Source organism: Miscanthus floridulus, chromosome 18, assembly GCF_019320115.1.
Source record: "Miscanthus floridulus cultivar M001 chromosome 18, ASM1932011v1, whole genome shotgun sequence".
Taxonomy (NCBI): domain Eukaryota; kingdom Viridiplantae; phylum Streptophyta; class Magnoliopsida; order Poales; family Poaceae; genus Miscanthus; species Miscanthus floridulus.
Genome location: NC_089597.1, coordinates 79,212,967 through 79,285,055, shown reverse-complemented (window position 1 = coordinate 79,285,055; position 72,089 = coordinate 79,212,967). Strand labels below are relative to the sequence as shown.

Sequence of the window (72,089 nt, the reverse complement as noted above, 5' to 3'; positions counted from 1 at the left end):
GTGCATGTCAAGCCGGCAAGCAAGTTGCAAATACCCATCCAACAAAAGCTTTCATGTCAACCGCAAGAGTGCTAGAACTCCTCCACATGAATTTATTTGGACCAACAACATACAAGAGTTTGGGAGGAAATGTTTATTGTCTTGTGATTGTTGATGATTATTCAAGGTATACATGGGTATTCTTCCTTCATGACAAATCCGAAGTTGCATCTTGCTTCAAGAAGTTTGCCAAGAGAGCACAAAATGAATTTAAAGTGAAGCTCAAGAAGATAAGAAGTGACAATGGGAAAGAATTTGACAACACAAACATAGAAGCTTATTGTGATGAAGTTGGAATCAAACATGAAGTCTTCGCAACTTATACTCCTCAACAAAATGGTGTAGTTGAGAGGAAGAACCGGACATTGATCACTCTTGCAAGAACAATGCTTGATGAGTACAACACCCCCGAAGCTCTATGGGTGGAAGCAATCAACACCGCATGCTATGCATCTAACTACCTATTCCTTCAAAAGTTCCTTGGAAAGACACCTTATGAGTTGCTCAATGGGAAGAAGCCGGACGTCTCCTTCTTTAGGGTGTTTGGCTGCAAATGCTACATCTACAAGAAGTGGCAACACCTAGGGAAGTTTCAAAGACGTTGTGATATTGGTTTTCTTATTGGTTACTCATCAAAGTCCAAAGCATATAGAGTATAATCATGCCACCGGCTTGGTTGAAGACACATATGATGTGGAATTTAATGAATCTAACGGCTCCCAAGGAGCACATGAGAATCTTGATGATGTAGGTGATGAACCATTGAGGGAGGCTATGAAGAACATTCCGGTTGGAGACATCAAGCCTAAAGATGATGTACAAGTGATTGATCCACCTTCTTCATCAAATGTGCCACAAGATGATGAAAAAGATGGGAGAGTAGAAAATGAAGATACTCATGTCTCCCATGAACAAATGGTGGTACAAGCACAAGATGTTGATGCTCCACAACCTCCTCCTCAAGTGGTCAATAGAAGAAATACACCTCTACTACAAGATCATCCACAAGATCTCATCATAGGGAGTCCATCAAAGGGTGTAATGACTCGCTCACAAAAACTTGCTTCATTTATTGCTCATCCCTCTTTTGTCTCTTGCTTTGAGCCTACTAAGGTTGAAGAAGCTCTTCAAGATCTGGATTGGATAAATGCTATGCATGAAGAGTTGAACAACTTCACTCGCAATGAAGTGTCAACTCTTGAAGAGCGGCCAAAAGGTGCAAGAGTCATTAGAACAAAGTGGATGTTCCGAAACAAGCAAGATGATCAAGGTGTTGTTGTGAGGAACAAGGCAAGACTAGTTGCAAAGAGGTTCTCTCAAGTTGAAGGTTTGGATTTTGGAGAGACCTTTGCACCGGTTGCAAGATTAGAAGCCATTCATATCCTCATCATGAAATGAAATTGTATCAAATGGATGTGAAAAGTGCATTTTAAATGGCTTTATTAATGAACTAGTCTATGTTGATCAACCTCCCGGGTTTGAAGACCCTAGATATCCTAATCATGTTTATAGGTTGTCTAAGGCATTATATGGGCTTAAGCAAGCCCCAAGAGCTTGGTATGAGCGCCTTTGGGATTTCCTCATTGAGAAGGGCTTCACCATTGGGAAGGTCGATACCACACTATTCACCAAGAAGATTGATGGGCATATCTTCATTTGTCAAGTATATGTTGATGATATCATCTTTGGATCATCAAATGAAGATTCTTGCAAAGAATTTGGTGAATTGATGTCGAAGGAGTTCGAGATGTCCATGATTGGTGAGCTTACATTCTTTCTTGGTTTTCAAGTCAAGCAAATGAGAGAAGGGATCTTCATCTCTCAAGAGAAATATACAAAAGATCTCCTCAAGAGATTCAAGATGGATGAATGTAAGCCAATCAAGACACCAATGCCAACCAATGGACATCTCGACCTAGATGAGGGAGGTAACAAGGTTGATCAAACTCTCTACCATTCTATTATTGATAGCTTGTTATATTTAACCGCATCTAGGCCCGACATCATGTTTAGTGTGTGTATGTGTGCTAGATTTCAAGCTAAACCTACGGAATCACATTTAATTGCTGTAAAAAGAATCCTTAGGTATCTTAAGCACACACCAAGCATTGGCCTTTGGTATCCCAAAGGAGCTAGATTTGAATTAATTGGCTATTCTAATTCAGATTATGCCGGATGCAAAGTTGATAGAAAAAGCACATCCGAAGGGTGCCATTTGCTTGGTAGATCACTTGTGTCTTGGTCCTCCAAGAAATAAAATAGTGTGGCTTTGTCCACCACCGAAGCGGAATACATTGCCGCGGGTGCGTGTTGTGCACAAATACTTTACTTGAAACAAACTTTGCTAGACTATGGTGTAGTTCTAGATAAAGTACCTCTTTTGTGCGACAATAAAAGTGCGGTAAAACTTGCAAATAATCCGGTTCAACACTCTCGCACCAAGCACATAGATATCTGCCATCACTTTCTAAGAGGTCATGTGGCTAAAAATGATATATCACTAGAAGGTGTAAGGACCGAGGATCAATTGGCGGATATCTTTACTAAACCGCTAGATGAGGCAATATTTTTTAGATTGCGGAATGAACTAAATGTGCTTGATTTTAGTAACTTCACTAAAAATTGAGCTTGTGTTATCCCTTGCATTGCATTGTAATATACAACATGTTTAATGCTCTATAATGCATATAGGACTTGTCTAACATGGTTAAGATAACCACTGAAAAGTATGTGAAGAAGCTTAACCTTGGATCAAACTTGACAAGCAACTAGATTTACATTCAAGTATTGCATATGCATGAATGTTGTTTTGTTGTTTATCTTAAATTGCCCTCTTATTGCCTAGTTTCTTAAAAAGAATTATAGCCTAAGGCAAAATATTTTGAAAAACTTGAGGGTTTGAGAGAGGTCACTCACATCAGTCCCAATTGGTGTTTATTTGGATCTTATTGGAGTTGGGACTTGATTGGGAACAGGCAGCGCGAAGGAATTTGAAGATTCGCTGAAGGAGTGACCGGACGCTGAAACAATGTTTTCCCAGTGTCCGGTCAGGAGGAGCTTCAGCATCCGATCGATCATGAAGACATCAAGGCTAGGTGACCGGACTCTGGCTGCGTCCGGTCGGTGTCCACCGGACATGTCCGGTCATGATTCTAGAGGATTTGGACCTCTCTGGAATCGACCAGACGCTGGGTGGTAGCGTCCGGTCGCTACCACCGGAGCGTCCGATCAGTAGTTTTTGTGCGGCTTCAAAACTCTTTCTTCATTTCCTCTTCTGATCCACTGGGGGGGCACCCTATTTGATCTCAGCGTGACTTTGACCTATCCCTACTGCCCCCATCGCCATTGTCGTCTTGTGCTCCAGCAACCGCAAGTCGCCGCCCCAGCCGCCGCTATTCCACGCCACCGCCACAGCCGCGCCTAGGTCACCGGATCTGCTTGCCTGCACGCCACCGCAGCCGCCGTGCCATCTCGTGCGCACGCCGCCGCTTGCTCCAACACCGCCAGCACCTCCACGAGCTGCGCCATGCCCTAGCCGCCGCTTGCCCTCACGCCACCGCCGCCTCCCTGTTGCCCGCGAGACGTCGTAGCTCGCCTGCGCCAGGTGCTCCTCCTCCACACCCGTGCCCTACCAAGCACCACCATGCCGGTGATCCACTGTAGGTCCACCATCGAGCAAGCCTCTGCAGTGCCTTGCATCCTCGCCAGTTCCTCCACTAAAAATCCTCGCCGTCAACTCATCACTTTGCGTCACCATTCTTCGTCGAGTCGGAACCCTAACCCTAGCCGTGTCGGTGCTTTCCCGTGGATTGCTTCTCTTCTTTTCGGATCGCCGGTTCATCAGGTAGCATGCCTGCGTTTCAATTTCGTACCTAAATTGCTTGCTTTCTAGGGTTTCGCATCTATTAGGTATATTGTATTTATTGTATATCCTATCTATTCCATCGTGTAGCGAGTCGGTGCCGTTGAGATCATGTGGCGGTTGTCAGTTAACTTGGGGCCAAGCTCACGAGTAAGGATTGAGGCCAAGCCCCAAAAGTGTCAGCGGTAGTTGATCTTCGACAGAGGCAGTTGTTTCTTTGTCAGGGGCAGTTGATTCTTCTTTGATCCATCAGATGGCTCGGACGAAGAACATCGGAGGTGGTCCCGATGATGAGGATCGGAGGCCCCCACCTCGCCATCCTGCAGACCCTAAAGACAAGGCGACTAAGAAGCTAGCAGTCAAGAAGCGCAAGTATCCAGATGTAGATACAGCGAGGGCTACCACAGTTGTAGAGGCCGCAGAGCGTGCCGAGAGAGGAGGCGCTCGTAGTGGAGTTGTTATTGCAGATCATCTGTCACCAGAAGCGCAGGGTAGACTTGAGCGTATTGAGCGTCTTCATGGTGGTCCACCTAGGACTGTCATGACGGTAGGATGACATCTTGCCATTGAGGAGCCTCAGCCTCATGGGGAGTCACAGCAGCAGCCACCACCAGCAGAGCCGATAGAGCAAACTCAAGAGGGCCAGCAGGCCGAGGAGACAGAGCAGGCACCTCAGCCATAGCTTCGCCGCTCTGGTTGTACCCGTGCCCTAGTTACATCGAGGGCCGACACACAGTGGAGGGGTTCTCGTCCACCGCCCAGACCATAGGGTCCGCCTCTAGTGACCCATCTTGACTTGAGGGCCACCACGGCCAAGTAGGTTCAGCAGCTGAGATTTGTAGATTTTGAGGTATGGTTTCCATTGAGGAGGGATGAGAGAGCTTCAGAGGGCTTCTACACTCCACTGTAGGAGGATTTCTACAATGCCTATCTCAATAGTGGGGCAGTTTTTAGATCTCAAAGGGTGTGCCACATTGACTCTATAGATGCAGCAGCTAGAGAGCACATTCGCCCCTACCTGACATATCTGCTAGGGCTATCAGGTTTGATTGGATGGACCAGACTATATGTTCCATCTTGGGTTCGGCAGTTCTATGCTTCCCTTTGGATTGACCTGAAACATAGATATATTCACTTCGCATTCAGAGGAAGAGACTACCGCCTAACAAGTCAGAGGGTCAGGGAGATACTGAGACTTCAGGAGCAGCCAGTCAGACTTCACGAGGTGTGCTATGGCCAGACAGCACCCCCTAGATGCCCTCATGGTGGTAATGTGCCCCCTACTGACTTGGTTTGCCACAACTTCACCGAGCCTTTCGATGAAGGATCACGCAGGAACCCCAGTGACCTAAATCCCACTGCTAGCATACTTGAGGCTATTATGAGGAGGACATTACTTCCCAGGATGGGATACAGAGAGGGCTTGACACGTATACAGTTGTGGCTGATCAACTCCCTGATGCAGCAGATAGTTTTTTATATTTGTGATCTTCTTCTATCAGAGATGGAGGATACTATAGCTGAGGGCTTCAGAGGTCGTAGGCAGTTGCCCTATGCTCACTAGATCACCTGGCTTATCCACAGAGCAGTCACAGTGAGGCCACCAGAGATGCTTGCAGAGTATAGTGGTGCTACGACTGAGTTCCCTACCTATAACATGACACAGATGATTCGTCATAGCACTCCATAGGCACCTAGTTAGCCGCACCATCGTCCCGATGTGCCAGAGTCTATAGCCCAGCAGGATGATATTATCAGAGGCGTTGCAGCTATAGAGGAGGAGGAGCTTGCTCAGCAGGAGGGGATGGTCGTGAGCGACCCTAGTGACAGTTCTGATGATGACTATCAGCCCATTCCTCGGATGCCTCCTCAGCGACATGACCATGAGGCCGACAGCTCTAGCTCTGCACCACCTACCCTGCAGACTGACCCCGCTCTCCTTGCTATACTTGAGTGGATGAGGCAGGACTAGGCACGATAGGCTCAGGAGACAGCTGCTACATTTGCTCAGTTCTAGACTCGGCGAGATGAGTTCCAGCGCCAGCAGCAGCAGCTAGCTATACATTAGCAGACATAGGGTCTACAGTAGTAGTAGCAGGCCATGCATCAGTAGCAGTAGCTCCTTGGATTTATGCAGCATGTTGTGACTTCTATTGGGGCTCCACCTTCACAGCCTTCGCCCCAGCTTGGTCAGACTACCACTACCTCAATGACTCCAGCATTACAGCCTAGTGGGCTTCAGAGTTAGGGACAACCACTAGCACAGTTTGCTTCTCCTACAGAGCAGGTGTCCTAGTATTTTGCTATGTCACTGCTAGCTCCACAGTTCACACCGCTTCAGACAGGCTTTACACCAGATGAGACGCCCTTGCTGCTAGTGCCAGAGACCATAGTGTCCAGGAGCCTTGGTGCTTCCTTTAGTGAGTTGACAGGGATGCCTACTCCTCCATATCTACATGTCCCTAGTCCTTCTACTGTTGCACTAGTCACCAAGACTATAGAGACGCTCCCTTCCTCAGTGGCATCATCAGAGCCTACTATAGTCCTAACAGGTCAGTCTATAGCAGCTCCAGTTCCTGATCTGACCCAGACTGCTACAACACCGATTATAGCTATAGAGGGTCAGACTGCTCAGAGCTTCGGATCACATGATGATGCCAACCAATTTCAGCTTGCTCCTCGTACTTCAGCGCCCGACTCGTCCGCTGTAGCCCCGTTGACCGACCCTTAGGTTTTGGTGTTTGATGCCAAAAGGGGAGAGGGTTCAAGTATGATAGATTTAGGGGGAGTGACGTATTTAGGGGGAGCTTAGTTATCTTATTAGCTTATATATTACATTTGGAGTTTTTATGTGTGATACACTATTATGCATTCATCGTGTGCTTACTTTCATGCATTGAACTATATATATGTGATAGTGATATCTATGTGACCATGATATATGACATGTGTGCTCTCTACCTTGAATTATTTATATGTCATATCACTTGTGTTATGCTCATTTGCCTTTGCTTCCGCGCTTTACTCCGATGCAAATGAGCTTTAGTACTTGTACTCATGCTTATTTCATATCTTTTGAGTACATCATGTTAGCTTGGTTCATATAAGCTCGCCTAACCCTTTTGTTCTTATTGACAAAAGCTTATATGATCCAAGCATGTTAAAAACCTCAACTCTTTCACATACTCGAGGTGGTATTGTCATCAATCACCAAAAAGGGGGAGATTGAAAGCATCTAGGCCCCTAGTAGGGTTTCGGTGATTAATGACAATACAAGATTACTATGACTAATGTGTGTTTTGCAGAGGCAATTAAGTTAGGTCATGGTAATGGAGATCGATTGGGCAATCAAGGTGGCCATGCCCCTACGATGGAAATCGTTTCGGTTTTCAAAGGATGGATGACAAGGTTAAGGATGGACTAGTTCTAAGTGTCGATTGGAGTTGAAGAGACACTTAGAGTAGTTTAGGACTTTTTTTTCCTTTGGCCATACTATTAAGGGGGGGTATGGATGGGTAGCTTGACCTAGGTGAGTCTAGTGAGTTAGGTGTGGTGCACACTTATGAAAACTAGCACTAGGTAGCTCCACAACAGCCCTATGATCGAGAGTTGGAAGTGAATGGAGGGTCAAATACTGACCGGATGCTGGCTCAGGGTCTGGTTAGTTCATTTGACCAAGGTGATTGTGTCTGGTTTGACCGGACGCTAAGAGGTCAAGTGACCGGACGCTGAGTGGCAGCGTTCGGTCGACTCCAGTAAGGTTCCAGAGAGGGAAAATTGTGACCGGATGCTGGCAGCGTCCGGTCACACTATAAACTCTGGAGTTCATGGTATACTGACCGGAGCGTCCGGTCAACATGACCGAAGCGTTTGGTCACCCCGTAGAGGCACATAATGGTTCGTTTTTTAGCCCATGTTATAAATAGAAGCTCCACTCATGTGTGGAGTTACTTTTGCTCATTCCAACAGCTGAGAAACACCTTAGAGAGTGCCAAGAAGAGCAAGGTCCTAGTGAGGTGATTGAGATTTGAGAATCCAAAGAGAGACCTCATTAGTGAAGATCAAGAGTAGCAAAGTGTGCATCCACCTTCTCATTAGGCTTGTCGTGGTCAAGTGAGAGTTCGTGCTTTTTACTCTTGGTGATCGCCATCACCTAGACGGCTTGGTGGTGATTGGGAGTTCGGTGATCACCCGGCGGAGCTTGTGGGTGACCCAACTCAAGTTGTGAGCGGTTGTGGGTGATTCACCGTGACGGAGTGTCAAAGAATCAACCTGTAGCGAGCACTTGATCCTTGCGCGGATGAAGGGGGAGCTACACCCTTGCGCGGGTGCTCCAACAAGGACTAGTGGGGAGTGGTGACTCTCCGATACCTCGGCAAAATATCACCGCGTTCTTTCCTCTCTATTTACTTTGAGCATTTACTTTGTGCAATTCAATTCATGTCTTTACATTCTTAGAATTGCCACGCTAGAGTAGGATTGGAACTTAGGTTACAAGTCTTTTGTGTGGTAGAACAATTAGAAACACCTTTTAGGCATAAGGGGTTAATTGGGCTAACCATAGGACTTAATTATTACGAAGAAATTTAGAATTAGCCCAATTCACCCCCCCCCCTCTTGGGCATCTTGATCCTTTCACACCAGGCTGAGCCTCGAAAGTATTAGTAGAAAGTTGCATAGCGAGGGGATGTCGGCCCCTGTTGTGCCCAAGAGGATGGCATCGTGTGGCACCTCTCGGGTCACGAGATGCTCTAGTTCAAGTTGGGACTCCGCTGCGGTGTTCTAGATCCCATAAAAAAGGTCCGATAGGAAGTCCCAGAAATGGTGAGGCGGTGGTAGCACTTCTCCAATGACGACCTGGTGATGGACGCTCACTAGTGTGTACAACATCTAGCAGTGCTTTGATACGGTTGGCCTCCAACGAGATCCCCTCAAAGAGATGGAGTTTGTCATTGTGGTCAGTGACTTAGTCTAGGCTCCCAAAGCTGAGAGCTTGGCCGAGGGTGAAGTTCCGCTGATGGTTATGATTTCACTGGAGAAGCGCATGCTGCCCTCAGGGGCAGTGACTCCAGCTCTGACAGCAGCGCCCATGGCTCTTGGCATAGTAGAGTGGCGGTCACACATGACGCGCCAGCTATCGTGGGTTCATAACAATGTTAAGCATCAAGTTTGTTCATCGAAGGTCGATGTGTGGCTCTTCGGTGGCCTAAACACTCAAACCACATAGAGACATGGATGGTATATCCTGGTTCACACCTTTGAACCCTACGTCCAACAGTGTGGTGTTATCATGTTAGGAATGTTGCGTCCCAACTAGGAGTTTCTTACAACAAAGGAATCGAGAGGGGGAGAGAGTTTGGCAGGGGATCATGTGGTGCTATCCTAGGGTTCTTGGGTTTCTACCTCAGGCTAATCATTCTCCTGACCAGTCGTCCCCTTCTACAGGAGCTGATGCCACCCCTTATATACCGAGGAGGCCATGGGACGTACAAATTGGATGAATTCTAACCTAGGGCTTCTCATCTTGAACTTCTAGTTCCTTCATCTTGGTGCCGCCAGGTACTCCTTTGTCATGTAGAGTGGGGTCAACAATGTCACAACCACTCCCTAACGCAAAGAGCCCCCCTACCAAGAGGGGCTGATGATTGGGCTAGAAACCCTCTGCCCCATAGCCTTGGGGGAGTCGTTTGTCCTGATGCATCATGCCCATTGTGTGAGCCTACCATGGGGGTGGCTGATAGTGCCTCATGTCAGTGGAATGGGAGATTGGCATAGTGCTTCTATGCTTGTCAAGTTATGAGTGTAACACCCTCGGTGTTACACCCTAAATCATCTACTAAAACATGTCATGAGCATCATGTTTATGTGTTAATGCATGTGATAGAATGTGTAGATAAATTTCTTGTAACTTAAAATGATCAATAAAAATGCTAAATGAAGGTTGATTCAATAGCTCATGTATATCAAGTAGGGTTGAAAACTAATTTTTATTAAGCAAAAATACTATAGAATATGTGTGTGATACTTAAATAAAGTTTGAAGTACAAACTTTGTAGATGACAGTGAAATACTTGCTGTTGAAAAATGATATTGCTAGCTAGTATTTCTACTAGCCTAGAAATTGCAAATTGAAATCAAGTTCAGCTCAAAAACTTAGAAAATTTCCAAGTTTGTCAACAGCTAGACATTGCTATGTTTAGCAAATTATTTTGAGAGATTGGATTAAGGGGTGGTGTAGTGTTATAGCTCGATTTGTTAGTCTCATATGCCCTCTTGAATATGGTCAAGATGGTTTGGCTCCTGAAGCAACCGTTTAGTTGTTTTGGACGCTTTAAAATTAGTGGACGACTTGGTCTCAGGCTGGTTGGCCGCGTGGGCATGGTCACCATGCTAGGGTGCTCGGCGTCGCCGCGTTGGTCGCGAGTGCGCGTGCTGTCGCGCATGGCCAGCCGTGGCTGCCTCTGGCCTGGCTACCGCTGGTCCCGCTGTGCAGAGCTGCTGCCGCCCACCCCACACCACGATGAAGCCACTGCTAGTGCTATCACCTTGTCATCATGTCCACACACTACTGCCTCGCCGCACTGCCAACCTACCTCACGCCACGATGCTACCACTATCGTCGCATCATCATCGTGTCCACGCCTGTCCGTTGTACCATCTGTGTCACTGCCAGCCTAGTTTAAGGCCGCCACTGCCGCACACATGTGGTTGAGCTCGTTGTCGCCTTGTCATTTAAGACACTGTGGCCACGCAGGCCACGCTAGTAAAAAATGTGTGCGCCTGTCTGCTAGCGTCTGTGCGTGGGCCTCCACGATCTCATCGACCGCATTCTACCAAGGTAAGGATGAGCTGAGCCACCTGCCATGCCCCATCCCTCTCTTTCTCTCTCTGTTGTTGCCGCCGAGCCACATCATCAATTACCCTATGAGCGATCACCTCCATTCAATTCAGCGCATCCACGTCTTCACCATCACGTCCTCCCGTTGCCCGACCCCACCCAGCTTTGAAGCGAGCATGGCCAAGCTCCAATTTGGAGTTTCTTCTGCCACCATGCTAATAAGGCCACGTCCGACCACAGATGTGGGCAACCCTCCCACCGTTCCTCCTGATCCAATTCGCCTGCACCACTAGCATCACCTTGACTCTCTCTTCACCCTGTGCGCCTTAGCCGAACCGCTACCGCCTCCCCTTCATCGTTGACATGACCGTGTTGTCGTAGTGTGCCGCCGCATAGCTTAGCTGCATGTGGCCAGCCTTCCTCTATCATCCTTTGCCCCAACCATCACCTTGGACAGGTCCATGGTAGCCTCCTGATGCTCACGAGCTAACCAATTAGGCCTATAGCTAACCCAGCCCACCGAAACATTGGCGCCACCATCGCGGATGGCCACGCACCACTACACCCTTTCCTAGCTAGTCGTGTCACCCTGCACCACCGCTTTGCATAGCCGCTCGGGTCAGAGATGGTGATTGACCCGTTAGGTGGGCCCGTGGAGGTCCTAGGTGGCCCGGCGTAAGTGCCCAGTGCTACCGCTCGCCGCGCCGTCGTGCACTGAGTCACCGAGGGTGCGCATGGGTGAATTAGGGAAAGGCTAGGGGGTTAAGTGAGAAGTTCTGAGAGAGGGGAATAGTGTTAGTACTTGGTTATAATTTAGGAGAAGTGCGAGGTCTATTTTGCAAAAATATCAGCGCGTGCGGGATTTCCCCGCCGTGGGCTGTCTCCGCGTGGGCCGGCGTCGAGTGGGTTGCACCGTGGGCCGCCGTGCGCTCGCACGCACGTGCTTGCTGTGTCGCGTGGGCTGCACGTGTGGGCCGCGTAGGAGAATTTGAGTTTTTTTTTCATAAGGAATTAGAAATAGTTTTCTAATTTAATTTTTGAGCTGATCTTTAGTAAATCATATAAAATCATGTAGGTGTCCAAAAATTATGAAACAAATTTTATTAGGTTCCTAAAATTGTGCTCTATCTATTAGTGTATTTAGTTGATATATATACATGTTGATACCAAGAGCTATTAAATCATTTAAGAGTGCTTAATATTATTAGGTTAAATATGGTAGGAATTTTTGTGGCGAATTGGTGGTAGATTTATTCCTAAAAATTTTATAGGAGCTTCATGGTATTATTATGTGCTCGCTGAAATTTTTGTTGCTTTAGAATAGACTAAGCGTTAGGGTAGTTAAATGCTCTTTGTTTCAATATACATTAAATCATTAGTAGAAATAAAGATATATTCTTCATTTCTAAAGCTAGGTGTTTGTTAGTTGAACCCAACACTTTGCTTGGTAAAAATGATAGTTAGCTTAGTACCTTAGTCATTAGAGCTAGCTTAGTAGTTTAGTATGCGTATTCTTATTTTAAGAGTTGTTGTTGCATAAATGCTAAGTATTGCATCACCATCGCATACATGTAGAGAACGAGTTCGACATGAATTCGAGGAGATCATCGACCACTGGAGATCATCAAGGAGTACGAGGAGGAGATTCTCGTGCAGGAGGAGGTCCCGGAGCCACCACTGACTAACTCAGCTGACACCGCGCCTGCCCAAGGTAAGCCCCGATGCATAACCTCTTATTTTTTATAATCACTGTTTATATATGTTATGTGCATTTATGTTATAGGAATTTTATGGAAACCACATGCATAGATATAACTGTCCTATGAGTCCTACTAGTACAGGTTTGAGTAGCTGCTATGCTTAGGTTTTTGATAGCGTGAGTAACCTACCGTTACTCACAATAGGTGATTATTATAATTACTCTCATGATAAAACGATGAAAGGAAAAATGGAGACAGGGCAGGGATATGATATGGGTATTGGTGGGTGTAACAGGTTGTATCCCGCGACCAATGAGGCTTAACTTGGTTACACTGTTTTCCCTGTTCATGTCGATTAAGGACCATCCGTTGATGTGGATGGTAGTCAGGTCACAGACTTATTATCCTGTGCACATACTTGCTTATGGGAGCGGGAAGGCTCGTTACGCTCTTGTCGTGGGTTCCGGCTCTTTTTGGACCGACTGATTGGAGGCAAGGAAAGGTGGAGGTCTAACCACCATATTGAGACCGGGTCTCAAGTGTGGGGGCTTGGAGTCCAAGTTTGGACGGGAACCTGGACCCTGTGATAGGAGTGGAATGGGTTGGTCTTGTTTGTGCCTGGGGTACAAACGGGGCATGTGTTTTGGGGTACCCAGCTAGGATACATTGGTTCGTGAATCGCCATTTCCGTGAGATGGTACGACTTGGCTATGGTCTTGCACCGTAGTAAGAACTAGGAGATGAAAGATGGTAAAATGGTTCTGATAGCTCAACCCTTGCTTGAAAGTAGAATAGGTGCTTACCTAGAATGGTTAGCTACTGAAGTAATCATGACTGCTAATAAAACTTGACGGTAAGGATAAACTATTAGTAATGCTTTTCACAAACAAAAGTAAACAGCAAACCCATATTGCCTATCATATTTCTTGGAGTCAGGAAACTATTCTCACTAGTCGGGTAAGTCTTGCGAGTACACTGTGTACTCAAGGTTTATTTTACCCCTGTTGTAGGTGTAGCTTGAGGAGTAACTCTTGTGTGGAGGATTCTTCTAGTGGGCACAAACATATCCTTGTATCGTTTCCACTAGATGCTTATTTTTATTCCGCTATTTAATTATTGCACTCTGAACTCTGGTATTGTAATAAATAATTTCTAAGAACTCTTGTTGTATGAAATGGACTAAGTATTGTAAGCTCGTACTCATTATTGGATTCTGGATGTAAAATGTGGATTGTTTCAAGTTCTCCCTTGGGGTATGCTCGACAGAACTGTTCGAGGTAGCTAACTTTCGGGGTGCTTAGTGTATAGTGGAAGACGAGCACCTCCGAAAACATGTTATTTCGGACAGTTCTGCTACAATGAGCCTCTGACAAATTCTGGAGCTAGCTTCTGGTCTTGGCTAGGGATGTCAGTTGGCCCTAAGCTATGGCTCGAGCGGTCATTAAGGTAGGAGCTCGGCCCAGGCTCTTCGTCAATCAGAACCCCAATGCTATAGCCAAGCCCCTGAGCCCCGAGCGATGGTTGCCCATCCAGCTCAATCATACCCTTCTGACATCACCAGCCTCTTTGGTGTAGGGAGATTCTTAGGCTATCGAACCATCCTTATTCCGCTAGAGGGTACACACGAGTGTACCCAATGGGTATAGCCCCCGAGCCCTCAACTGATTCAGAAAGTCGGTCGGGGGGTCATTCGGACTGCTACCTCTTGTCTTGCAGACTTAGCATACCCTAAGTTATACTCTTGTCAGTAGGCTAGCTAGTTTTGATAGAGTCAATTTTAAGGTAGTTGTCGGTGCAGGACCCATAGGATACCCCGCAAGGAAGGGAGAAGACCTAGTCTAATTAGGATTCTTCCCCTATAATCTTAGTTGCAGTGTTACTCTGTAATCCTACTAGGAATTCTCATTGTAAACCGACTAGGACTCTGACCTCCTGACTATATAAAGGAGTGTAGGGCTCCTTAGATCGGGAGTTCGACAGAACAATTGTACAATAGGACACTTCATAATCAATCCAACGCAAAAGCTAACACCAACTGGACGTAGGGCTATTACTCGGTCTACGATCAAGGGCCTGAACTAGGATAAATCGACTGTCTCTTGCATTAACCATCGAGTTCTGCATACGCTGAAGCCCGAACATACTGCCCTGGGTACCCTCGTGGTAGGCTATTGGTGGTCAAACATCGACAGCTGGCGCGCCAAGTAGGGGCATTCGGTGACTTTGCATCCGAGAGCTTGATGGACCTTGATGACATAATCTTCTCGAAGGGATTGACCTTCATCTTCGGTTCATGGATCTACGAGGCAGGCGACGATGGCAAGCTCCAAGGCCGTCTTCTCGAAGATTCGGATCATCATCAAGACCATCCTATTTCGATGATAACGATAGATCAGCCTACCGGAAGATTTGCACAGCGCATAATGTCCAATCCGACTCAGTTTTCACAAATTCACACATCCGATTCAAACTCAAGTTCTGCTTCCGAAACGAAGTCTTATCCGAGTTCTTTCAGAAAGCCGAGTTCTTTTCTGACAAAACTCCGGAACCTGACGTCAACCTGTCAAGAATACTACTCGGAGTACACCTAGAATACTTCAAAGAAGTTGGGTCCTTTTCCATTCGGGCTCCACAACATGGCAACATCTTATCAAACATGGCACGAAGGATCCACTTATCCCATGCTTAGAATGCCGCTGAAGGGAGCCCAGGAAGGTCTCGTTTTAACCATAACATCTCAAGACTGCATCATTCACTGGCCAGGTACTGTTCCTGAGGATGACAACACCCAACTAGTCGACGACACGACAACATCAATTCTACCCTACCAAGAAGGAGATTCCATCTATGACTTTGAGACCTCTACTGAAGTTATCAACAGCTCTGGCAGTACAGAAATCAACGACGATGATAGAACAACTCACGCTAGAGAAGTACTCATGATTCGCCATCCTCGATCACCATTGATCCCCCAGAAGCACCCAACATAAGGTCTTCAGACGAATCCGAGTCCAACATATCACCATTTATCCAGGGGCACGATGGTGAGACTGAGAGTCTGAGGCAAGCGAGAGAAAGAAAGAACAAATTGAAACAAGGACGACAACTCCATGCGAAACAGTGAAAAGACACTTGGATCAAATATGAATCAGACCTAGCCGAGTACAATAGAAGAAAATCAGAACGAGAGATCGAAGAAGGACGAGCAGCGAATACACCCTATGATAAGATCCGAGAAGCACTAGAAGAACTCAGGGCGACCTCACATCCCAATGAGAAACAAGAACAGCTCCGAGATTTCCTCCGATCAACAGTCTTTAGAACGAACGATGGAAAGGCAACATCTCATGAATAGGAAGATCAAAATCAAAGGAAGTCTGCTTTCGAAAGACTAGGACCAAGTGGAAGTCACAACAGAGAGAGCCAAAGAAATCACAGTCAAAATAACCGAGTCGAGCAACCAAGAAAGGCTAGAAGCAGAGCACCTACTCGGACAGCCACACAAAACTACTCTCACCAAGACGACAGTTAGCAAGAAGGGGGCGCAGAATCAGAATATACAGAAGCCAGAACGCACAATAGATTCCCTTGTTTTGCAAACAGACTTGCTTCGATACGACTACCTCACAAGTTCAAACCATCCAACCACTCCAAATACGATGGCAAGACCAAACCAAAGCAATGGCTTAGGATTTACTCACAATCGATTGAATTAGCCGGGGGAAACGATGACATCAAAACCTTGTTCTTTCCCATGGCCCTAGAAACCATGCCGCTTTAATGGTTTGACAAATTGAATCCAGGATCAATTAGAAACTGGGAAGACTTGCAAAGAGCTTTCTGTGAAAATTTTGCGAGAATTATTACACACCCAATCACCCACGCAGAATTAAAAGGACTCAAACAGAAAGGAGGCGAAAGTCTCAGAAATTACTATCGATGATTTGGCGAACTACGAGCTCAAGTACATGACATCACACAACAAGAAGTAATCGAAGCTTTCTCTCATGGAATTGTGGCTAGGTGGCAATTTCAAGACTTCTGCAAAGAAAATCCAAGAAATAATGAAGAATTCAGAAGAACAGTGGAAAAGATGATTACTACAGAGGAAAAAACAAGAGAAAGATTCCCGGATAGAAACAACAGAGACAACCCGGACAGGCAAAATCCTCGAAGCAACAGACATCAGGAGAGAAAGCGAGGTCCAGACAACACAGTAGCAATGGCTGACAAATCAAAGAAATTTACCAAGCCCAGAAGATATGACGACATTGAGAACATATGTTGCCCCTTGCACCCCAATGGAAAACACACTATCAGAAATTGCTACACCTTCAACAAAAGATACACTAGAAAAGATAGCTAGGGAAACAATAAAGAAGACAATCAGAAAAAAGAAGGAGACAACCATGAGGACAAGGGATTCCAAAAATCCAAAGGGACAGTGGCAGTAATCTTTGTCGGGATTCTAGACTCCAGAAGCAAACATCAAGAAAAACTAGCGTTAAGAACAATCATGGCAGCAGAACCTGCTACACCAAGATATCTCAACTGGTCAGAGTACCCAATCAAATTCTCAAGAGAAGACCAGTGGACCAGCGTAGGAAACGTAGGCCATTACCCATTGGTTCTAGATCCAACCATTGCCGGGATGACTGTTACGAAAGTACTTATCGACGGAGGAGCCGGACTCAACATCATTTTTTCAGAAACTCTAAGGAAGATGGGACTACAACTCACCGGGATGATCACACCAACAAGCACACCTTTTTATGGCATAGTACCCGGCAAGGCAGCAATGCCACTTGGACAAATCACTCTACTGGTTACCTTTGGGACTCCCTCAAACTACCACACAGAGTTCATCAAATTTGAAGTCGCAGATTTCGATTCATCATATCACGCAATCCTTGGGCGCCCGGCACTAGCAAAATTCATGGCAATACCGCATTATCCGTACCTGTTGCTCAAGATGCCAGGGCCTAGTGGAGTTCTTTCTCTTTGGAGTGATCTAAAACGCGCATTTGACTATGACGTACAAGCAATCCAAATTGTAGCAAAGGCACAGGCACAGGCAAACGATGGAAGAAAAGAAATATATCGCCGCAGAAATAAGCCAAGAAGAACTAGAGATACCAGCTAAAAAACCAAGCATCCTAGCACCACCAAAAGAAGCCGACGTCAAGCAAATCGACCTAGGCACCGGTGATCCCGCAAAAACAGTAACCATCAGTGCCCACCTATCAGCAAAATAGGAACTCGCGCTCACCAACTTTCTTTGGGACAACAAGGATATCTTCGCTTGGAAGCCGGCCGACATGCCACGGGTCCCAAGAGAGTTGGCTGAGCACGGAATTGATGTCAATGAAGGCTCCAAGCCTATAAAGCAACGACTACGACGATTCTCTCCCAACAAGAAGGTAGCAATAAAAAAGGAAATTACAAAACTAATGGCAGCTGGATTCATCAGGGAAATCCTCCATCCAGATTGTCTAGCAAATCCAGTTCTAGTACAAAAAAAGAACACGGACGAGTGGCGCATGTGTGTTGACTACACAGATCTCAACAAACACTGTCCAAAGGATCCGTTTGGACTACCATGCATTGATCAAATAGTCGATTCAACAGTAGGATCTGCCTTATTATCCTTTCTTGATTGCTATTCTGGATATCACCAGATCGCATTAAAAGAACAGGACCAAAGCAAGACATCTTTCATCACTTCGTTCGGTGCCTACTGCTACAGGACCATGTCGTTTGGACTTAAGAATGCTGGAGCCACTTACCAAAGAGCCATCCAAACATGCCTCGGTGATCAGATCGGAGAAAACGTAGAAGCATACGTGGATGACGTGGTTGTAAAAACAAAGAACCCGGATACACTAATTGATGACTTAAAACAAACCTTCGAGAATCTAAAGAGGTGGAGGTGGAAATTGAACCCAAACAAGTGTGTATTCGGAGTTCCATCAGGACAACTACTCGGATTCTTGGTCAGTCATCGTGGAATCGAAGCGAGCGCCAAGCAAATTTGAGCAATAACAGAGATGGGCCCTCCTTGAAACATCAAAGATGTACAAAAACTAACAGGTTGCATGGCAGCACTCAACCATTTCATATCAAGACTCGGCAAAAAAGGGTTGCCTTTCTTTAAACTGTTAAAGAAGGCAGACAAGTTCGAGTGGACGGAAGAAGCCAATGAAGCTTTCAAGAAACTTAAGGCATACCTCACCAGTCCTCACACCTCCAAAGAAAGATGAAGACATGATGCTATACATTACAGCAACTACTACTGTAGTCAGCATGGCGATAGTAGTGGAAAGGGAAGAAGAAGGGTGCGTGTATAAAGTACAACGCCCAGTATACTACATCAGTGAAGTACTATCAGAATCAAAAATCCGGTACCCGCATGTGCAAAAACTACTCTACGCCCTACTGATCACTTCACGCAAGCTTCGTCACTATTTTGAAAGCCACAAGATTACCGTGGTGACAGATTTCCCACTGGGAGACATCTTACACAACAAAGACGCAATAGGACGCATATCCAAGTGGGCGGTTGAACTCAGTGCTCTCAACATCGATTTCACCCCGCGGAAAGCAATTAAATCTCAAGCCCTTGCTAATTTTGTTGCCAAATGGACAGAAATTTAACAACCCGTGTCAAGCGCCATCCTTGATCATTGGAAGATGTACTTTGATGGATCACTCAAGCTAGGCGGAGCCGGTGCAGGCGTCCTCCTAATTTCTCTAGACGGAAAACAACTAAAGTATGTCCTTCAGATATTATGGCAAGCCACCAACAATGAAGCAGAATATGAAGCTCTCATACACGGGCTAAGAGTAGCTATTACCCTTGGAATCAAGAGATTACTCATATACGGTGACTCGGCAGTAGTTATCAACCAAGTCAACAAAGATTGGGATTGCACTAAAGAGAACATGGGTGCTTACTGTGCAGAAATCCGAAAACTCGAAAAACATTTCCAAGGATTAGAAATTCTACATATCCTGCGGGATTCCAACATTACAGCAAATGTTCTTGCCAAACTTGGATCCAACAGGGCAAAGGTGCCATCCGGTGTATTCATAGAAGAGTTATCAGCTCCCTCTATCAAACAACCCGGTGAGACAACCACAGAACTCACAGCCAAATTCTGGTGATCAACACTTCATGGACACAGGTTTTTATTGATTACATCAAAGAAAATAAGTTGCCAGCGGAAAAATAGGAAGCCACACAAGTCGTTCGCAGAAGCAAGAACTACGTCCTAGTAGGGGACAAGCTATACAGAAGAGCCACATCATCAGGAGTACTATTAAAATACGTCCCATTTGAAGAAGGCAAACAAATCCTAGATGAAATACACTCAGGTTGCTGTGGAAATCACGCCGCTTCAAGAACACTAGTCGGCAAAGCATTTCGCACTGGTTTCTACTGGCCAACTACTTTGAAAGACGCAGAAGAACTCGTCAGAAGATGCAAAAGTTGTCAGATGTTCGCAAGACAGACTCATGTACCAGCCCACAACCTCATCTGCATCCCACCCGCTTGGCCTTTCTCCTGCTGGGGGCTGAATCAAGTAGGACCTCTCAAGAAAGCAAAGGGCGGTTTCGAGTACGTCTTTATAGCAATTGACAAGTTCACCAAGTGGATCGAATACAAACCACTAGCAAAATACAGCGTAGCCAAAGCAGTCGAGTTCATCCAAGACATCATACACTACTTCGGCATGCCTAATCGAATAATCACAGATTTGGGCTCTCCCTTCATAGCTATAGAATTCAAAAGTTGGGCACAGGATTGTGGCTTCAGCATAGATTACGCGTCAGTCGCACATCTAGAAGCCAACGGACAAGTAGAAAGGGCTAATGGACTCATACTAGCTGGATTGAAACCAAGACTATATGAAGAACTAGTAGACTATGGATCAAAATGGATTGAAGAATTACCCAAGGTTGTATGGGGGCTACGGACTCAAATAAGTAGAGCCACCGGTTACTCACCTTTCTTCCTGGTGTACGGATCAGAAGCCGTACTACCCATAGACTTGATCTGGACGTCACCAAGGATAGAGCAATACGACGAAGGAGAAGCAGAACACACCTGAAGATTAGAACTCGATAGTACAGAAGAAGTCAGAGTAAACGCTACCCTGCAATCAGCAAGATACCTACAAGGACTAAGACGCCACTACAACAAGAACACCCAGTCTCGATCATTACAAGTCGGAGACCTAGTACTAAGAAGAATACAAAAAACCGACGGACGCCACAAACTACTCAGTCCATGGGAAGGTCCTTTTATCATCACAAAAGTCATCGGACCAGGCACATACAAACTCATGGCTGAAGACAGGAAAGAAGTCAACAATACATGGCACATCAGTCAGCTATGAAGATTCTACGCATAAAAATAACTCAAGGGAAAATATGTATACAAGACACAGGAAATCAACGTTCATAGTGCTATGTATCACTATAACACATCAATATTCATGATCTATAAAGATGATTATCTCTCGACAAGCATTTGTCTCATGGCTCTCTCCGAGTTGTTTCTAAAATGCAAAATAGCTAAAAATACGCCTGAGCATCCTGGCCGAGAGCAAAATAGCTTAAAAGACGCTTGAGCCCGCCGATGAGGGTAGCTAACAAGCTAACACCCAAAATAAAACGCAAAATGGCTGAAAATACGCCTGAGCATCTCGGCCGAGAGCAAAATAGCTAAAAAGACACTTGAGCCCGCCGATGAGGGTAGCTAACAAGCTAACGCCCGAAATAAAACGCAAAATGGCTGAAAATACACCTGAGCATCCCAGCCGAGAGCAAAATAGCTAAAAAGACACTTGAGCCCACCGATGAGGGTAGCTAGCAAGCTAACACCCGAAATAAAACGCAAAATGGCTGAAAATACGCCTGAGCATCCCAACCGAGAGCAAAATAGCTGAAAAGACGCTTGAGCCCGCCGATGAGGGTAGCTAACAAGCTAACACCCGAAATAAAATGCAAAATGGCTGAAAAATACGTCTGAGCATCCCGACCAAGAGCAAAATAGCTAAAAAGGCGCTTGAGCCTACCGATGAGGGTAGCTAACAAGCTAAAACCTGAAATAAAAGCAATACGACTGAAACTAAGCATGGGCTTAGACCAGAGAAATTTCAAGACAAGACCCTCCAGCTACTTGTTCCAAATAGCAAGAGGCTTGGGGGCTACACTAGAGATACCCAAGAACACAAAGACCTACATATAACGAGTTGTTTACATGGCACAAAAGAAGGCTGGACAAGCACTCGATAGATCAGGAAAGCACGTAGAGTTGTTTACAAGGCTAAGACGAAAGCAAGACAAAGTACTCGGCAAGTCAAGTAACTCTAGCCAATTGGACAAATCATCCAAGGAATAAACAAGGCATCCGAGCAGAGAAGACCCTCAACAAAAATCTTCATTCAAAAGAAGCATAATGTCATGTTACAAGGCACGGGCCTAAAGGTCAAATACATCAAGCTTCATCATCAGGAGAAGAGAGAACAATGTTGAGATTATCTACTATTCTGCTAGCTAAGTCTTCAACCTCAGGCTCCATCCTCTCAACGGCATCAATGTACTCTTGACTATCAGCTTCCTCTGCTATCTTGGACAAAGGAGCCGCTGGAGAAAGAACCCAGACCTGGGCTAGAACATTCTTGGTACACAGTTGAGCGCACCTCTTCACAAACTCTTGGAAACGAGTCGGAATTCGAGGAATCAACTGAGCCCAAGATTGCCCGTCATCTGCTAGAGTTCAAAGAACGTCGGCTACTGAATGAAAGGATTTCCACAAAGCCTTCCAGTTTTTTGGGCCTACACAAGATCTCTATCAAGCAAGAGGCTTGGGGGCTACACTAGAGATACCCAAGAACACAAAGACCTACATATAACGAGTTGTTTACATGGCACAAAAGAAGGCTGGACAAGCACTTGATAGATCAGGAAAGCACGTAGAGTTGTTTACAAGGCTAAGACGAAAGCAAGACAAAGTACTCGGCAAGTCAAGTAACTCTAGCCAATTGGACAAATCATCCAAGGAATAAACAAGGCATCCGAGCAGAGAAGACCCTCAACAAAAATCTTCATTCAAAAGAAGCATAATGTCATGTTACAAGGCACGGGCCTAAAGGTCAAATACATCAAGCTTCATCATCAGGAGAAGAGAGAACAATGTTGAGATTATCTACTATTCTGCTAGCTAAGTCTTCAACCTCAGGCTCCATCCTCTCAACGGCATCAATGTACTCTTGACTATCAGCTTCCTCTACTATCTTGGACAAAGGAGCCGCTGGAGAAAGAACCCAGACCTGGGCTAGAACATTCTTGGTACACAGTTGAGCGCACCTCTTCACAAACTCTTGGAAACGAGTCGGAATTCGAGGAATCAACTGAGCCCAAGATTGCCCGTCATCCGCTAGAGTTCAAAGAACGTCGGCTACTGAATGAAAGGATTTCCACAAAGCCTTCCAGTTTTCAGTAGCCGTCGCCAACTTGCCAGACAAGTCTTCAATAGTTTTTTGGGCCTACACAAGATCTCTATCAGCTCCACGCCTAATCAACTTAGCAAGCGCGAGTTCCTCTTTAGCATGAGTAATTACCTCCTCGGCCTTGTTATGACTTGTACGAACAAGAGTCTTCACTTCTTCAACGCCCTCCGAGAGCTTCTGCTTTTCAACCCAGAGAGCTAGATGAAACAGCAGACAACAAGTCAGCAAAAAGGAGGGTTTGAATATAGAAAGAAACAAAAAGAACCCTCAATACCATTGCACTCCTTCTTCATGGCCTCCGAGTTCTTTCGAGCCTCCTGGAGAGCGGCATCCCTCTTTTTCTCGATCTCAACAGCCTGGGCACGAAGAGATTTTTCTTCATCCTGATGCGTTTGACGCTCAGCTTCCATCTTGGCCTGAAGGAGGTCAAGATCAGCTTTCAGGGCACTCACTTCTGAAGACAACTTTTTCCCGTTTTTAGACAAGAAAAAGAAGCCGGTATGATCATGAGAGAAGGACTGAGCAAAAAAATACAAAGAATGAGGACCAAAGAAAAGCGAACATCCGAAGAAGGAACGGTGAAAAAACTTACCTGGAGCTATTCTCCAAAAGAAGTCACAAGGGACGACAAGCTTCCCCAGGCAGCAGTTAACTCCGATATCCGATGTGTAGCATCAAACTACTGCACCACATCATCGACAAAAGGTGGACCACCGGAGGCAAGAGAAGGAGAAGGAGAAGCGGCCGAGGCAAAGAAGGAATGACTAGAGCAATCTCTCAGGAAGAAGAAGCCAATCCTTTAGAAGGACCCAGCGCAATGGCCACGATCACCTCTGGGGCAACCAAGTCAGCAGTAGCATCACCACTAGAAAGACTTGTCGCCCCCGCAACCACTTCACTAGTGGTGTACTGTGAGTCCTGAGGTTCAGTACTCGATGGCACAACAGAGGGCTGAGAAGAAGCCGACGGAGGGACGAGAGATGACAAAGGCCTAAAAGTTAATAAAAGAACTCACCGATGAGAACAAGATAAAAGGACAAAAGAAGCAAAAAGGTGAAGTCAGAACACACTCACCCAGCCACATTCTTCTTCGCAAAATAGAAAGAGGACCTCATAGGAGGGACCACGGCGGCAAAGACGTCCCCACCACTTGGTGGCAGGGGCGGTATAGCCAATACCGTAGCCCCGGAAGAAGCCGGGATGGAAGCCTCGGAAGAACTCGGCACCGGAGCTGCGGAACAACTTGGTACCAAAGCTACCAAAGAACTCAACACCGGAGCTTCAAAAGAAGCCAGCGCAGGAGCCTCAGAAGAACCCATACCCGACGTCTGGTTACTACAAAAAGATCAAGACTAAAAGTCAAAACAAAGAGGAGAAATTCAATGGCAGGGGAATATGAAAACAACTCACCGCTGCATAATAAGGGGTACTTCATCATCCTCTTCCCCCTCGGTCTCAACCAAGGTCACCAGGGCACCCGCTAAAAAAGAACAAAAGTACTCAGTTCAAGATAAAAACAAGAAAACAAAGGGACAGAGAGTATTAAATATGCTCACCTAAGAGCATGCTAGCTACAACTAGGATACCTAGACGAGTACTTTGCTTGTGAGACTTCTTGGGAGCAGGCAGACCAGATGAAGACCCATCCGTTCGCCCCCTCTTCGACAGACTACGAGGACCTCGAGGGACTAGACGAGGAACATATTCTTCATATACATCAACAAATCCAGAAGAAACCCTAGGAAATACTGTGGAGATTGGGAACTTACTGGTTGCAGAAGCCCCAACAAGTTTCTCCCCAGTGTTCGCCACGGCAAGAAGAACATCAAGAGGGATCGGGTCATCAAAGTTGCGCCCAAATTCCTACGAAAAAGAATGAAACAACAAAACAAGGAAAAGTTAAGCAAAAAAAGGATACAGTAGAAATACAGGAAGTACCCGAACGAAGAGAAAACGACTTACAGCTGGAGGTGGGTTGTTAGCAGAGAACTCGGAGACGGTAAGCGGGACAACACTTGCTCCTTTCAACATCTTCTAGAGACGCTCGAGTACCTCTTCATCGGTCAACTCAAGGGCTGGGGCCATGCGTGAAGGATCCTCAGCCCCAGAGTACTAAAAGCCAAGGTGCTCTCGCTCCTTCAAAGGCTGAACTCGACGACGAAGGAAGCTCGAGACTATGCCAAAATCGGTCAAGCCCTGCTGTTTCAGCATACTAATCCTATCACGGAATGGCTGGATTGCCTGAACCTCAGCAGACGTCATAGGGTTCTTATCCCATTGGTCATTGACTAAGGGACCAGATCTAGAGTGGACAGCAAGAGAAGGGATCAGATTGGCGGCATAAAACTAGTCGGCACGCCAATCTCTTACAGAATCAACCAGGTCATAATCAAAGAACTTGCTCTTAAGACCCTGGCGAAATTGAATCCCACAACCACCAAGAACACTGGTTTCTTCACGGCGGGGTTGGGGTTTCAGGCAAAAGAAGTAACGAAACAGAGAAAGAGAAGGGGGAATTCCAAGGAAAGCCTCACAAAGATGAACAAAGACAGAAAGGTGAAGAACTGCATTAGGAGCAAGATGATTCAGGCAAATCCCAAAATAGTTGAGAAATTGATGAAGAAAGGCAGAGGCAGGAAGACAAAGTCCAGCGCGAATGAAAGAGACGAAAAGAACGATCTCACCAGGACCTGGAGCAGGGACCCGATGCTCGCCTAGAACTCTCCATTCAGCAAAGGTCTTGCTCTGGATCAAGCCATGCTGACAAGCTCGCGAAGCTTCTCTTCGGTTGTTGTCGGAGCCGGCCAAGACTTCTGGGCGGCCCTCATGGCCACAAACTCCTGATTCTCAATCACGGAGAGTGATGACTCCTCGTCCACAAAGGAAGACTGAGACTTGCTTGTGGTTTTCTTCTTACCCATGTACTAATAGAGGCAAGAAAGCAACTAGGGGAAGAGAAAGCTTAGATGGCGGCGCTAAGACAGCAGCGGCAATGGCGACGGTGGATGACTGAGAGCTAGGGTTTGAAGGCAAGAGAAGGGCAGTAAAGAAAAAGAAGATGAAGGGTCTTTAAATAGATTTTTACAACGATAAAAACGGCCCACCAGGCCCGTTAAAGCACTGTGTGAAAACGCAACGGTCCATTTACCAACACAGCTAAAATGACAGAGGGCACAAATCCACACAACGGTACAATTCAACAGGTAGATTTCAGACTTATCCATCCAGCACTACTGCGGAGTTATCAGATAACTACAAAAACAACCCGTTAACCAAGAAGAAAAGAAGGGCAACTTCACAAGGAACATAAGAACTCGGTTCTTACAGAAAGAACTCAGGAATCTCATGAACAACCGGAACTACAGCAGAAAAATAAATGACAGCTCAGAAGACAAGATTCTTTCCATTACAAGCGACTTCAAAAATAGAAGATTACAAATCTTACAAGACCCAACGTACTCGGTACCATGAAAAGCAAAGTAGCAAAGAAGAACACAGACACGGCTAGGCTCTAGAATGACTACGTGTCCCAAATTGCTACTCGGAAGGACAAACCGCCATCGGCTACACTGTTTTCTTCAAAGGACGGACGCAGTGCATCCAAGGCAGAAATCAGCAGCATGGCAGGACAACATAGAGCAGAGAAGGCAGGCTGGCATCTGTCTACCCAAGACCGATGTGATGCTGGATATGGTGTTGATCTGCACCGGACAGTCTCAAGACAGGCGACGAGGATCAACCCAGAACTGCCAGATGAAGGAACGAAGTCCACATCACAAGACTTCCTCCAACTACTGCCACGTACATCCTGATACAATGCTGCTGCGGGATTAGCCTACCTCTAATCCCTATCACAAGACTTCCTCCAGCTATGACAAGACACATAGGAACTACAAAACACGCCCGGGGGCTGCTCTACTTCACAAACTACCATGTTAATGATCACAAAGGTTTTAACAGAATGTTCAATGGATGAAAACAAGCACTCCAGGAGGGTATTTATAGATCAAAGGAGCGGTGCACATGGACTAGGAGTACCAACGAAATAAGCCTAACAAAGGACATAGTGAAAAGACATGACTCAATAATGGAAGACTCAGGCGAGAGGGAACAGTACTCAAAGACGGGCATATTCGGAAGAATATACCGACACAGTACAACCCGTGAACGAAAGGCATTTACACTCAACCACCACCATACAATTACATCTGACAACAGTAGACTACCAGAGGATACGCCAAAACTTTGCTTCCGAGTTCCTCCTGAACAAAACAACCCGGATATATGCTCGGGGGCTGCAAAAGGAGAGGTATACAGATCTATCGAACAACTCAGATTCAAGACCCTCCAACTTTTTGTTCCAAATAGGAAGAGGCTCAGGGGCTACACTCAGTGAGTGCACTTTTTTCTCCAAAAAAGCGCACATCACTCAGAATGCTTCTTCAAGACAGACGGCTTCAGGGCCACAAGATAAAAAGAGCCCGGGCATAGCTATATCCGAGCTCTTTCCAACAAAAAGAACCCGAACAAAGCTAAATCAGAGCTCTTCTCAACAAAGAAGTCGGAGAACCCTTCAACGAAGAATCAGGAAGATTTCAAGAAAAGACCCTCAAGCTCCTTGTGCCAAACAGCAAGAGGCTCGGGGCTACGTCCAAATGGGAGTATTTTTTTCTTCAAAAAGGTACGCACCACGCAAAGATCTCACGAAGCGCTACACGGTTTCGATTGAGAAAGCACTCGGACGACGCTTGTTCCTGCTCGACAAGATTTGAAGGAACAAGATGAGGCTTCCAGAACTCAACCATGAAGTGCTCGGGGGCTTGTCGGTGCAGGACCCACGGGATACCCCGCAAGGAAGGGAGAAGACCTAGTCTAATTAGGATTCTTCCCCTGTAATCTTAGTCGCAGTGTTACTCTGTAATCCTACTAGGAATTCTCATTATAAACTGACTAGGACTCTGACCTCCTGACTATATAAAGGAGGGCAGGGCTCCTTAGATCGGGAGTTCGACAGAACAATTGTACAACAGGACACTTCATAATCAATCCAACGCAAAAGCTAACACCAACTGGACGTAGGGCTATTACTCGGCCTACGATTGAGGGCCTGAACCAGGATAAATCGACTGTCTCTTGCGTTAACCATCGAGTTCTGCATACGCTGAAGCCTGAACATACTGCCCCGGGTACCCCCGTGGCAGGCTATCGGTGGTCAAACATCGACAGTAGTCTTACCATGACATTATGTCCATTGAAGTACTGAAAATGCATCTAGCCCTTTAGTGGGTTTTGGATGATTGTATGACAGCGTGATTAAAGGACTAACCCGTTTGCTAAGTGTGGACAGGTAATAGGTTATCTCACAGGTACTTAGTGAAAGCCAAAATGATGTGTTGTTGCATAAACAATCTAGTTCAAGCACAAGACAACTATGCAAATGGAATTCATGTGAAGGCTTATTTATTGTGGGATTTCCATGTACTATGTGAAAGCAAGCTCGTGATTATTAGTTAATGAGACATGAGGGATTGCATATGGAATGGTCTCATATTTGAAGCTTGCTAAATTAAAATGAAAAAGATAACAATACATATGAATGGATGATTCAACAACAAGATGTGACTTGATGGCTTGAGATGGTGAAGATAGCAAGGAAAGGCTTCGAGGTACTAAGCAAGGGTGAAGGGCAAGCGACGGCTTGGCGACCGAAGAACCTAGCTAGGGTGAAGAAGAAAGTACTTGCATTTAGTTGAGGTACTAATCAAGCTAAGATGGTCATATTGATGTGAAGAATCAAATCTATAATGAAGTATTTGATGGAAGTGACTTGATACATTTGAGATTATTCAAATTTGATGAATGGAATCAAGTCACATGCTCAAGATGGCTATGCTCAAGTGAAAAGATCAACATCAACTTGTTAGCACCCTTACTTGATGAAGATTGGAAGGGACGGCATCAATTCAAAAGAAATCAACTCAAGTGGTATAAATTCATTTTTCCTTTGATCTTGAGTTTAATAGGTATGCCGTACTATTAAGAGGGATACATCATATTGATAGATAATGTTTCATAAGTGCTCAAGCCAACCCATGTGAGTTTTGAGAATTTGAGCGACAAAAGAGCTAACTGATTTGTTGCTGGTCTGGCAATACCGGACGTGTCCGGTATTCACACCGGACGTGTCCGGTATTTGCCCAGCAGCTGTTAAATTGTTCTTCTCGGGTTGGTTCGTCGGGAGTCCCGACGTAGGTCGGGAGTTCCGACGGTCGGGAGTCCCGGCATGGGTCGAGAGTTCCGACGTCTCGCACTTCAACTAACTTGGAGGGTTCACTGTTCTGGTCATACCGGACGTGTCCGGTATTCATACCGGACGTGTCCGGTATGGATGACCAAGAAGCCAACGGCTAGTTTTCAAAAGCCTTGAGGGTCGGGAGTTTCGACGTAAGTCGGGAGTTCCGACGGTCGGGAGTTCCGACATGTGTCGGGAGTTCCGACACCTCACTAACTTTAACTCAGTTACATGTTTTTCAAAATTGCTGAGGGTCGGGGGTTTCGACTTGAGTCGAAAGTTCCGACGGCCGGAAGTCCCGGCGTTCTTCGGGAGTTCCGACGCCTCACAACTTCACTGTAACTTAGTTACCGTTGACGCAGTATGAGTCATACCGGACGTGTCCGATATGCATACCGGACGTGTCCGGTATTGCAACGGCTATAAAACGGCTAGTTTTTCAAGGGGGCTATAAATACCTCCAAGCCTCCACCTTTGGAGGCTACTGATTCTGCTGAGATAGACACACGTTTTTGAGCCTTGCCAACTCTCCTAAACCCTCTCTTAGTGAGTGTGTGATCCAAATTGCAAAATCAATTTGTGGGTTGAGAAAGAATTTGAAAAAGAGAGCAAGCCACCACTTGAGCACTTGTGCATATTGTCAATCTCGTGATTCACATTTGTTACTCTTGGACTCTTCGGTCCTAGACGGCTAGGCGTCGCTGGAGAGCAACCGAGAGATTATGGTTGCTTCGGAAAGTTTGTAACGGTCAATTCCGCCGCCTCGGAATCATTTAGTGGAAGGAGGAAAAGGAGTTGGAAAAGACTCCGGCTAGAGTGACCTTCGTGGTATCCTCTAGGGCTGACCTTTGCTGGGTCGCCCGCAGCCCCCTCAACGGAGAGTAGGACTCAAACGAGTCCGAACTTCGATAAAACAAATATCGTGTCTCAATTCGCATTTCATTTGATATTTGTGTTGCTTTAGCTATTCTGCAGGTACTCTGTGTATATTACTATCTCTAATAGTTTCCTGCAGTTTGGATTGAAGATAGAAATCAAAAGGAGCAAATTCGGGGCTGTTCCACTGAAGTCGTGAATACCGGACACGTCCGGTATACATACCGGACACATCCGGTATTAGCCCCTGCGCCAAACTGAATTGTATTGTGTTCTAACTCTTTGGTTGCAGGCATTTGGCTCCTAGATTTATTTAGTATCTTTTATATACTCTGTGGCTAACTTGTGAGGGGTGGTACTACTCGTTATTTGGAGTTTCCATTTTGGAAACTCTCTTTACTTATCGTTTCCGCATTTAAAGGTGTTAATTTTCAGAAACGCCTATTCACCCCCCCTCTAGGCGGCATCCTAGGTCCTTTCAAGTACCAACATGTATTCTTAAAAGCTAGACTATTATAAGTCTACCTTTTTTCTGATAAGGAGACAACCATATAAAAAAGTATTGGTTCACAAAATGGAGGATTTTATGGCTACCAAAGAATAAGGTAGCTTAGGAATTACAAATCTTGAGGTACAAAATTGATTCTTAATTAGTAATGACTTTACAAACTTATCTAATTGACTTTACAAACTTATCAATGAAGAGAGTGTGGCAAGAATTTATATTAGGAAGAACTACATGAAAAACGAAGCTTTGGGTAAGCATATTGGAAACCAAGGGATTCACAAGTTATGTTATACCTTATGAAGGTCAAAAACAATTCTCAGGGTTCTCGACATTTAACCTTTATAGTGGTGCTCAAGTTAGAATCTTGGGGGATAAATGGTTAGGAAACTTCATCCTCGAAGAATAGAATCATCTTTATATTATGTCACAGAAAGAAACATATAACAATTGCTCGTGTTTTTAGCATCACATTTCTTAATATTTCTTTTAGTAGAACGCTAGTGGGGAGGATAACCTACTTATATTAAATGGAATGAACTAGTCACATTAGTGGCATTTGTGCAACTCTATGAACAATCACTCTGTTAAAAGGACCCTTAGTAAATTGCAAAGCCCCTAATTTATTTACTATGGAAGCTCAAGTTACCTCTAAGAGTCAAGATGTTTGTTTGGTTCTTAATAAAGGGGTGATTTTTACAAATGATAATCTTCTAAATGAAATTGGTGGGGTCATGAAAAGTGTAGTAAACCATCCATCATTTGTTCTTTGAGTTTCTTGTAGTACAATTTATTTGGAGGATTGTTCACATAGCATTTGGCTTACAACCACCAATACATATGACTATTTTTTTCCAAACATAGTTACAACAAGTAGACCGAAAACCATAATCTCAAATTTAAGTGGGAGCAAGCGCAACCTTTTAGTCTATATGGTTTGTCTGAAATGATGTATTTTTTAGTAAAACCATTACACTCTTATTCACAAATTATTTTCAGGACGATCTGCTAGACGCGATCTAGTCCACATTTGAAAAGGAGTCCATTAGTCCAACCAACCAAATTTGAAGAGACATGCTGAGTGATGGAGACCGTAGCTAATGGAGATTTTCATCAAGAATATGTGGCTGAGTTCAGTGTGCTACTAGTCATACGGTCTCACACTTTTGTTGCTTTTAAAGAACTTTTCTTTATCAACCGGACACTGAAACTCTATCATAATACATTGTTCACTGCAAAAATCTTATAGAAACTGGAATAAAATCCTTATATTTTTATAAAAAAATGAGCAGAAGAACAGTTCACTAGATATGCATGATCTTTAACAGCTGCTGCTGGTTTGTGCGGTTTCTGCGAGATTGCTCTGGAGGCTGGAGCTCGGCACAAATGGCATGAACAGAGTAATCCGGGACACGCCATCAGTGTGGGTCTGTCATCTGTGGGAGACGCGGGTGCGCCGCATGAGCCTGGACCTGGACTGGAATACAGAGGCCAGGTGAGGAGCTACGCAGAGACCAGACCAGAGCACTTGGGTTTTTTTTTTTTGTTTTCAAAAAATGTTTGTTGCGAACCAAGCTGATGAGTATCTCCCCAAGAGCCTCGACGTCGTCCTCTAACGGAATACCTACCTCAAAAGAGCTAAACCTACTGCACCGTCTCTTTTAGAAACCTACGCATCTGCATTACTCCTTGAAGGTCTAAAGACTAAATATTTAGTATTTGGAAAATAAAAACTGAACTAATGAGCAAGGAATCTGCACCGGCCACCAAAATTCAACGCTTCCCACGCTTTGAAACTTCAACCACTACCGTTTGAAACCTCCTGATGATCTCGCGCCCTATAAATACCATATCATGCTGAGCCAGTAGCACCAGCATCACACACAGTTACCAACAAGCAGGATCAGCTAGCTAGCTCCTCTCACTGGTGTCACCCAGCCATGTCACCAGCAGCCATGAAGACTAGCTCGGGCATTGCAGTCCTCCTGGTGGTGGCGATGCTGGCGGTCCAGGCCGCGGCCGACATCTCGTGCCCCGACGTGCTCAACGACCTGTCGCCGTGCCTGCCCTTCCTGCAGGGCAACGCACCCCTGCCCAGCGACCAGTGCTGCGGCGGCGTGAGGGCCCTCTACGCGGCCGCGGACACCAGGCCCGGGAGGCAGGCCACGTGCCGGTGCCTCAAGGCGGCCTACCTTCAGGTCCACGCCCAACTGCCCGCGGCGCAGGCGCTGCCCGGCGACTGCGGCGTCCCGATCTCCTACAAGATCACCCCCGACATCGACTGCGACGAGTGAGTACTCCAACACAACTGCACAGACGATCGACCGGCACGTACGTACACCATGCATCCGTGCGTGGCTTGCACCGGGCACATGTTTCGAGGGCCTGAAACATTCGTTCAAACTTTTTTGAGAGAGGAATGAATAGCTAGTCAGTACTCCAGATGACAGTATATTGACATGCATGTAACGCTATACTAATAGTTAGGGTACGTACACCGCATGAGAAATCCAAATAGTTAGGGTACGTACTCCATCTAAAAAATTTGATGTTTTACTATATTTATATAGGACAGATTAGTGCTAGGTTGAAATTATTCATGCATCTCTATTTATCGAATAATTAAAGAATAAACCGCTAAATAAAAGTAATGTACAAAGACATGCATATATACCGCAGTCTTAAGGTGCCCAACCTAGTTTCAAAAGCTAAAATCAAGTTTTTGTGACAACTCTTTGAATCCTAGTAAATCAAGTTTCGTAGGACGGATGGAGTAGCCTTTTGGAGTAACTTACAAATTTGATCGTCACCTATTTGTCCTGTTTGTATTGGCAGGATTGAATGAAGGGATCCTGTTCCCTTATCAGAATCCATACGACGGATGGTGATGATCAGTGCCCTACTAGTATACTGCAGCTGCACTGAGTTACTAGAATAAACGGATTTGGTGATGCTGTACTGTTTAGTACTGTTTGCCTGTAATCGTGTGATGCCGTCGTTGGCTTGTTCTATCTGTGTTAATCTCGCCAGTACTCGTGTATGCAACTAATCAACTATATATACATACTGCTGTGATCCATTTATAATGTCAACTCAATGTCGCATGTATTCACGCTTATCGTATTGCGGTAGCTCTTTCTCGCTGAACACCGATCCTAGTCGCGCGACCACACTTTTAGCTGCTTAATTCACTTTTACAACAATTGCATCCAGATAATTAAGAAGTAATCGTACCGTGGGCCTGTGGCCTTACTTCTCTAGCTGTCTTAACAAGAACAATCATTTTTTTTAGCTCTAAAAACTTTAGAGTATTTTAGCTCACTTTTGAGGTCTAAAGCTTTAATATGAGGTGGGCTAAAGTTTAGAGCTAATTTTAGACCACTGTTGGGAGTTTTAGCTCGAAATTAAAGTTTAGAGGTCTAAAGTCCCAACAGACCCTTAGTTGTGTTGTGGCGTAAAACATGGCCACAAACTAGTACACTACAGCATGTGGATAGCAGATCGATCAACCTTCAGCAGGCTCATGCAAGTACAATAAAGATTCTCTTAACCTGAACATACGGTGTATCTAACCCTTAGTTGTGTTGTGGCATAAAACATGGCCACAAACTAGAACACTACAGCATGTGGATAGCAGATCGATTAACCTTTGGCAGGCTCATGCAAGTACAACAAAGATTCTCTTAACCTGAATATAGGGTGTATCTAGATGCATGCAGCATCCTGTAAACTTAGACATTCAAATAAACTGCCAAAATGACAGATATAGTGGGACAAAGGGAGTAGCTTGGAGACCACATACAAATACAAACTTATTCTCTTTTGACTCAATTATAAGATAGTCTTTCAAAGCAGATCTCCTAATTGAAAAGACTTAAACTTGGCCTTATTATAAGTACACTCTAGCCACATATGCCTTATATTTTAATATCTCCTTTCAAGCGTCCGGAATTACCTCAACATGTAAAATAGTATCTTGTCCATATACAAGCTCAAAAAAGAGTAACTTTTATAGCACCATGTCTAGTTACATGAGCCCATAAAGCCTCAGACAAAACCTTATGCAAATGCTTAAGATTGTACTCCATGTATTCTTTATAAATTTGATTAAAATCTTATTGCTTGACTTGGCGTGACCATTGGCCCGAGGATAATATGGAGCTAAATTGATCAACTTAATCTTATAAGAATCGACAAACACATGTACCTCTTTAGATATGAATGATGTCCCCTAATCTATAGTCAAAGTCTAAGTAGTATTAAACTTACCATATGCTTAGTAATAAATTCAATTAGTTCACGCCTTCATCTTTCAAGTTGATTGATGTGTTCCACAAATATCTTCACGAACATCACCCTTTGCCAGCTGAGTCTTAAATTTAACCAAACATTTGAGTAGTACACCTTCATTAGTTCGTCGATACAAAATATCGTCAATCAAAGCAAATTTGAAAGCTGAACGCCGAATGTTCCACTCAACCCTATTACTAGGATTTTGTAAGTAATTAGCAATAGGTTGCCTCCAACCATTACTATTGACCTCGCTAACAATTTTAGAACTCATGACCAAAACACCATTTCTTTTGTTAAAACTGGACCATTCGGCATCATCAACTGGACCATCCGGTGTGGATAGTGACTCAGCAATAGCAATGCCCTAATGAAACCGGATTGTTTGGTTTGTCGATACTATACATCAACACTTTCAAGCATAGGTTGTTCAACAACTACAAATTGCCCTTCACAAATAACAACCAAATGCTTGTTGTGCTAAACTATTGGCTCTAACATTCTTATGCCTAGTTATATTATGTATAGAAAATTCGTGAAAATAAGATATGACCTTTAGGCTTTTATCTAAATGGACATTCAATGACCCATTAAAACATTTAAACACTTTGCCATGCTGTTGCACCACAAGTAATGAGTCACGGGAAGCTTCAACTTGTTTCACACCCATGTATTGCCAAAATTTCAGTCAGAATTAGAGAGCTTCATACTCTTTTGACAAGATTTGTTGGTGTTCTAGGTGGCTTTGCCATTCTTACAACACCCTTGCAGCTCAATCTGCGTTCGTGGGTGTTTCACAGACAAAGAACGAGTGTATACACCGCATTGTTGACCTGTTGGTCGGCCTTGCTGTTTGGTGATTATTCCATTGCATGTCTTGGTCGTGTGTGGCCTTGGGTGACCTAGCCCTTGCTAGTATCTGACCGGATGGTGATTCTATCGGGTTTCCATCTTGAAAATCTAATAGGGCTCTTATTGGGCATGTTCATGTGCATGATAGTTTTATCTGGCTTTCGAATTCTTTTTGCTTGCCCAAAAACAAGGTTTTCTTTTGGCTGCTCCTCAATTGCATATTAAGTACGAGGAATATTCGAAAAAGGAAGAATATGTACATGGATATTATAATTGTGTTCTCTACCACAATGTAGTGCAAGAAACTCTTAATCACCTCTTCTTGAATTGTGCCTTCACCAGGAATTGTTGGAGTCTACTTGTAAGGAAAATGGACCCTAGGCCCATTACTTTGGATTTTGGTGTTTGATGATCAACATAACCAAATTGGACTAATGAATTTGCAAGTAATTGTTTTGTAGTTCAATAGGGTGCAAGACGTGACTTGGACAAAGACGACATGATGATCCCATGATCAATACCATAAGCATGACCCTAGAAGCACAAGAGAAGACCCAAGATATCAAGCAAAGTCCAAGCACGAAGATGGGAACCAAGCCAGACGCAAGATTGCAAAGAAACGATCTCGGCAGAGGTGACCGGATGTGGCCCCATGAGGACTAGATGCATCCGATCAGTTGCTCGGCAACAGCAGGCGTCAGCAGCTGTGATCGGACGCTGAGCGAAGCAGTGACCGGACACACAGATGACACTGTTCTTTGTCACGACAAATGTTTTCAGCGTGACCGGACACGGCGGCACTGGATGACCGAACGCACAAAGTGCAGCGTCCGAGTGAGTCCAAAGAGGTTTCTAGAGCGGTGCCAGCACGATCGGACGCATCCAATCGAGTGAGACCAGACTCGGCCCAAAGTCCGATCAACACGTGCGCTCCAATGGTCGGGACAACTAGACGTGTCCGGTTAGGACGACAGCAGCGTCCGGTCAGTAGTAGAATGCTGGGTTTTGTCCCCAATGGCTAGTTTCTCTATGGGGCTTATAAATGGACCCCCCACCGGCCATTTGAGATATGAAGAGCTGAGGAAACATATCAAGGGTGTTGATACACTATTTTAGTGATCTCCACTTGCATAGTGCTTAGTGATTTATTAGGTGATTAGTGTAGGTGCTTTGCAAAGTGCTTAGGTTGATTAGACCACCGCTTATGCGCTTGCTCTAGGTTTAGGCCTAGTGTTTAGTGAGGTTTGCACACCTCTTACCACTCGGTGCTTGCGCGTACCATTGTTGTACATTAGAGGGCTTGTAGTCTTGCGAGATCAGACCAACTACGTTTGTGGTATGGCGGCCACTGTGTATCGAAGCGAACAAGGCCCGCGACGGTTCGGCCGGAAGCTTGATAGTGAAGACGGTGGGGAACGGTCCGAGAAAGGCTTGCCGAAAGGCACACTGGAGATCCACTTGCGCATGGGGAAGTCCCAGGGCTATCCACGGAGTTACCTGACCGGAAGCTTGGCCCTTACGAGGGATTCCTTGCGAGGGGCTCCAACGAGGACTAGGGGGAAGCTTGTGCGCTTCTCGATACCTCGGTAAAAATACCGTAGTCATCGACGGGAGTTTGCATATCTCTACCTTACTCTTTAGCTTCCGCATTTACATTGCAATCTTGGTTTGTGCTTTACTTTCCTAGCTTAGTGATAGGCTAGTTGATAGGTTTGGAACCTAGGTTGCGTAATTCTTTTTTTGCGATAGAGATCGCAACACACCTAGCAAAACCATAGTTGCACAATAGTTTATCTTTTGCATAGGTTTTAACTAGGTGAAATTAGAGGCCATAGTTTAGAGTAGAATTTTAAGTTGCCTAATTCACCCCCCTCTTAGGTGTCATAGTCCCTTACAAGTGGTATCAGAGACGGTTGGCTCAATTTGGACCTTTGGCTTCACCGCCGTTGAGCCGACGCTATTTAGAGTGGTTGGGATGGATACCTCTAGGCCTCCGCACTTTGACGACACTAACTTCCCCTACTATAAAGCTAGAATGGCTTGTCACCTTGAGGTGGTAAATTTGGGTGTTTGGAGAGTCACTCATGACAGGATGAAACCCATTAAGAATCCCGATAAACCCACAAAAGTGAAGAAAAAGAAATTCATTTCAATGCTAGAGCTAAAAATTGCTTGTTTGAATCTTTTAGCATGGATATGTTTAATCAAGTGTTCACTTTAAATACGGCACATGAAATTTGGTTAAAACTCCAAGAGCTCCATGACGGCACAACTAATATCCATGAGCAAAAACATTGTCTAGCTAAACAAAATTATGATTCCTATAAAATGAATGATGATGAGCTTGTTTGTGATATGTATTCTCGTTTGAATCTAATTATCAATGAGCTCCATTCAATAGGATTATCAAAGATAGATGATGCAGACATTGTGAGGAAGATCATCTCCGTGCCACCACAAAAGAAATATGCAAGCATTATCACCATCCTTCACAACATGGAGGACTTGAGCACCATGACCCCAACCATAGTCATTGGCAAGATAGTGGCATTTGAAATGTCACGGAAGATGGATCAAGAAGAAGCCTCATCATCAAGCAAAGGCAAAGCTCTCACATGTAGTGAGAAAAAGAAGATGAAGGGCAAACAAGTTGAGACAAGCTCAAGTTCAAGCTCCTCAAGTGAAGATGAAAAAGAAGATGAGGATGATGATAATGATGATGATGATGATGATGATGATTCAAGTGATGATAATCAATCTTCATCCTCCACCTCCAACCTTGATGAAGAATCAATCAAACTTATCAACAAGGTGGAGAAGAAGATCCAAAGGCTCAATGTCAAGGGTGTGCCCATCCAAATTCAAGATTTCATCTTCACCAATCAAAGAAATGAGCAAAGAAAGAAAGGATGCTATGGATGCCGCGAGTTGGGGCACTTTGTGGAAGTTTGTCCAAACAAGCCCACACCCAAGACAAAGAAGAAGGTGTGCAAGGACAAAGCCCTCACATAAATAAGGTCATGGGATGATTCTTCAAGTAAAGAAGAAGACCACCACAAGAAGCGTGGGCACAAGCACTCATCATCAAGCACATCACGTGTGTGCCTTATGGCACGAGGTAACAAAAAGCCTATCCCTAGTGATAACGATAATGATAGTGATAGTGATGATGAGCTACCTTCTTATGATGAAGTTGTGTAAGAGAAATCTTAACTTTGCTAAAGTTTGCACTAGTCAACAAAAGAAGCTTGAAAAATTAAAAAGAAAAACTAAATAGCTCACAACAAGCTTATAGTACTTTGATTGAACAATATGAAACTTTTGCCAATCTTAATATGGAGCTATCTACTAAAATTGAGAAACTTGAGACTAGTGCAAACATAAATAATTGCACAATCAATGATGAGCAACTTGTAAAGAAAAATGAAAAATTAAAAAAAATAGCTACCTCACAAGATGCTTATAAAAGTTTTCTTGCTAAATGGAAACCATGTGCAAACATTGTGATGAGCTAACTAATAAAGTTGCTAATCTTGAAGCCCTCGGTACAACCCTCACCAAGGCACCTAAAAAGAAAAGTTCTATCTTTGACATGCCTAAAAAAGATGTTTCTACTTCTTGCAATGATTTATGTTTAGACTAATCCTTGTGCAACCAAGTTTGTGTTGAGAAAGTTATTGTAGATATATGCACATAAGAGATCACAATGGAGAATGAGCAACTCAAGCAAGAAGTGTCTCGCCTCACCAAGGACTTGACTCAAGTGAAAGGCAAGACGGAGCAAGCCCAATTTCATCAAGATAACACTGTCAAGGGAGTGAAGAAGCTTGATGAAGGACAAATCGTGGTTTGCTACGTATGCCATAAGGAAGGCCACAAGTCCTATGAGTGCAAGGTGAAGAATGGGGGAGGAGCTAAGAAGAAAGAGAAAAACAAAAAGGAAACAAGCAAGCTCACCAACACCTACACCAACAAGGTGGACAAAAAAGCCTCCACTCCTTATCTCTTGAAGAAGAAAAAAAATGACAAGGTGGTGGCCATCAAGGTGAACAAGCAAGCCAATAATGAGGCCAAATGCATTTGGGTGCCAAAGGAGATCATTTCCAAAATGAAGAGCACCAAGAAGGTTTGGATCCCGAAAGGGAAGTGAGAAGTCCGATGGACTTTGGGGAATTTGGAGACTTGGCAAAGTAATGGGTGCATTTCATGGGGTGCATCATTATGGTCAAGGTAATTGCCAAGTGGGTTAGTGAATACTATGGACCCAAATTCTTCTACCCATGTTAGGTAACTAGATTTAATTTCTTGCAATTTCAATTAGCATCTAGTTCCTTTTCATGCCTAGGTTTGTATTTGCATGCTTAATCTTTTGTCTTGCATACACTAGGTATATCTTATGGTAGGCTTGCTCGGTTTCACTCTTAATCCTTAGAGCAAACCTACATGGTTTAAATTGTTTAGGAGCACGGCACATAGCTTGTTTTACAATTGTTCATCTAATATGTTCCAAAGTCCAAATTGTAGATAATTTCTCCCCGAATATCACTTTCGAAAATGATTCTCACATTCATGAGATGTCATCTTTCAAGTGGTATTTTTTATTCTAAAATCAATGCGCTCCTACAAGTATTCCATACTTGTGTGCATAAATTTAGGGGAAGGTTACTCTACAAATTGGATGCTTTATGACTAACACCTTTTCAAGCTTATCATGTGTGTAGTAGTCTCATTGTAAGGAAAATGGAGTCCCTGGAGTTAAGCATCATACTTCAAATATCCACCACCTATTGCAAGTGGTATAAATCAAATTGGTTTCCACATGTGGTATTTCTAGACTAATATCATCATGTTGATTCCACTTTGGTATTTATATGTTTTCTCCATGCATTATATAGATTAAACTCCCTTGAATATTAATTTGCCAATTATGCATAAACTACATTCTCCATCATATGTATGCATATATTTAGGGGGAGCTTAGTCTATGTAATGTGAGAGTCAAATTTTATGACCTATTCCACTCCACATACAAACGTTCACAAAGTTTGACCCTCCCTTGTGCTACTAATGCCTTCCTTTTTGGTGTTTGATTCCAAACAGGGAGAATTTGTAGGACCAAAAGCAAGCCCGATCATAATAATTTACAAGTCGTAAAGGTCTGAGAAAGGGAGGATAGTGGATTATGGAGTTAGGGGGAGGCTTAAATCCATAATGCCACATGAGGACATTTGCAAGGGCAACATAAGTTTCCAAAGATATTTACATGTGGTATCTTTTAGCATCATATAATCTTGCCCTTTGCATTGCATCCTAGCAAGTAGATAGTTTTTTAAATTCCAAAATTCTTATTATTTACTTGCTTTGGTCATGTTGTCATCAATCACCAAAAAGGGGGGAGATTGTAAGGAAAATGGACCCTAGGCCCATTTACTTTGGATTTTGGTGTTTGATGACCAACACAACCAAATTAGACTAATGAATTTGCAAGTAATTGTTTTGTAGTTCAATAGGGTGCAAGACGTGACTTGGACCAAGGCAACATGATGATCCCATGATCAATACCATAAGCAAGATTCTAGAAGCACAAGAGAAGACCCAAGATATCAAGCAAAGTCCAAGCACGAAGATGGGAACCAAGCTAGATGGAAGACCGCGAAGAAATGAGCTCGACAGAGGTGACCGAACACGGCCCTATGAGGACCGAACGCGTCCGATCAGTTGCTCGACAATAGCAGGCGTCAACAGCTATGACCAGACGCTGAGCGAAGCAGTGACCGAACGCACAGATGACACTGTTCTTCATCATGACAAATGTTTTCAACATTACCGGATGCGGTGGCACTGGATGACCGGATGCACAAAGTGCAATGTCCGATCGAGTCCAGAGAGGTTCTAGAGCGGCGCCAGCGTGACCGGACACGTCTGGTCGAGTGAGACCGGACTCAACCCAGAGTTCGATCAACGCGCACGCTCCAATGGTCGGGATAACCAGACACGTTCGGTCAGGACGACAGCAGCGTCTGATCTGTAATAGAATGTTGGGTTTTGTCCCCAATTGCTACTTTCTCTATGGGGCTTATAAATAGACCCCCAACCAGCCATTTCAGATGTGGAGAGCTGAGGAAACATATCAAGGGTGTTGATACACCATTTTAGTGATCTCCACTTGCATAATGCTTAGTGATTTATTAGGTGATTAGCACAGATGCTTTGCGAAGTGCTTAGGTTGATTAGACTACTACTTATGCGCTTACTCTAGGTTTAGGCCTAGTGTTTAGTGAGGTTTGCACACCTCTTACCACTCGGTGCTTGCGTGCACCATTGTTGTACATCGGAGGGGCTTATAGTCTTGCGAGATCACACCAACCGCGTTTGTGGTGTGGTCGCTACCATGTACCGAAGGGAACAAGGCCCGCGGCGGTTCGGCCGAAAGCTTGATAATGAAGGTGGCGGGGAGTGGTCCGGGAGAAGCTTGCCGGAAGGCACACCGGAGACCCATTTGCGCGTGGGGAAGGCCCAGGGCTATCTACGGAGTTACTCGACCGGGAGCTTGGCCCTTGCAAGGGATTTCTTGCGAGGGGCTCCAACGAGGATTAGGGGCAAGCTTGCGCTCTTCTCGATAGCTCGGTAAAAATACTAGAGTCATCGACGGGAGTTTGCATATCTCTACCTTACTCTTTACCTTCTGCATTTACATTACAATCTTGGTTTGTGCTTTACTTTCCTAGCTTAGTGATAGGCTAGTTGATAGGTTTGGAACCTAGGTTGCGTAACTCTTTTTTTGCGGTAGAGATAGCAACAAACCTAGCAAAACCGTAGTTGCACATTTAGATAGTTTATCTTTTGCATAGGTTTTGACTAGGTGAAATTAGAGGCCATAGTTTAGAGTAAAATTTTAGGTTGCCTAATTCACCCCGCTCTCTTAGGCGTCACGGTCCCTTACACTACTCAACTTTCACTTCCATTCAGATTAGAGTGTCTTAAAAGACATGGAGCTCTTAAAAGATCAGCTTGGTTCTCCTTTCTTCATGAATGCAGTAATTTTGATGTGCTAGACCATCTGTACATCTCTATCACTAGAAATGACTTGATCTTCAAATGATGCCTCCAAGCATGGAGATTTGCAAGGCGTCCTTTCTTAGAGAGCTATACCTTTTAGTTTAATGGGATGAGAAGCTTGTCTTTTCCTTTGAATTATGGACCCATTCTCTTTTGTAACTAGAAGACATCTCGTGCATTGCTGCAGGACTTTTTTTTAGAAATAACTCGATTGCATGGATGAGTTAAACCTACATCTTCTTACATTCAGTCTTATTAAAATTTGGCAACGTTATGAAAGCCAATAAAAAACTAACAGAATTAGATCTAAATATAAGATTATGGAACGACAAAACAATTAGCAATATATGGATTCCTTCTATATTTCATATATACTAAAAGTAGTAATTGCGCTTATTGAAGATGAGTGAATGGCTTGCACTAAGTGGTTGAAAGTTAGTGGGATGACAAAACTATTAGTGGTAGATGATGTGGATAGTGAAAGATGATGTTGACGACTTGATGTTGAGATATAACTTATAGTGGGGATTAGCTTTATAAGAGATATTCTATGTTTCATATATACTAAATTTAGTAATTGCGCTTACTAGAGATGAGTGGATAGTTTGCATTAAGAAGTTGAAAGTTAGTGAGATGACACAACTATTGATGGTAGATGATGTGGATAGTTAGTGAAAGATGATGTGGATTGCTAGCATGTTGAGATATAACTTGTAGTGGGGATTGGCTTTATAAGAGTTATTCTATATTTCATATATACTAAAAGTAGTAATTGCGCTTTCTAGAGATGAGTGGATAGCTTGCATTAAGAAGTTGAAATTAAGACGACGCAACTATTGGTAGTAGAGATGATGTGGATAGTTAGGGAAAGATGATGTGGATCGCTAGCATGTTGAGATATAATTTGTAGTGGAGATTAGCTTTATAAGATATTTAAACATAGATATATAGATATAAATTTGTCTTTTGCTTTCCTTGCTTATTTCCTGTTTCTTAAATTTATTTGTAGCATTCACTTATTTTTCTTAACATTTCCATTAAAGCTAAGCAATAGGGGCTACGGCCCCTCCTGATTACTCAAGAAATGCATGCCTCAATTCTTAATTCTCAAGGCGAGCCACTAAACTAATAAAAAGGACGCGCCTGAAACCCAGAATCAATGTAAGCATGTGATCTTTGACTCACCAAAGGCAAGTGTAACCATAAAATATTTCACTATGTTTTATGAGTTTAAGTAAACAAAGCAGAGAAGTATGAAAATTTATGACCGGTTGTAGCCCATCATTTATTTCAATGTAAGCATGTGATCTTTGACTAAAAAAATGCAAGTGTAACCATAAAATATTTCACTATGTTTTTTAAGTTTAAGTTAATAGTCAGCTGAAAAACAAAGCAGAGAAGAATGAAAAGTTATGACAGATTGTAGCCCATCTTTTATTTTCTTTTGCAAAGTTGGGCTGTTATATTAAGTTGAAGGGTAGACAAATAAAACATTATAGGCGACTTAACATTTTCTTTTGTTTTTAGCAAAATTGGCACAGTATACCTTTTTTTTGTTTGCTTTCGACGCATTGATTGAAAGGGCCTTCCATATGAACAGTTGCTATGATTGGTTAGGTACTCGTACATTACATATGCTAACGTTAGATTGAAGTACTTCAAGATACTTTTAAGTGATCGAAAAATATTTTTTTCTCACAATAAATTAGTATAACCTAAATTTCAACTCAACAACATTAAATAATTGATGACATGAATCACGAGGTTTTAGCCCAAAGAACGAAGTGAATAAAAGAAATATCAACTTTTGCACGAACCTTTTTTTTTTGTTTGAGCTGCTTCAGCAATCAGCAAACAGATGAGCTAATCTGAACGAGGGATCCAATCAACTAGACCGATTGAACAAACCTGACTCAAGTCTATCCTACGAATTCACACAGTCATGGCATACAATAAAAATGAAACCTTTTGCTCAATTAACCATGAAATTAACATCCTCTGTCTCACACCGGCATTATCTTCCTCTGCTCCACGCTGTCGGTGGAAGCGTCTGCCACCGTTGTCGTCTGACCTTCAGAGTGCACCATGTCATAGGTGGCGTGCACGCCGAAGAGCACGTAGTAGACAAGCATCGCCGCCGTGCAGATGCCGAAGCGCATGTAGGCCAGGGAGCCGAGAGAGCCCATCAGGAAGAGGTTTGTGGCGACGGACATTGCCGGCAGCCATGGCATGAGCGGCGCGCCGTACACCTTGGGCGCGCGCTGCTGCTTCGCGAACAGCGCCAGCCCCGCCGTGCCGGCCGCCCACAGGGCTCCGAACACCACGTACCCGGGCCACCGAGCAGCGTAGCCCGAGTTGTAGTACACGGACAGGCCGGTGGACGACAGGACGATCAGCGCCAGGAAGGCGAGGAAGGTGCGGGCCTGCGCGGGTGACGTGGTGCCCGCGACGTAGTAGCGGCGGACGAGGAGCGCGACGGCGACGAGCGCGAAGACGAAGAGCGTGCTGATGGAGGAGACGGACGCGAGCACGTCGAGGCTGGAGAAGAGCGCGACGCAGGCGGCGCCGAGCGTGACGGCGATGGTGGCGTAGATGGGCGTACCGGTCCTGGGGTGCACGAGCGCGAAGTAGGGCGGGATCATGTGCGTGCGCGCGATCTGCGTGGTGTAGCGCGCCTGGCCGAGCGCGCCGACGAGGAGGCCGCTCGTCATGCCCTTGAGCGCGCCGAGCGCCACGATGTAGCGCGCCCACTTCATCCCGGCCGCGGCGAACGCCACCGAGTAGGCCGCGTTGGCGTCAATGTCGCTGTACCGCTGCATCCCCACGAGCGCCAGGGACATGGCGCAGTAGACGAGTGTGATGGCCGACATGGACGAGATGAGGCCCAACGGCACGTCGCGGCCGGGGTTCTTGGTCTCCTCGGCCATGGTGGCCACCATGTCGAACCCCGTGTAGGACCAGTACACGACGGCCGCGGCGCGGAAGATGCCCGCGGCGCCGAAGGGGAAGAAGGACGGCGCGAGGTTGGCGGGCTCGAAGTGCGAGAAGCCCGCGGCCAACACGAACGCGATGATGGCGATGCCGACCACGGACGCGATCGAGTTGACGGTGGAGGTGAGGCGCGCGCCGGACACGGCGAGCGCGGAGGTGGCGCACAGGACGACGACGGCGATCGGGTCCAGCAGATTGAATCCGTCGGCGAGCGTGGGCACGTGGATGCGGAGCGCGTCGCTGTCGCGGCCGATGAGCGCCGCAAGGTACGACGTCCAGGACCGGCCCAGGCCGGCGGCGCCCACCACGGCCTCGAGCAGGATGTTCCCCGCGGCGATGAACGCGGCCAGGTCCCCAAGCTCGACGCGCAGGTACGAGAAGGAGCCGCCGGCCGACGGGATCTCGGTGGCGAGCTCGGCGTAGCAGAAGGACGAGAGCAGCGCCGAGAACCCAGCGGCGGCGTAGGCCAGCGGGATGGCTGGGCCGGCGTCGAAGCGCGCCTCCTGGCCGGTGAGCACGAAGACGCCCGAGCCGACGACGGAGCCGAATCCGAGGAAGGCGAGATCCACCCATGACAGGCACCGCTGGAGGGGGTTCTCGCTCTGCGCGAGCAGCGTCCCCGCCTCGACGGCCTCGGATGAGCGGCTGGTGACGCGGTCCCGCAGTCGCGGCCCAGTGGACAGGAGCGCACCGCCGTACGCGCGCCAGCTCTGGAACGAGGGTTCCGGGAAAAAGTCAGCCTTGCTCCACCGCCAGTACCGGCGGCCCGCCGCCGGCTCGCCCCGCACCGCCGCCGATGTCATCACGGATGTGAGGACGGACGAGGGGGAGAGAGATTGATTTCGTGTTAGCTACTAAACCCCCGATAAGCCATCGCCGATCCGCTCTGCTGGGACAAAGAAGGTTGCTTTGTTTGGATTCTGCGAGGGTTATGATGAGATGAGTTGGGCGAAGGCGCGTGGATATGGCGACTGTGGAGGCTGTTGAGCCGTATTTATCTGCAACAAAACTAAAAAAAAAAAAGGGTGGGCGCGCGTGCGATCGTGGGGCGATGTATAGTGCCGGAAACAGATCCCGAATCGTTCAGGCAGAAACGGGGAAAGTTCGGCGTACGGCGGTGTATAGTGCCGGAAACAGGGGACGCGAACGTGATGGCCCGCGCGTCCACATCGGCCTCGACTCCATTGGAACCTCCGTTAGCTCGTGGGCCGGGGTTGTTGACTTCTGCTCAGAGTGTGGTGGCGCGTGGCTGTTTCACCGACACCGAGTTCATTTCTGTTCAACGTGCGATGCTTACTGCACATGCAAAAAAAAAACAAACAACATTTCTTCCAAACAAATATATCCCATGAATGTTGGACAAAAGAGCAAAACTATACTTTCTGCCAGAACGATTATTCGACTACTCTGAAAATTTATAGTAATCAATTTCCCATTCCCCTTTTATTGACGGGAGATGCTATTTATCAGATTTCAGATATGATTTTTTTTTCCGAGCAATGTCTATAAGCCCTCCGATCTAAATTGGACCGTTATCCAACAAAGGCTCCGTTTGCATGCCTTTAAACCTGGCTTGATCCGCTTCTTTTTTCATCCAGAACAGTGTTTTCCTCTCACAAATTCCTCCAGAATTCCTCCAAATCATCCAAATTCCTCCAGATCCATACCATCCGAACAGGGGCAAAGTATTGTTGAGTTTTCTTCAATCTTTCATTTGATGACTTTCTTTTCTCGGTAATGCTCTTCTTAGGGTGTTCATCCGTTGAGACGTGCCCTTGCTAAGCCTGCGGAGCCCAATACGTCTGCTCCCATCATGGCTTCTCCATAAAAAAACTGGATACCGATTCTCCATTTCTCCTCTCTTGCCACGACCTTCTTCACTACATCATTCGACCGTCGCGGTCGACTCCACCGTGCCGCTCGTCCACTGCTCACCTTCTCCAGCGCGAGGAACGCTCGCCGTGGGACAGCGCAGCTGCTCGGTGCTGTCGCCTCTGTAACACCCCTGTGTTATGCCTACATTTAGGCACTGCAAATCACGCATATCATGCATCATCAAGCATCCAAATCATACATGCCTAATCATGTGAATAACAATTGAAACCTTGCTTTGAAACATCTGAAACATGCGTGAAACCTGAATGATGCATACACCTGTTTAAGAATTGTTTTGTCCTGAATTTTTCTTGCTAGGTTAGTAAAACATGTTTGGCTACTATTGTAAATCATCTAGCAATGTTTAGTTCAATTTTTGGAGCAATGTTTGTATTCAAATTAATTCAAAATTTGGCTTCAAAAATAAATTCCAAAAAATTAGGGTTTTGAGCTAAACGTGGACTTTGATGTTACAATTCAAAATCTAGAAAGAATTTGGCTTTGGTCATAAAAGTAAAGTTGTAGAGAATTAAATTCTAAACAACTTTCATTTTTGGTACATTTTCAAAAGAGGTCATTTTCTTGCTCAAAATAATATTTGAAAGATGGCATTTAAAAATTCCTTGAAAATTATATTTGGAAAAAGGATTTTTTCTCCTTCGCGGGCCGCCGCCTCGCTTCTGGCCCGCCTGCCGAAGCCGGCCCAGCGCGCCAGCGAACCTGCCCGCGCGCGTCGGCCCACCTCGCGCGCCGGCCTGCTCACGCCATCCCGCGCTGCGCTCGCCTCGGCCCAGCCCCGCGCCGTTCCCCTGCTCGCCGCGCGCCCACGCGCCGACCGCGGTAGAGAACTCCCGCCGCGTGGCGGCCATGTGCCGGCGTCGCCCGCCGCGCGGCAGCCGCGGTCTGACCCCGCGCCCACGCGCCCACCTTCACCTGCTGGTGCCCGTGCGCTCGCTCACTCCCGCCCGCGCTGCCTCTCCTCCCCTCCAGAGCCGAGAGCCTCACGCTCTGCCGCTCGCTGCGCCCACGCCCCCGCCGGCGCAATTCGCCGCAGCTTCCTCACCTCGACCGGCAATCACGCGCCTGCAACTCCGCCTCGCCCTCCCTCAAGTCGCGCTCACGCTTGCGCCGCCTTCCGAACTCAGGTTGAGCCTCCCCGAGCCTCGCCACCGACGGCCATGGCGCCGCCGTGCTCGGCCGCCATGGAAGTCGTCTTCCTTCTCTTCTCCAGCCTCGCCTAGCTACCCTACCGCGCTCGCCGTCTTCTCGCGCATCCCATGCGCTCGCTTGCTCGCCCTGCCATGGCTGGAGATGGCCGCCGGTCGCTGGCCGAGCCGCGCCGCCGCGTAGTCTCGGCGCCGGCGTGTCCCCTTCTCTTCGGCCGAGCTGGGCCAAAGCGGCCGTGGGCCGAAGCCCCTGCCAGGCCGCTGCGCTCCCCTTTTGCTCGGACCGCGCGGGCCAAAAGTGGCCATGGGCCAGCTGATTTCCAGCGGGCTGGCCCAGTATCGTTTAAATGCATTGTTTTTCATTTATTCTTTATTATTTGAAATTTGAAATGGTTTGAAAATTGTTTGGGTACTCAAATTTGCTCCAAATTTATTGAAACAAATTTTGCTAGGTTCCTTATCATCAGATCTACTTAGGAAAAATGGTGCATGTCATTTTGAGATACTTTGCTGTAGAATTTCATTTAATCATGAATATTGCTGATAACTTGAAAAATATGTAGAAAAAATCCATAGGCTTCAGAAAAATATGATTCCAAGTTTGTTAATCTTCTTATGTCATGTATTTCCTAGGAAAAATATGTTTCATGCATGTGTTGTGGGAAAATTTTGAGGTGTAGTTCAAGTCCCTTTAATAGCTGATTTCTGTTATTTTTGCTAGAGAGCAAACTTTGTATAAAACATACATGTGATAAATTTTGTACAGTCATTGTATGCTATGAAGAACATAGGAAAAATACTAACTCTGTGGTTTGACACTTTTCACAGTACAAAGTATTTTCATGTACAAAATCATGTCATAGCTTGTTATTTTTGTGTAGGCTAATCCACTCATTCAAACACCATGAAAATCTGATGGTAGTCTAATTAGAGTAGTACCATGCTACTGTAATTTTCTCAGATTTTTATAAGCACCAGAAATATAGATTGCTGTTGTAGCCCTAATTAAAAAGGAAATAAAATAATCCTCTTTAATACAAGGTTAGTTAATAATAATAGCTTTGGTGTATCTTTGAAGCATTTGATAAGGTGTGTTGACTTAAACATATTAGTAGTAGAAGAGAATGCAGTAGATGACATGTGCTTGTAGTATAATTTCTTGGATGATGTTGACTACCTTGCATTTAAACATATCCATTGCATTCATCTCCTTCAATGCACCGTTTGCATAATCACTTACGCGCATTGCATCATACAGGATCGCAAACCAAGAACCCAGTCGTCATACCCGAGGAGCCCGAGGAGCAGTTCGAGGTGCAGCAGCAGGAAGTGCCAGAAGCCGACGAGGAGGACGTTGAGGAACTTCCGGAGTGCCCAGATCACCGTCCGAGCTCCTTCGAGAGAGGCAAGCCCCGGAGCATTTTTCTCCTGGTTTGCAATTATTTAATTAAATGCTTTACTTTAAATTGATGCATTACGTTCAGGAGTTGTTTGCAACCGTTGCTGCATTATACCTTGTTTACCTTTGTTATACTATATCCTTGTCACCCTGGTATCCGCAGTCGAGTCAATGCTTAGCTGGCTTAGACCGGTAGAAGTCAGGTGATTTCCTGTCACCTGCGAGTTATAGGTGGTTACCTGGATCTGCTTGGAAGACTATGAAGTCATGGTATAACTAAGTGTTAAATGAAGTTGAGACCGGACGGAGACTTGCAGAGTTTTGGACTGTAGTGCTTTCCGTCTATGTCGATTAAGGACCGACCGTTGTTGGGCCTCGAGTCATGTTGAACGCATGCCTTACATTTAGCTGGCCGGATAAAGTACCTTCCGACCGCGAAGCTGGGAGATTTTTCGGGCCGAGTAGATTGCCCGCAACGCACTGTGCTGGAGCAGGTGTGGTAGGACACGGGGGCGGGATGCTAAAACCAAAGTGCAGTCGGTCGGCCCCCGGGTACATGTGGTTCCTGGCAAACTCGAGATTCCTGGAAAGTTGACTCGGTGATCAATATCTTACTTTAGCGGGTGAGTGAGGTTTGTGTAAGGAATAAATTACCAGCTGGTTAGGAATCGATTCGAATCGCCATCGCTCCTAGATAGTGAGCACTTGACTTGAGTTACTTCATCGTAGTAAATGTTATGGAACACTTGGACAGTTATAATGAATATGACAGTATGGAATTTGTTTAATGATCATTGGTTATCATTATCTGCTTAATCACATGTTTACTCTAGTATAGGTGCAAATCTAGTCGACAGGTTAATAATAATTAACTTGGCAATAATGCTTCTCGAAAAGTTCTTGAAAGGCTAAAAATGCTTCTTTTTGCAAATGAGTCAGCTACCCTACTATAAAGCCCTTCATAATCCTTGGTGTCACTTATTTTCGGTTATGTCGGGTAAGTCTAGCTGAGTACCTTCTCGTACTCTGGGTTTTATTCCCACTTGTTGTAGATGGGCAGATGTATTACGGCTACTGTATCAACTGCCTTTATCCTGCGATGGGTGATGCTTAGGACCATGGGCATGGTCATTCCTTACGTCTCATCTGATGCTTTTGTTGGAGGTGATCATTCGCTGGCACTATATTTAAACTCCGCGTGAGTGTGTGTGTGGTTTGAACAAATGACTTCCGCTACTTTTATTCGAACTGGTTTTGTAATAACTATGTTGAAACTCTGATGTATCTGAGATTGCGAACTTTTATGTAATATGTGATGGTGACCGCTAAACTTATTACGATCTTGGTTGGAATGGAAGTTGGTTTGAAATCCTTCGTGATTTCACGGACTACCGGGTTATACGGGCTTAAGTTAGCTAAATCGTCTGCTCTGGCGGATGATTTTCTTACTTAATTTCGTATAATTGGTCAGTTCTGTTACAGCCTCCACCGTGGGGGGCCGCACCCGCCCGCCCTATCGCTAGGAACCGCACAGTCGCTCGCTCGCTGGCATCCCCCGTCTCGCGCGCCACTCCACGGCATCGAGCTCCGCGTTGACGAGTCTCCATTCGTCCATGCAGCATGTAGATGTTGCGCTCAAAAGTGCATGTTGCAAGCATATGTTTCAAGTGTTTCAGAGGTATGTTGCAACTGTTTCATATGGATGTTGCAAAAGAAGATCAGGATGTTGCATATGTTGTAATTGTCGTACACATATGTTGCAACAGTTTGTTCCTAATGTTTTATCTATTTTTCAGACGTATGTTGCAAGCGTGTTTATCAATATGTTGCATATGTTTCAGACGTATGTTACAAGTGTTATATCTAGATGTTTCATATATTTTGTAATGCCTTTTCAAGTGTTTTCCGGTGTTTTTGCAAGTATTTTCAGACATATGTTGCAAGTGCTTCAGCTGTGTCTGACATATATTGCAAGTGTTTTATCTGAATGTTGCAAAAGTATATCTAGAGTTGTTGCTGGGAACCCACCTGCTGCAGTCGTGTACTGCAGCTGCTGGGGCACCGCCGAGTTGGCGCAGACGTCCAGCGGGGGAAGCGGAGGAGGTGCGAGCGGTCCAGCGTGCGGTCGAGCAGCGCGGGCGACGTTTGGGCTACATAGGCCCCCACGTGGTCGCGCGAAACGGAGTGTAGACACAGGTGTCCGGTGCGCTAGCACTGCCGTTCTTTTCCTCACATGGTGCAATAGTGCCCCACTCGCCTGCTTGCCTAGTTGCCCTCCTATAGCCATCTCTGACGATGCCCTCGTAAGATATAAACCCATTCATGGCTTATTAACCTTTCCATTTTTTGAGCTCCCCACCACTAGAATGGGGTATGTCTGCCAACCCATGCCTGTTGCTTCATCCCTTCATTGGTAGTATTGCACAAAAGAATTGTGAGTGATTTGTTTTGGGCCTCATTGGTTGATGGCTAAAATTTGGTCGCCAGAATTTAGACAAGTCAAGATTTTGGTAGCTATTTAGTTTGGTATCAAAATTTGTCAATATCTAACAAATGGTATGCCAAATTTATGACTAATATTTTTGCCCAAGTTTTAGCAATTTTTTCTTGTCAAATCTTAGACATGACAAATTTTGGTAGTCAACCAATCAGACCTTTACCTTTATGTCATGATGTGTTTCAACAAAGAAAGCAAGCAGAGGTTTGCTCCGGTGAGCCCTCCCAATAAAAATTACATGCATCTTAAACCAATTTAATTAATATTAATTGTGTTTTCATAATAATTAATTTATTCACGGGTATGATATGGTCGCAGCCCTGTCCATACCAATGCTGAGCCCAACCCATGTCTAGGCAACGGAGCTGAAACCTGCAAGCGCTGTTGTCGCGTGGACAGAGTTGGCGAGCAGTGCCAGGTAGCAGGGTGCGACACGAACATGCAAACATATACTCCCGGTAGGCGGCAGGCACGGCTTGTTGGCATACGGCTAGGCGGCACCGGACCCTAGCAGGGCGCGAGCGCGCCGCGCGCAGCGGCTGGCCGGGTTCAGTGCCGCGACGCCGTGACATGCTGCTTGGCGTCGCTAGCCTGCTTCGTCGTCTGCAATTGCCGCCGCACCTGCCGCTTGCACCGTCGTGCATGCCCGGTTGTGTCTCCATCTGGTTTGACGAAATGGCGCTACCGCCATCGCTCAGCACGTGCGAAAGAATAGGCGAAACGACAGCAGATGGGGTCTATATTTTGGTGTATATGGGCCGTACTCAACGTGGGCACGGTAATGCTTCGACGGGGGCGTCCCTCCGCCCGGACGCCCCTGTTGATGGGCTGCGACGCCCAGAAGGCTCTCGTATTCACTCCTATCTGCTCCTTTGCAGTCACCGCACAAAAAAACACTCACCCAGTGCTATGGCCGTGCTATGCGACCGCGCTCCGTCGCGCCTCCCGCTCATCTTCTCCACCACCACTCCTGTGCGCCTCCTTCTCACCGTGCCTCCCACCCGCCTTCTTCATTGAAGCGATCTGCCGCATCCTTCTTCACCGGAGCAGCGAGCTCCATGCCACCAACAAGCTCTACACCGGTGAACACCACACGCCGACGAGCCTCCATTCTCCCAAAGCAGTAAGGAGATGTTGCACTGAAACACATATTGCAAACGTATGTTCCAAGTATTTCAGGTGTTCCAGATGTATGTTGCAAGTGTTTCATTTGGATGTTACAAAAGTAGATCCGGATGTTGTGTATGTTTGAATGTCTATACAACACGTATGCCGCAAATGTCTGTTCCAAACATTTCGTCTGCTTTCGATTGCAAGTGTTTTACCAATTGCAAGTGTTTCAGCCGTATGTTGCAAGTGTTTCATCTAGATATTGCAAAAGTAGATCTAGTGTTGCACATATTATAATAGGACCCACCTACCACATCCACCTATTGTAGCTGCTGGCGCGCCACTGAGCCGGTGCAGATGGTCCCTGCATGCATGCACGTGGAAAACGGAGGGGTTGCGAGAGGTTCCACGTGCAGGCGTGCAGCGTGGGCAGGGCGAGTCATCTAAGTGGGCGCGAGCCCCGTGAATTGGGGTGCAGCACGGGAAACGAAGCGTGGGAATGTGAGCTGTCGGGGGCGTGGGACTTGGTGCAGGCACGGCCGTCCCGGCATCCCTGGACGTCGGGGCACTAGACACGCCGACGTGGGTATGGATGAACTCATAGACAAATTAATTATGAAGATTTAATTAACATTAAGTTGCTTTAAGATGCGTACAAATTTCTTTGGGAGATCCACCGGATCAATACTCAAGTAATAAACCAATCGTGTTAGAGGGAGAGGGAGAGATTAGTTAATGCAGGAATGGTTACGCTTGTTTTCATGTCTGCAGTTAGTTCTGAAACTTTGCAATTGACAAATACAATGCGGCCAGTTTCACCATTCACAGAACCTTGTATACAATGAGATCTGCACATGGGGGGAGAAACCCAATTGACATATCAAGGAAATTTGTATTTATTTCTCATATATAATAGTTTCGGTTTTCTCATACAATAGTTTTGGTTGTTCTAACCGAAACGTTTAGTTTTAGATAGAGGCATTTTTTCCCCACAATGATAACACCGAATTTCATTACTTCTGCAATGAAATTACAAAGTTTGATACAGCATAACCCCCGACAACTAAAGCAAAAACTCACCGCCATGTTCCCGATCACCAAGGGATCAGCCAACATGTGACCAAAACCAGCATCATCAAGCATAGATAGAGGCATGCCTATGGAAGAAGATTGACTCCTACTACTTTGTTCGGACTCTAAGTGGACACACTTGGTCCACTATGAAGAAATTTTTTATTCTAAACTTGAGCTCCTTACACCCTTATGGCAAGCCGTACTTGGGTCACACTGCTCGGTGACAGGTCACGCTGCTCGACGGCAGGTCATGCTGCTCGGCGATAGGCCACGCTGCTCAGCGACAGGTCATGCTGCTCGGCGACGGTTCACGCTGCTCGGCAATTCATCACGGTGGTTGGACCATGAGTCTGACTGCTTGGCGTTATTCGCACCTGCTTGGACGAGCTCAAGATGGCGTTGCACAATGGGTACAAGGCGCTCAGGGACTAGCTGTAGGGTGTACGACCCTGGATACCCATGGCAGGCCACATGGGCTGCGCCCCTAGGGGTGGCCCAACCCACAAGACGAAGCCTTGTAGGGCACGACTCTGCTCGGCGCCTCCCGCAAGACACCGGGAAGATATCCTGAAGATACTACGAGATCTGTTAGGATATGTATGATCCCAAGATTCCTGTAATCAGTTATTACTTTTCGGTTATCTCTCAGATCTAACCAACTTGTAACCCTGCTCCCCGGACTATATAAGGCGGACAGGGACCCCTTCCAAACACACGCAATATCATACGATAGCTAATACAAACCAACAGACCACATGAGTTGGGTATTACATCATACTGACGGTCTGAACCTGTCTAACTCGTGTGTCTCTGTTGCCTTCTTGTTCTTGATCTCACGCTCCTCTACCGATCAATCTACCTTCGTGGGATACCCCTCGGAGGACTGCCGATGATATTCTATCGACAGCTTGATTAGCTCCCAAGGAATGCTAGGCATGTCAATAGGTTTCCATGCAAACATGTCAATGTTTCTACGGAGGAAGCTGATGAGCACGTCTTCCTATTTGGGGTCGAGATGGGCCCCAATCCAGGCCGTCTTGCTTCTGTCACCGATCACGAGCTCAACCTCCTTTGTGTTGTAACACCCTAGTGTTAAGCATTGCATTTGGCATTTGTATTTCATGAGCACAAGCATCATCCAAGAATTCATGAGCATGAGCATATGAAGTTTCATTTCATTTACCTTCTCTTTATCACATGTGATGTTGCTTATATACTTACATATGCTTGTAATCATGTATGACCAATGTATGAAATGGTTGTGAGGTCATGAAAACACCTTAGACACATCTAGGATGGTAAATGGAACAATATTTATATTCATGACAGGCCAAATTTGCTTCTAAGTGTTGGTTTCATTTGAAATGTCATTTTCATGATACTAGTTTGACCAAAGTTGAACAGTAGCTTAGACCATTTGCATGGCTATGTGATCTAAATAAAAGTTGTAGTTCACATCATGGGTAACAAACTTTATTTAAGGGTCATGAGCTAATTCAGTGTCTAACGTGGTCAAATAGAGCTCACAAATATCAACAAAATGCTATTTTCAAAACTTGAAATTTTGACAAGTCTTGAAGCTGTTTTCAATTTTAATGTAGCCCACTTTGGAGCCTTATAGTTTGAAAACCATGACAATTTAGACAAAACTCCTTTAATCAATCTTGTAGTACTCATGTATCTCTATAACTTTTGCTAATACCAATTTCGCTAACCCGAACTAGATTAGAAGATATAGAGGCATGAAGTAGCGTTGTCAGTCAACTGAATCGGACTTAGCCGATTCAAATTGCCGGCCGTAGTGGACGACCGCGCCCACACCGCGTGGCGGTAGCACGCCGATGTTGGCCCGGCTGGTCAGGCCAGCAGGGGGAGAAAAGGGAGGCGAAGCCACCGCGCTCACTCACTCTCGCTCTCTCGTCCTCTCTCTGCCTCTCCTTTACCCACCAGGGCAAGCCGAGCACCGTGCCATTGCCGCCGTACCTCCACCAAGCTCGCTCGCTGCCACCATAACACCACCGTCCACTATGTCTCACCCATAGCTTCGCCACCACCTCCTCCACCTCGTCGATCCATCATTGCCTTAGTTCGAACCTAGGTAAAGGTCTACAGGCCATTGCCATCGTCGCCATGGCCACGGAGCATCGCCGAGCTCTAAGCTACCGTGGCCAGCCCTGTCCTCCGCTCCTCCAATCTCTCTCTCTCTCTTGATTCATCTTCGTTGTAGGTCCTAGAAGCTATAGCTGTAGCTTGTTGAGCCACTACCATGTCGCCGGTGCCGGAACGCGAGCCGCACTGCCATGAGCTGAGAGCGCCGCCGCCATGCACATCACCGTGGCAGCGCCTGTCCAGTCACCGTTCTCTCTCGCATTTAGGCGTTAGGGTTTAGCCTTAGGACGACGAAGCTCACGGGGAAGGTGGATGCACGCTTGCATCACCTTTCCCACCGGAACATCATCGTGCCACCACCATGCTCGTGCTACAGTGCTGCCATGCACATGGCCAAACTTCGCCGCCGCTACACCTTGACCTAATCCATGCTATAGAGCTTCGCTAGGGTTTGTAGATGTCGTAGCCGCGCTCGCCTGGCCATGCCACCACCGGGGATGGCCGGAGCACCACCGTGCACTGCCGCGTGAGCCGCCATGCTCGTCGGTGAGCTAGCTCCATTAATCCTCTGAGCAAACTGAGGGTACCTGTAGGTGCGGAATAGGATGGGGAACATGTTGGTGCCGACCTCGTCGCCGGTGACCTCGCCGTCGATGAGCTTTTCGCCAGTCAAGCCGATGCTCTGCTCTATCTCACTGGTCCGTGGGGCTGAGTTGACCGTGTGCCCCCACTGTCAGCCACCGTGGGTGTATGGACCGGGTGCACCTAGCTATAGCGCCCGGGTGGAAATTTGATTTTTTTAATATCTTTTTCATAGATTTTGTTGCTAGCTTGTAAAAATTATATCTTGAGCTAGGAGTATCCAAATGGGGTGAACCAAATTTCATTAGATTCATATTGAAGAGTACTATTTGATAAAAATATGAAATATACTATTTATGGTATTTTTCTAGGAGAATTAAATTGAGCAAGATAAGTGCTTTTAAAGTAGTTTATAACATGTAAAATGCATAACTTGAGCTAGGAAAGTGATAAAATTGTGATTCCAATTTTTCTGGTCTTGTGTTGACATTATCTAGCTAGAAAAAAATATGAAACCTACAGTAAGAATACTTGAAATATGGTCTTCCTATTTAATTTTAATTAATTACTAGTTTCTAGTGAAAATAAATGGGGTAAAAATACATAACATATGATCATGCAAATTTTTACACAATATTATTATGCTAGGATGAAAGGAAGAAAAATATAAAATCTGTTTCTTGACACTTTTCACTATGCTAAACTATTTTTGCTATAATAAGCATATGTAACTTGTCATTTTTGTAGAGGTAGTTATTAGGGTAGACTATTAGGGTCATATGTAAGCTACTTTAATTTTCTTGGAATTTATTTAGCTCTAAAAATATTTACTCTATAATTCACCTTATTATCTAAGGAAATTAATAAATGAATATAAATAAATTATTTAGGCTTAACCATGATGTCTTCTGTGGTGTGTGTGAGGCATATAATCTGTTGATACTGTTAGTGAGGCTTAGAAGTATTTTTTATAGGCAACTAGTTAATTATTGCTTTATAAGTCAACTAGATGACTGCATGTATAGTTTCTGTTGTGGTGATGATTTCATGATGATAATAATCTTTTATATAAAACTTGTTAATAATAAAGTCATAGATGACTTACTTATCTACCTAGTGTTAAATTTTCATAGTCATAGGCCTTATGGTCTTAGAATTATAGCTATTGGAAGTATGTTCTCAGAAATGCTTGCTTTCTAGATAGATCTGAAAGATTGAATTATTTGACCTAGATAACTGCTGAATCACATTAAGATGATTAAAATAAAGTTGTAGGCAATTTCATAATATTTCTAGAATGTCCACAACTATATTATTTGGATGTGTATAACTCTAGCTATTATCAAAACAAGTGGATGCTGTCTTGTAGTCTAGAAAATAATTTACATAAGTGTTTGTTTAAGTTACTAGAGAAGAGATATGCACCTACTTAGCAAAAGAAAATGTAACTTGTTATCACCATAATGCAATGCTGCTGAGAACACTTATGAGGATGCATTCATCACATCACATCATATTATATATGTCATTATATATGCATTCGTGGTATCTTATTTCATGCTCTTGCATATAGGATCGTTCGTGGGGATCACTCTTTTGAAATTCAATGAAGAAGAAGAGGAACAATAAGAGGCACCTTAGGCCATAGCTCTAGAAGGAGAGGAGCAAACTCTTGAGGACTTACCCAAGTGCCCGGATCATAGGACAACTTCCTTTATCAAAGGCAAGCCCCTAAGCATTCTAAGTCTTCCATGTTTTACAAAATATCACTTGAGTCCTTTATGTTTGATGCATTAGGTTATAAGAGTTGAATTGGAAACACTTGATGCATAAAACTACCTTGTCCAAATAAATATACCTTTAACCCTGTGTTGGTATAGAATCGAATATATGCTTAGCCATGCTTAGACCGGTAGAAGTTGGGTGATTTTCCTGTTACCTATGAGATATAGGTGGATACCGGAGCACGGTTGTCTATATTTGCTATCATGGAAAAGAACCATGGGGTAATATAACTGGAGGTCAGATAGAGTCTATGCGTAGGTTGGCTCATGTGATTCTGTCTGTGCCAATTAAGGACCGTATCGTTGTTGGAACTTCTGTTAAGATTGAACGCATGCCTCTCACTTAGCTGGCCGGATAAGTCATTCCGACCATGAAGGCAAGTAGCTCAACTTAGGCTAGCCCCCGTTCTGTAAGAGTGCGCACTCTAGATGGTAGTAGGGATATGCTGGGAGCTAGATGTGAGCCCAAGGGTAGGATGGGCCTGAACGTCCTGGAAGCTGGTCGTCCCTGATTGTGCGGCACTGATCGAACCCATGAAATGTGGACCTGAGTTATACCAAAGGTGACCTAAGGTGACTGTTGATCTGGTCTGCCTGGGTTTGTGTTAGAAATAAATTCCCAGCTGATTGAAATCGATTCGAATCGCCGTCTCTCCTGGACAGCGAGAAACTTGGCTAGCTCTAGCATCATAGTAACTGTATTGTGGAATGATTGTTATGAAGAACATGGAATTACTAAACTAGCTATGTTTTTTTATTGTTATGCTACTAAATGATATACCACATGTTTTTCACAGGTTAGATGCTAAGCTAGAGATGAATAGCTATAATTAGCTTAATGACCGAATTATAAAAGGTATAGTTGAATTAGTGCCTTTCTATGCAAAATGTTGTCAAGCTAGCTCCACTTAAAAAGCCTTGTATGATCCTTGGAGTCACTTTATTTTTGGTTTATGATAGATAAGTCTACCTGAGTACCTTCTTATACTCAGGGTTTATTTCCCATTATTGCAGATAATACGATGTTTCATGGCTACTCTAAGAACTGCTTCTGTCCCGCCATGGATGAGGAGTAGGGCCCTGGGAAAGGCATCTCTCGTTAATTCCTCTCTTATGCTTTTGTGGAAATGTGATCATGAGCTAGCACCATATTTGAGCAGTGATGACATATGTTGGTTTCAAACTTTATTTGCTTCCACTACTATTTTACCTGGACTTGGTTTGTAATAACTTTTAATCTTACTATGATGTATGGAACTATATTTGTGAACTTTATATAATGTGTGACATGTATGTTGAAACATGTATGATCTTGGTTGTATGTTGGTTGAATCGAGACCCTTTGTGGTACTCGATGGACTACCGAGTTTATCTAGGCTCAAGTATGACAGTGCGACCGCTTGTAGGCTGGTATTGTACTTGTGCTCTTATAAATTGGATGGTTCTGCTACATGTGTCTTTGGACTTAGTCACAGACTGAGGTGGCTCCTGAGTCGGGATCGTCTGCTCCTCCAATGGGACCTTCTTGGAGCCGACGATGCAAGCATCCATTCTGGCCGAGAGATCCATCGCATCAGCAATGGCGAGTCCTTCTCTTTCATAGTCATAGGCGGTGTGGAGACATTGGCGCGTAGGGTGAGAATGCCCTGCTCCATCAGGATCTTCAACACCATGTTGACATAATGGGGCACGACCATGAACTTGGCGAGAGCTGGTCAGGCAAGGATGGCGTGGTAAGCGGTGTTGAAGTCTACCACAAAGAAGCTCACGTACTCAGTATGAAAGTGGTCGGCGGTGCCAAACTAGACTGGTAAGGTGATCTTTCCCAAAGGTTGGGACGCTCTACCAGGTACAATACCCTAGAATGGAGAATCAATAGGGATGAGATTGTCCTTTATGAGGCCTAACTTAGTTAGGGCTCCGACGAAGAGGATATTGAGGGCACTCCCACCGTCGATAAGGACCTTCTTGAACCGCACATTGCGGATGGTGGGATCTAACATGAGTGGGAAATGCCCTGGGTATGGGATATCTACCCACTGGTCAGCCCTACTAAATGTGATAGGATACTCTGACGAATCTAGATATTTGGGATCAACGACCATGCCATATTGGGTGATTGACATGACCTACTGAGCGGTGAGCTTCTGCTGGCATTTACTCTCAGAGGTGGCGTACCCTCTGGAGATTATGGCGACGGTCTTGTTGGCATCTTGGGCAGTGGGTCCTGTGTCCTTAGGATGCTCCTCCCCTCTGCCACCGTCTGACTTGTCATCCTTGCGTGTTTGTCATTTTTGCTCCTCATCGCAGAAAGCTTTGGCCTTGCCATGGCATTGCCGCATGGTGTGCTTGCTATTCTTGTGAATTAAGCATGGACCGTTAAGGAGTTCTTCATAGGTAGCATTGAAATTTTGCTTAGCACATGGTTGCTCTACGTTGTTGATGGAGTTTTTTGGTCAGCGGCAACATGGCTGTGCAGCCCTCGATCCCTTTGGCCATTCAGCTTCTTCGGAGTCTACATATGAGTTTGCAACCTCGAGGAGTTCACCGATGGTTTGGGACCTCTTGCGGTAAATTTTGGAGCACAGCTCCTGACGGTGATGGAGTCCTCTAGTGAAAGCGGAGATGGCCTCACTTTCCAGCCAATTCACGGGTGGCCACATCGAATTTTGGATGTCGTTGACCTAGGCCTGAGCTGCTTTGAGCAGCGCTTGAATATTGAGTATCTCCTGCGTTTGTGGTAGTCTAGCCAACTCATGGGTGGCCACAGCCAGATTAGTGCTCGGTGTCTGCTCCACTCGCTGATTGTCCACCATGATGAACTCTTGTTGGACATTACGGGCGAGAGGTGGCTGGCCACCTCTGGTGGGTTGGGTGATGTTTTCTGCTTCTTCATTATGACATCGTTGGTGATTAGTGTTCCTGGCTTCGCGCTCACAGTGCTGGACACTGGTCTCTCCATCGATAGCAACACTATCATGACTAACCGTGAAAAACTCTCTCTTAAAGCCTAGAGAGAAAGGTGGACAACTGCTGGCAGAACCCTCAAAGTATGGCTCAGGGCTTTCCTCTAGGATTCTGTGGAGCGTGTTATCCGGAAGATCTATTTGGATTTGCACCATGTTTACCCTTGGCGTAGGCTAGTCGGCCTCAGAGAAGTCGATCTAATAGAGGTCGTTGACGTGGCTACACTCGGCATGGTCGGTGAAAAGATGGTGCACGACAACCCGACAGATCGGACCAGCACCCACTAGCCTGAAAGAATAGGGCTTCGGTATGTTCTCTGTAGGGGTGGGGAGTGGTCAACATTGAATGGTATGCCCTTCAAGAGTTGTCGTGATCACCAGATCGAAATCTGGCCACCTTGAACGATGTGGCCGAGCAAGTCACCCGGTTGTAGTGGCTTGGTGATCTTGGAGTATGGTAAATTCGTCGCTTGCTCTAGATTGATCTAAGACTGAATCCATGAGGACCGAATCACTTGATCGATGGATGCAATCAGATCATCATTGTAGATGAATCTCCTAACCCAGCAATGATGCATTAGGATCGGAGATGTCATTGTAGACATTGGCATGATGGCACAGGGTGATTCTGCACCACCTCCATGATTTCCTTGACACCATTGGCGCCAATGACCCAGGTCATAGATCCAACCGTGAAGGTCTAGCCTGGCTCGAGAAGGATCACAGAGCTCGGGAAGCAGACCATCTGGCTCACCATGGAATCAGCATGCACACCCCCTACCTAGCGTGCTACTATCAACGTAATATGGTCGGTAGTCTACCGAGGGGTATATCCACGGTAGTAGATGAATCAGTGGAGGTGCGTGTAATAGTAGCTGGATGGTGACACAAGCGCAGAGACAAGCGATTTAGATAGGTTCAGGCCGTCTGATCGACGCAATACCCTATGTCCCTGGAGAAATGACCAGTCCTTCCACAATTGTAACACGGATAGTTGTGACCCTGTGATGTTGGAGCATTACCACCAGAAGCATTGATTGATTGTGAGTTCGGATAGGTTATAGCAGGACGGACATTTGATTGTTGCCCGGCTTGGAACTGCGGCGGGCGATAAGGAGGACGATTATGGTTTACTGGATGATAAATCACCCTCTGCCTCTTCTGATTTCCCCCAAAAGATCCAGATGGCATACTCTTTTTCTTTTTGAGCTCCTTATGCTGCCGATACTTTGACTCTGAAGCAATTGCAATATTTACTGCCTCATGATAAGTGATATTGGTACAGGCTGTCATCATTGTCTGCAGTTTGGTATTCAGACCTCTCATGAACCATTTCTTTTTCTTGGCATCCGTATTGACATGTTCAGATGCATACTGCGACAGATGATTGAATCTTCCCACATACTGCATAACAGTTTGATCCCCTTGCCTCAAAGCAAGGAATTCATCCAGTTTCATAGCCATCACTCCTTCAGGGATATAATGGGCTCTGAAAGCAGTGCGAAATTCTATCCAAGTTAACGGAACGCCTGCGGGCTGCATGGCCATCAGATTTGCATACCAAGCACCAGCTGCACCTCTAAGTTGCTGGGCAGCAAACACCGGTTTCTGAAACTCTGTGCAGTGAATAAGATCAAATTTCTGCTCCATGGTCCTAAGCCAGTCATCAGCCTCCAATGGTTCATCTGCCTTGGTGAACACCGGGGGTTTTGTATCCGTGAAATCCACATAGGTAGCCTCATGCCTGTTATGATTGCGGCCACGGTTTCCATGCATCTGATTCTGATTACTTTGAGCCATCTCATGAAGCAAACGAGAATTTTCCACAGTCACATTGACTAATGCAGCGATAGCATCAGCCAGATTGGTCGGCATTGGTGGTGGGTTGGGGATATCATCATCATCTTGTGAAGTACCAGGAATATGCGATCCCCGCGTACGACGCATCTGTTCATAACAAACCAAACTTTATTCACAAGTCTTTATTCAAAGATCAAAGAGCTTACTACCCGCATTACATCGATGCCACTTATTTAAACACAAGAACACATCTAAACAAGACTACTAGCTTAACTAGATCTTCTATTACACAACTCTACTCCTTTCCGTGATTACTTCAAACTTCAGGCTCGGTATCCATTCCGGAATTGTTACCGCCTTCATCATCACTATCATCTATCATTACTAATTCTTCAGGATCTTCTTCTTCTTCCTCTTCTGATTCACTTTCATCAGCAAGGATGACACCAGGGTCCATGGCATCAGCTTGAGGCTCATGATTCGGGTTTAGTAGATTGCTAAGCCTATGAACTTCCTCATGTAGATAGGTATTATGTTCTTCTAAATCTTCTACATAGAATTCTAGCTCATGAGTTCTAGCTCTAGCTACATCTTCCCTATGCCAAGCCTCATTTCTTCCCTCCACCGTACGAACTAACATACTTTCGTAGTTCCTGTGTGCGGTGGTGAGACGCCTCAATTGATCCTGTAATTCTCCTACCTGTATAGCATCCAAAGCCCTATCTCTAGTAGCTTGTGCTAATTCTGCAGAAATCCTCTGTATCTCTGCTTGGGGATCAGGCCTAGAACTGCTACTGCTAGCACCATCATTTCTAGGGGCAAGTTGGTGACGAGGAACTCCTTTGGGTCCAGTGGACTTACGGGGCGTCATCTTGGCACGAGCCATACTGTAGGAAACCAATTTAATCCAAGTAAGACCATTCGATCAAAGTCTAAAGAGCAGCTATGATGGATCACATTACTCACACCAGTCTCACTACTCAACTCCAGACTCAGAGGTGAAGGAAGTAACGAGTGAATTAATAATGATGCATGAATCGTTCTTACGAACAAAAACATCAAAGTTTATAATGCACATAAACAACATTGATTTTTATTTTTATATAGGGCATAGTAAGATTACTACTCCACCACACAAAACCCTTTTAATCAAATAAGGAATGGTGAGAAAGAAATAAGATAAGTCAGAAGCAATTTGGACCAAATTATCAAGTTAAATTTAGTCATCCAAATCATTTTGAAGTTTTTGTAAAACAATACAACAAAAACTTTGTAACGATTGCTCTGATACCATTCTGTGGCAGAACCTCCTAAATTATAGGACCCACATGCACCTGTCACTGTCCAACGACCTCTGACGACTATGCATATGTTCCTAGTAACTTAAGAAGACTGTCGGGTGTCCCCGTGGAACCCCGAATCATCCACGATTTCCGAGCAGGATCACGTTACAGAGTCATTGCAGTATTACAACATTTATTCAAATATCAAAACCAGAGTAAAAACAGCGGAAGTCTTACAATAACATAATTTACAAAACAGTAGTTTCAAACCTTACAAACTAAGTTCGATAGTTATTACAAACCATAGTAGTAGTGGAGTGGCATAAATAATATAGACATATCACACAAAATAAACATCCTGCCCAAGGATCACACATTTACTTCTCATCGTCAGAACGAACGATAGTCATGCAGCACGATCCAAAACAGATCTGCTCATGAGGCTCACCTGCAACAAGGGTCAACGAACCCTGAGTACAAAAGTACTCAACAAGACTTAACCGAAATAAAAATTGATAGAACTCAGGAATGCAGGCTCAGGGATTCAAGGTATGGTTTTAGCAATAATCAAAGTTATTTTGTGTAAAAGCTCTTTAACAAAATTCTTTATTTCAACAATTTAAACTTCATAAAATCATATACAAAGATGACACGATCCGTAATGAGATCATGAAACTTCATATCCAACACCTTCATCAACCATTCTCAAGTTCCAGTTATTAATTCTACGATGATGAACAGTGAGTTGAGTCTCCATAACCGAGGAGCAACGACGATTCGAACCGATTATAAACCCAGCTGGGAATTCCAGACCACACGACATATGCAGGTCCCTGACCTACATATACCAACCTACCCTCGGATCCTCTAAAACAAGAACGGGTCCGCGCCACCCGAGAATACAGTACTCCACCATTCCAGCCCATGGCCACGTGGGTACATGCTATTCCCGCCATCTCTCCACTCCCAGTGCGCGAGTAGCCATTCTCGTAATAGAATTACCAAGTTCAGGCTTACCGGAGTATGTGGTTAGTACTACAAATTCTCACCTCATGCAATTCAACAACGGACGTGCCTTAATCGACACAGGCGGAAAGACCCCGCTCACAAGACCTCCATGTCTTGTGGCTCACACACACCGAGTCCGCCCGGTCTAGATTTATTACTCCACATTCCCATATCACATGCTAACGTAGTTAACCAATGTTCCGTTTAAACTTGCAGGTGGCAGGTAGTCACCCGATTTTCTTCGTTCTACGCATAGCTAAGCAAGACTAGGCATACACGAGTTTAAAATTGGTAATATGGTAAATATGGAATAACAAGGGTGGTAATGCATCAATTAGGCTCTTACTTAACTCCTAATCACTTAATGCAGTAACGGAAAGCAAAAGCGAAATTAATTTGTAAAACACAAGGTAGGGTTGTATGCATCCGGGGCTTGCCTTCGTTGACGGAAAAGTCTGGCTCCTGCGACGTTTCACAAGTATTCGATCCGACCTCAACAGACGGATTAACCTCCTCAACAACTTGATTAACTACCACGTGTTCACCTTCGTTTACTACACGTAATAACAATACCATGTTTAACATGATGCGGAATACGAAACATGATGCTCGATGATGGATACAAAAATTAAGAATTTGAATACAACTTTCCTTCGCGGTACAGTTGCAAGTCAAACCAACTAAACCTTTCTCACAACACCCAAATCAATTGCCAAGGATCATTAACAACTAGTGGCCCAAGGTCATCACTCAATCCAAAATTTCAAACAAAACCTAAATCATTAAAGGTTACTATTTGCTTTTATGAATTAATTATTTAATTCAAAATTATGAAATAAATCAACTTATTCTAATTAAGCTTAAAATTTTTGTAAATGTTCATTACATGATAACTAAGTGGCAAAACAAATTTCATAATTTTTGGACAAGTAAATAAGCCTAGAAAAATCATGGAAAATCATTTATTAATTAATTGAGCAATTTTTATCATACCCCAAAAATACTGAAAATCAATATTTCAAATTTTTGTCACATAATATTCATCATAGAGAATTCACACAAAAATTTTCATAATTTTTGGAGCTATAAATAATTCTACACAAAAATAACAAATTACAGCACTATTCATTTAATTCTGAAAAATAGAAAATCCACTCAGAACGCTGAGTCACTGACAACCGGGTCCCACTTGTCATCTTCTACCTCGCGCTTTGACCACGGCGACACGCGCGCTGACCGGCGAAAACTCGCCGACGGCGAGCTCAACGGCGACGACCAAGGTACTGAAATGACCCCTACACCCCTACGCGTCGATTGGTGGCACAATCGGGACCAATTACAGCGGCGCATGAGCATGACGACGGCCATGGCGGACACGGCAGCGCGGTTGCGCTACGCCGGCGATAGGAGCTCGGTAACGATGAAACAAACAACGTGGGTAGAACCAGGAGCTCACCCCGAACACACTGGAGTCGCTGGCCAAGCCTGAGAAGCAACGGAGACACGGTTCGACGGTCACAGCGGTTACGGCGGAGCAAATTTCGACGACGGCGATGCTCCGGCGACTGCGGTGGAGAAAATGGTCAATCAACCGGGCACAAAGCACCACGGCATCGAGGCGAAGCTGAAGCAAGAGTCAGAAATAGCAGAGGCTCACCGTAACGCGCTGGCCACGGCGACACGCACACCACGGTGGTGCTGCCGGCCGCGAGGAAGAAAACGATGAACGGTGAGTTCACGGCGAAATCAAGCGACTAGAGCTAGCTGGCTGGGTGCGCAAGGAACTAGCGGAGCTGGGACACACTTTGCTGCGATGGCGTGGGCGCTGGTTCGACGACGAGGGCTCGCCGGAGCTGCGGCGGTGGTGACTGGGAAAACAGAGCAAGGAAGAAAAACGACGACGACGGCGCCTCGGTTCTTATAACGCGACTCAGAAGCTCAAGGAAGCTGCGCTGTGGCCTTCACCGCGCCAGCGCGACGCCAAAGACGGCCACGACCGCGCCTGGAAGCAAACCGAAGATCGCCGGCCATGTAGCTTCGGCGGTGGACACTGTTCATCCAAATTACAGAATTGCCATTCGCCAAAATTCACAAATTACTCTCAAATTTTCATAACAACTCAAAAATCTCCAAAAACAAAAGTTGTTCAAAATCAAAAGTTCTACAACTTTGCTTTTATAACCATCTTCTAATTCGGTCTAGATTTTGAAATGATCTTTTAAATTCAAATAGGGGATATTTAACGAATTACGCCTTTTTGAATTACTCAAAATTTTTCTAAACAACTTGAAAAACTCCAAAAATAAACTTTGCTTAACTTGCCAAGCTCTACACTTTTGCTTTTGGGCCCAACCCCAAAATATGCTTAGATTTTGGAATGGATTTTCAGGGTAGGGTTTAAATACTGAAAAGCGGGGTTTTCTCGAAAAATTCAAAAATCCAAACAAACTTTGAATTTAAGCAATACAATTCAACACATATCACATGAATATAAACTTGTTTTAGTGTATGCATCTCAAAGTTTTCACCAAATGCCAAATGCTTTGCAATGCATATGATGATATGACAGTTTTAGTATTTTAAACACCCGAGGTGTTACAATCCTTCCCCCTAAAAGAAATCTCGCCCCGAGATTCAAAGCCATAGAGTAAGTAATGGAAAAGGAAATGTGTCAATCCAAAAACATCCAGAACTTTTCCATAAAACAACTGAGGTTCTTTTACAAAACACAATTTGTAGTAACCGAGCTCAACTAACATTATTCTAGTCTATATTGACGCTAGAAACTCTGGAAACTTTTCTAACAAGTAATCTTCTGATTCCCAGGTAGCTTCCTCTTCTGAATGTTGATTCCATTGTATTTTATAGAACTTGATTGTCCGTCTTCGAGTAACACGATCTTTCTGATCTAACACTCGGATAGGATATTCGGAATAAGTTAAATCCGGCTCTAGTTCCACTCCTTCAATTTCAACATTCTGTTCAGGTACTCGGAGACACTTCTTCAATTGAGAAACATGGAACACATCATGCACAGCTGTGAGATGTTCCGGTAATTTCAAGCGATATGCCACTTTTCCATACCTCTCCAGAACTTGATATGGCCCAATATATCGGGGTGCCAACTTTCCTTTAACACCAAAACGGTTAACTCCCTTCATTGGTGATACTTTCAGATATACAAAATCTCCTTTGTTGAATACCAATGGTCTCCGTCGTCTATCCGCATAACTCTTTTGGCGGGACTGAGCTATCTTCAGATTACTCTGTATTTGCCTAACCTTGTCTTCTGTTTCTTTTACAAGGTCAACTCCAAAGAATCTTCTTTCTCCTGGCTCAGACCAACTCAATGATGTTCTGCATCTACGACCATAGAGTGCTTCAAATGGAGCCATTCTAATGCTTTCCTGATAACTATTGTTGTATGAGAACTCGGCCAAAGGTAAGCACTCATCCCACTTATTGGAATAGTTAAGGACACAACATCTTAACATGTCTTCAAGCACTTGATTAACTCTTTCAGTCTGTCCATCAGTCTGCGGATGATAAGCTGTACTATACAAAAGTTTGGTACCTAACGAAGCATGTAAGTGTTTCCAAAAGCTGGAGACAAACTGTGTACCCCTATCTGACACAATAGTCTTGGGTATTCCATGGAGACTCATGATTCTTGCTAAGTACATTTTGGCATATTGGATCGTAGGATATATTGTCTTGACTGGAAGAAAATGTGCTGACTTAGTGAGTCGATCTACAATAACCCATACTGAGTCAAATCCCTTTGATGTCTTGGGTAGACCAACAATAAAATCCATACTGATGTCCTCCCACTTCCAAGATGGAATAGGTAATGGTTGTAATTCACCAGCAGACCTCAAATGTATAGCTTTCACCTTTTGACAAGTATCACACTTTGCTATGTATCTAGCAATCTCTATTTTCATTTTAGTCCACCAGAATCTTTGCTTCAAATCATGGTACATCTTGTTGCTTCCCGGATGGATAGATAACCTAGTAGCATGTGCCTCATCTAGAATTGACTGCCGCAACTCAGGAACTTTTGGTACCACCAGGCGATCCTTGAACCATAACACATCTTCATCATCTATACTAAAACATTCTGCTTTTCCATCCCTGACTCTTTCCTTGATATGGGATATACTCTTGTTTTCCTTTTGAGCAGCAATAACTTGATCTCGAATAGTAGCTTCAACAATTATGTTGGTCAAACTTCCTTGTTGAATTACTTCTACATTCAACTTCTCCATTTCTTGGCATAAATTCAAACCCATTGTTCTCACTGTCAGACAATTGCAATAACTTTTGCGACTAAGGGCATCTGCAACCACATTTGCTTTACCCGGGTGATAATGTACTTCCAAATCATAATCCTTAATCAGTTCTAACCATCTTCTTTGTCGCATGTTCAACTCTGACTGAGTAAAGATATACTTTAAGCTCTTGTGGTCTGTATACATATGGCACATATTACCAAGCAGGTAATGTCGCCAAATCTTTAGAGCATGAACCACAGCTGCTAACTCCAAATCATGAGTAGGATAGTGTTCTTCATGTTGCTTAAGTTGCCTAGATGCATAGGCAATGACTCGGCCTTCTTGCATCAACACACATCCAATACCAATACCTGAAGCATCACAATAAACATCAAACGGCTTCTCGATGTCAGGTTGGGCTAACACTGGTGCAGTAGTCAACAGCCTTTTTAAAGTCTGGAAAGCCTCTTCACAATCTGATGACCAGACAAACTTGACTTGGTTCTTCAACAATTCAGTTATAGGTTTTGATATTTTTGAGAAATCTGGAATAAACCGACGGTAATACCCCGCCAATCCAAGAAAACTCCGAACTTGATGAACTGTGGCTGGCGGTTCCCAATCAAGCACGTCCTTCACTTTGCTAGGATCAACTGCAACTCCTTCGGCTGATAAGACATGTCCAAGAAATTGCACTTCCTTAAGCCAAAAATCACACTTGCTGAACTTGGCATATAGTTGATGTTCTCTCAAACGAGTCAGAACAATTCTGAGGTGTTCTGCATGTTCTGTCTTATTCTTGGAATATACTAGTATATCATCTATAAATACCACTACAAACTTGTCTAGCTCAGGCATGAATACTGAGTTCATCAGATACATGAAATGAGCGGGAGCATTTGTCAAACCAAAAGACATTACCAAGTATTCATATAATCCATATCTTGTGGTAAATGCCGTTTTGGGAATATCTTCAGGCTTTATCTTAATTTGGTGATATCCTGATCTCAAATCTATCTTGGAGAAAACTTTGGCTCTGGCCAATTGATCAAAAAGCAAATCTATCCGAGGTAATGGATACTTATTCTTGATGGTCACTTCATTCAACGGACGATAGTCAACACATAACCTCAGGGTCTCATCTTTCTTTTTCACAAAAATTGCCGGACATCCCCAAGGTGAGGAACTAGGTTGGATAAACCCTTTCTCAATCAATTCTTGTAATTGAGTCTTCAACTCAGCCAATTCCTTAGGTGGCATCCTATAAGCTCTCCGAGAAATCGGAGCTGTTCCAGGTTGTAACTCTATGTTAAACTGTACATCCCTATCAGGTGGTAGACC

At 44.9% G+C, this 72,089-nt stretch overlaps 3 protein-coding genes across 3 annotated transcripts; 2 read left to right on the top strand and 1 right to left on the bottom strand.

The window, feature by feature from the left end:
- Positions 1–32,498: 32,498 nt before the first annotated feature.
- LOC136523032 (non-specific lipid-transfer protein 1-like) lies at positions 32,499–33,721 on the top strand. The gene is made up of 2 exons (XM_066516814.1): positions 32,499–32,919; positions 33,465–33,721. The coding sequence occupies exons 1-2, from the start codon at positions 32,570–32,572 to the stop codon at positions 33,472–33,474; spliced, it is 360 nt and encodes a 119-aa protein (XP_066372911.1). The 5' UTR covers positions 32,499–32,569; the 3' UTR covers positions 33,475–33,721.
- Positions 33,722–44,615: 10,894 nt separating this feature from the next.
- On the bottom strand, positions 44,616–46,806 carry LOC136520797 (cationic amino acid transporter 8, vacuolar-like). The gene has a single exon (XM_066514447.1). It carries the CDS (start codon positions 46,622–46,624, stop codon positions 44,834–44,836), a length of 1,791 nt encoding a protein of 596 aa, XP_066370544.1. The 5' UTR covers positions 46,625–46,806; the 3' UTR covers positions 44,616–44,833.
- Positions 46,786–48,937, top strand: LOC136524063 (predicted GPI-anchored protein 58). The gene is made up of 2 exons (XM_066517544.1): positions 46,786–46,811; positions 48,343–48,937. The coding sequence occupies exons 1-2, from the start codon at positions 46,786–46,788 to the stop codon at positions 48,935–48,937; spliced, it is 621 nt and encodes a 206-aa protein (XP_066373641.1).
- The last annotated feature ends 23,152 nt before the right edge of the window (positions 48,938–72,089 follow it).

Coding starts and splice junctions, on each gene's coding strand:
- LOC136523032 (XM_066516814.1), top strand. CDS start 32,570: ATGTCACCAGCAGCCATGAAGACTAGCTCGGGCATTGCAGTCCTCCTG.
- LOC136520797 (XM_066514447.1), bottom strand. CDS start 46,624: ATGACATCGGCGGCGGTGCGGGGCGAGCCGGCGGCGGGCCGCCGGTAC.
- LOC136524063 (XM_066517544.1), top strand. CDS start 46,786: ATGGCGACTGTGGAGGCTGTTGAGCC. Junction 46,812..48,342: donor ACTGTGGAGGCTGTTGAGCC/GTATTTATCTGC, acceptor ATTTGGAAAAAG/GATTTTTTCTCCTTCGCGGG.